At 36.5% G+C, this 72,089-nt stretch overlaps 6 protein-coding genes across 7 annotated transcripts in view; 2 read left to right on the top strand and 4 right to left on the bottom strand.

Annotated features, from left to right (window-relative positions):
- Nucleotides 1-649: 649 nt before the first annotated feature.
- On the bottom strand, nucleotides 650-6,941 carry LOC132561102 (nuclease EXOG, mitochondrial-like). The gene is made up of 5 exons (XM_060225833.1): nucleotides 6,673-6,941; nucleotides 4,553-4,717; nucleotides 4,117-4,256; nucleotides 2,230-2,421; nucleotides 650-1,801 (listed from the first exon to the last, which is right to left on the bottom strand). The coding sequence occupies exons 1-5, from the start codon at nucleotides 6,755-6,757 to the stop codon at nucleotides 1,364-1,366; spliced, it is 1,020 nt and encodes a 339-aa protein (XP_060081816.1). The 5' UTR covers nucleotides 6,758-6,941; the 3' UTR covers nucleotides 650-1,363.
- Nucleotides 6,942-7,116: 175 nt separating this feature from the next.
- Nucleotides 7,117-21,595, top strand: LOC132561101 (uncharacterized). Its single transcript, XM_060225832.1, has 10 exons — nucleotides 7,117-7,185; nucleotides 7,925-8,052; nucleotides 8,966-9,835; nucleotides 11,265-11,388; nucleotides 12,272-12,368; nucleotides 15,099-15,194; nucleotides 15,459-15,600; nucleotides 17,451-17,566; nucleotides 18,911-18,994; nucleotides 19,395-21,595. The coding sequence occupies exons 2-10, from the start codon at nucleotides 7,938-7,940 to the stop codon at nucleotides 19,689-19,691; spliced, it is 1,941 nt and encodes a 646-aa protein (XP_060081815.1). The 5' UTR covers nucleotides 7,117-7,185; nucleotides 7,925-7,937; the 3' UTR covers nucleotides 19,692-21,595.
- Nucleotides 20,871-24,591, bottom strand: LOC132561094 (repetin-like). The gene is made up of 3 exons (XM_060225824.1): nucleotides 24,585-24,591; nucleotides 21,243-21,898; nucleotides 20,871-21,188 (listed from the first exon to the last, which is right to left on the bottom strand). Exons 1-3 carry the CDS (start codon nucleotides 24,589-24,591, stop codon nucleotides 20,871-20,873), a joined length of 981 nt encoding a protein of 326 aa, XP_060081807.1.
- Nucleotides 24,592-31,969: 7,378 nt separating this feature from the next.
- On the top strand, nucleotides 31,970-36,938 carry LOC132561103 (uncharacterized). The gene is made up of 3 exons (XM_060225834.1): nucleotides 31,970-34,105; nucleotides 34,430-34,723; nucleotides 36,253-36,938. The coding sequence occupies exons 1-3, from the start codon at nucleotides 32,509-32,511 to the stop codon at nucleotides 36,570-36,572; spliced, it is 2,211 nt and encodes a 736-aa protein (XP_060081817.1). The 5' UTR covers nucleotides 31,970-32,508; the 3' UTR covers nucleotides 36,573-36,938.
- Nucleotides 36,939-38,754: 1,816 nt separating this feature from the next.
- LOC132561095 (SH3 domain-binding protein 5-like) lies at nucleotides 38,755-54,338 on the bottom strand. The gene is made up of 7 exons (XM_060225825.1): nucleotides 54,227-54,338; nucleotides 45,172-45,300; nucleotides 44,540-44,704; nucleotides 42,576-42,706; nucleotides 42,286-42,328; nucleotides 41,888-42,092; nucleotides 38,755-40,668 (listed from the first exon to the last, which is right to left on the bottom strand). Exons 1-7 carry the CDS (start codon nucleotides 54,308-54,310, stop codon nucleotides 40,073-40,075), a joined length of 1,353 nt encoding a protein of 450 aa, XP_060081808.1. The 5' UTR covers nucleotides 54,311-54,338; the 3' UTR covers nucleotides 38,755-40,072.
- Nucleotides 54,339-61,963: 7,625 nt separating this feature from the next.
- The window catches only part of LOC132561089 (SWI/SNF-related matrix-associated actin-dependent regulator of chromatin subfamily D member 1-like), a 22,011-nt gene continuing 11,885 nt past the window's right edge, over nucleotides 61,964-72,089 (bottom strand). For both annotated transcript variants that reach the window (XM_060225820.1, XM_060225819.1), the window contains 12 exons: nucleotides 71,312-71,434; nucleotides 70,790-70,852; nucleotides 69,997-70,056; nucleotides 69,625-69,747; nucleotides 69,185-69,286; nucleotides 67,931-68,092; nucleotides 67,319-67,416; nucleotides 66,862-66,916; nucleotides 65,734-65,814; nucleotides 64,954-65,076; nucleotides 63,052-63,153; nucleotides 61,964-62,698 (listed from right to left, as the gene is read on the bottom strand). In XM_060225820.1, the coding sequence (XP_060081803.1) occupies nucleotides 62,645-62,698; nucleotides 63,052-63,153; nucleotides 64,954-65,076; nucleotides 65,734-65,814; nucleotides 66,862-66,916; nucleotides 67,319-67,416; nucleotides 67,931-68,092; nucleotides 69,185-69,286; nucleotides 69,625-69,747; nucleotides 69,997-70,056; nucleotides 70,790-70,852; nucleotides 71,312-71,434 (1,146 nt within the window). In that variant the 3' untranslated portion in view covers nucleotides 61,964-62,644. The remainder of the gene's footprint in view (nucleotides 62,699-63,051; nucleotides 63,154-64,953; nucleotides 65,077-65,733; nucleotides 65,815-66,861; nucleotides 66,917-67,318; nucleotides 67,417-67,930; nucleotides 68,093-69,184; nucleotides 69,287-69,624; nucleotides 69,748-69,996; nucleotides 70,057-70,789; nucleotides 70,853-71,311; nucleotides 71,435-72,089) is intronic.

A 72,089-nucleotide genomic window follows, 5' to 3' on the forward strand; every position in this document is an offset into this window, starting at 1 on the left:
ATCAAACCATGTTCTTCAGCAGGATTACACTGTACATGCCACACCGACAACCTCTTTTTGTAGAATGAGAATTGTTCATACATTAACAATGGTTTCTTGTCCAAATGAGAATACACCAGGCAGAGTTCAGCTACATTCATGTACATATAGATGTATGTGTATGAACAACAAAAACAAATGATGTACTACACTCTCATAAAACATAAACAACATCAAAATATCATAAAACATCAACAACATCAAAATATCATAAAACATCAACAACATCAAAATATCATAAAACATAAACAACATCAAAATATCATAAAACATAAACAACATCAAAATATCATAAAACAAACAACATCAAAATATCATAAAACAAACAACATCAAAATATCATAAAACATCAACAACATCAAAATATCATAAAACATCAACAACATCAAAATATCATAAAACATAAACAACATCAAAATATCATAAAACAAACAACATCAAAATAATCTTAAAACATCAACAACATCAAAATATCATAAAACATAAACAACATCAAAATGTCATAAAACATAAACAACATCAAAATATCATAAAACATAAACAACATCAAAATTGATCATCAGTTTCTTTTATTCACAAGAAATAGTAAAATTCCACAAAAAGTCTGAGATCATTTTCTGAAATTTAAATACTTTAGCACCTAGTAAACTGATTAGGGCAAGGACCATAATTCTCAATAATTGTATTCTTTCTATACAGGAGATGAACACATAGACCAGTATGTTGGTCAAGAGTATTTTTTATTAAAAGTTATATCAGTTAAAAACATGTATTTCTGAACTTCAGGCGAAGTCATGCACATATTGCTAAAAACATATATCATTTACAATAAAAGATTTGTTGAAAGGAAGGTCAGATGGCGCAGATGGGTTTTCCCCAGGTACTCCGGTTTTCTCCCGGTACTCCGGTTTTCTCCCACAGCAAGACCCCCCTGCACATCCATTTGGGCCAACAAGAGTGATTAATATAAGCTGATAGCCTGTTTTGCAAATGTTGTGTAACAGATCAAGTTTATTTTTCAATTGAAAATTTCAAATACCTATCCTCAAAAATGTTTTGTTTGATAACATAATTTATTGTCATTCAGCAAATATGATTTTCATGTTGAATTTGTATTTGTGAAACAAAAAATACATACAATAACGTAGAGAATACATTGTGAACAGGATAACCTGTCCTATTGAACTTTACCTGAAATATTCAATTATATTTATTCAAAGACATGACACTAGCTATATGTAGGCTTCCTTATCTACATTGATTTTCCTATGCTAAATTATCTGAATATAGATTCACCAGTGCTATGCAAGGTTTGCTTTTTTTTTCACTCCTCTGGTTTGTGAATTTCATTCTCAAAATCCTTTAACTTTTGGTTATACATATCAATATGGTTTTGTGATGGAGCTCCGCCTTTCACTTCAAATTCTTTCCAAATTTTATCAAGATTTTCTCTATTCCGAGCACCTTTCAAACGTCTCCCAATAAAATAAGACTCAAAGTCACTTTTCTGCATAAGTTTGCAAGAATCTATCTCACAGAGATCACCAAGGCGTGAAGTATCAAGCTCCGGGGTAAATCGGACTCCAGTTTTTCTTTCAACCTCGTCCAGGGGAACTTGATATTCGGTTAAGGCATGTTCAAATCCGATTGGCTTGTTTGGGACAATAAATGAACCAATCCCTACAGGATTTGAGTTTTTATCCTCCACAATGATTATTTTGTATAAATGGGTTGGAACAGCCACTTGGTTTTTTCCGATAACCTACAAATTTTAATAATTGTCTGAAAAGCATAGCCCAACCGTATACACAATGTACATTTCACAAATGTTAAATACTGATTGGAAAAATTTGTCACGCACAATTGCAATACTTATATCTTTACATTAATCTCAATTTGACAAGTACTTGGAACAATTTCCTTAAAAAGTTAAAAATTTAAACATTTACTTTGAAATAGACTGAATGCATATATAGCATAAAGAATATAGCAACCTGTATTTTCTAATTTCAAAAGGCTTTAATATAATTGCTTCAAAAAACAGATATGAAATATTCTTGCATTAGAAAAAGAGAAGAAAGAAAATACTTGATGGAACAAAGAAATTGTCTCAAAATAATTTTTTCTGGGATACCTTATTTTCGTAAACATTAAATTAAAAGTACAAAAGAGACTTTGAACAATACTCACTGGATAAGTTACGACCAGTTTACCATCATCTGAAGTGACAGGGAGAGACATCGGCCCACTAAATATAGTAACAGCATTGAATCGTTGTGTCAGTTCACGGCAGTATATTTCCAGACGGTTCCAGAAGCCAGCATTATTTTCTAGATTTTGAGGTACAATGTTGGACAGATAAAATGACTGTGACATGGCCTCCTGTAACAAAATGTTTCCTTTATATTAAAGTGAAAAAATGATTATTCAATGAAGTAACAGTCCATGTATGAATACTACAAAAATGTTGTAACAATCCATGTATGGTTAACTACACACACATGTAGTAACAATCCATGTATGGTTAACTACACACACATAGTAACAGTCCATGTATGGTTAACTACACACACGTAGTAACAGTCCATGTATAGTTAACTACACATACGTAGTAACAGTCCATGTATAGTTAACTACACACACGTAATAACAGTCCATGTATGGTTAACTACACACATGTAGTAACAGTCCATGTATGGTTGACTACACACACGTAGTAACAGTCCATGTATGGTTAACTACACATACATAGTAACAGTCCATGTATGGTTAACTACAAACACGTAACAATCCATGTATTGTGAACTTCAGATACATAATGTAAAGTCACCTGTTTGACACTTTTTGTACATTTCCATCTCGGCCAACAAGTTGATATATAGACGATCTTACATGAGTGTCAGTGTATTATGGAATTTATTGAATGAGTTTAATAAATTCCATAATACATTGACACGAGTGTAAGATTCTTTTTATCACATAACCAATTAAAATGGAAAAATCGCCAGAAAACTACGATTTACTTCCACTATGCAATCAGCTGTTTCTATATAGGTCAAAACCAACGCACAGCAATCATAGTTTTATCCATCCATGTTGCAAATAGTACCTTTTTTCAATTATTGAATAAGAGATTGTTATGTTCCAAAATAATATCGACAAAGTAAAGCATTTAAATTCTGTTTAATGCCAAAATAACTTTTAAAAATCACACAAAAAAATCTTCTGGAAATTCACTTGATATTGGTAACATGACGTCACTCGCCTCGTCATCACGGGTCATCAGGTTCGGCCTAACTGCTCAAGTTACTGTGAGTCACTGTCACTTTCAATGATAGCTTTTCATTTATTTCTGGTAACTCAAAAAATTTATACAAAAGTTTCATGTCATACAAAGTTTTGCTCAACGTATTCTTGTTTGATTGATCCTGTATAAACTTCCCACCTCATCTTCTCTGACTGAAACGAAACCACTTGGTTCAGGGGCAACAGGACCGCCATCCGGAGCGGTCGTCTGCTGTTGGGAGGGATCTACCACCTTTTCAATACGATCGCTCTCAAGCTCAATTTGAAAGTCAATCCCACACAATTCAACATTATAAAATACAGCAAACCCCCGTGGGATTATCTCCTTCACCACACCAGTCCCCTTCTTATCAATAAAAACTGTGTCGCCAATGTTGATCTGGTCAGCCATATTTTACTACAGTTTGTTGTCGTAGTAAATAAAAGTAGTATGCGCGCGGGCGTATGAATACGTTCACATGGTTTTGACCAATCAGCAGACCCCAAACCTTTATTACACATGTGTATTACCATTGTTATGACATGGGGCGTATGACATGGGAAAACGGGTCGGTTATGTGATAAATTCTTTTTCACAGTAATTGTTGTGAAGTAAATTTTGATAGTTTTAGTCAAATTTGTTGCATGGATAGAGAGTAGAAGCCCTGGATTTTGATGATGAGTTATAAACATTATACAATGTAGTTTGTTTTAATTTTGAAACCTCAATGTTTATCATAATTTTGTTTGTAATATATGACACAGCTCACTAAACAACAAATTAACTTGTACCTGAGAATATTTATTGTCCCCGGCTGGTGACATGTGACCTCGAGACCATCCGCTTCTCAGATAGTCAGAATTATCTGCACTGAATCGAGATGATACATCTGGGTCAGGCCTGAATCGTATATTCTTCCTCTCTGCTGGGCCTGAAGAAACCATCATTTTAGTATTAACACTCATGCATACATAACCAACATGACTTAGAACTAAATGTATTTTTGGTTTGCATGCTATTCTAGATACAACTGTTGATTTTCCAGTTTATATTCTACCATTTTAATACTGGGGTAGGCCAGGTCAGGTATTATTTTCATCTGCCTAAACTGTATACATGCATTTCAAAAATTTGAATTAAAAGTCTTTGTTTTTACCACAAAACCTATTTATATAATCTTATCATTCTTTTATTACAATATAACATTACTTATGGATATGTACTCACCATTAACATGTTTTTGCGTTATCCTCTCAGCTACCCAAATCGGGGTTTTCTTTGCCTGGTCATAAGCTAAAACATGGTTTTCATAGACATGAATGTTGGGACCTCTGTCAGGAATGCCATGAGTGAGGATGTGTTGACTAGGTGGTTCTAACTTGGAGGGTAGCTCTGTATATAGATACAACAACAGTTACAGTATAACTATTAACTACAGTGGCTGTTACTTAAGTACTAAGACTACTGAAATAAAAATCAGACATTCGTACAGTCTCCATATGATCTTAATAGTTAATCCAGAATGAACCTTTCACATTCATCTTTCATTAATATACCAATAAAAACTCATTCCATTTCAACAAATTAATTGTACATAAAACATATATGGATATGACTCAGTCTATGTAAACCTAGGTTAATATTCTGATATGCTAATTTGAAGGGTTCTGACTATATATATATCAGCGTTATATCAGTCCTAGACTGAGACAAAATAACATTGCAGATATATATAGTCAGAATCTTTCGCACTAATGGAGAGCGAACTGGGAAAAATTGCTTAAGATATGTTTCAGCAGCCTAATCAGAAATTCTTAATTACAACACTACATATAGATAACAGAGTGTTAAAGTATATCAACTAATTTGAATATTCTAGAGACAGTTTATTGGGGATTGTTATCAGATTATAAAGAGAACAATATGATTGGTTTCTCTGGTTATATTTATACCACTGCCAGTTATGACACAAGGTAATGTTGGGCCATGGTAGTGAGAATGTGTAATATTTCTGTACTATACTGTACTGTGAACTACCGGTATGTAACTTGGATAAATAATTTAGAAAGGTTATTCAAATTTCAAACCTGGACTTACAGACCTATATATATATATACATGACATACAGTGGTATATATAGACTGATTTGGTGCCATGATCAGGGTTATTGTCAAATGAACTTGATTGCAGTCAACACTCCAATATTATTAACACTTATACCATAACTCAGAAAGTGGTCAACGAAAATACACAGTGACTGGTGGGCAACCAGCCAACAACAGACAAAAACATTCAAGAGAAATACAGGTTGACAGAAGCCGTCCTCGGAAAACCTTTCGCCGATGCCACAAGAACTGATATCAGAACCACTGTGGTCGGGATAATAGTAGTGAGGGGGAGCAGAAGCCTGGAACCTTGTGTTGAAGACACCATTACTAATGCCACAGACCATCATAAAGAACCATCACGACTGGGGTTTGGAGTTCCACCAGCTCTATGGCCTGCACTGCACCAACCTAGAGACAGATCTAGTGGCAGGGGAATCCTCTGCTTAAGCCCAGAATACTGGGACTAGATATTCAGCACAGTGACAGACTGAGTTAAACCTGTATTGACCAGTAGCACAAAGCAATCTCTAGGTAAGAATCCTTTACAGATATCTACCAGGAAAAATTTAAAGAATGGATCAAGGCTATTGAAAGATACTCAGTCTTAACACAGCTACCAAATGATAGGGTAAATTATGTAGCTTTTCAGACAACTAAGGGTGCTGTGGGAGATTTTATTCAGACATCTAATAGAATTCCCTAATGTTACTTGGCCAGAGTTGAAACGGTAATTACAAATAAGGTTTGCTAAAGTCGTAGACATGCAGCATGTGTTAGATTTACTGTCCTCTATAACACAGTGGAAGGACGAGAATGTGGAAATATATGGGGAAAGATTATTAAGAATTGCCTCGACACATTTGACAAGACATGTAATAAGGGCCAACACAGTGATTGATTGGTAACTGGTAGGGTTCTTTACAAAAGGTTTGTACAAAGTCTTGATCATGGGACAGAACCCAAAGCCTTCACCAAATGAGTGTGTTGTCAACTAAGGCTGAGCAGACTCCCCGACTGACAAGCGAGACATTACTATGTATATGTACAGTACACGTGCATATCGACTTCGTTACTCAAAATGTTCGATTCCTGGAGTTTTAACAGACCAGCAAACTACCTATATGTTAATAATTCCCTATAATAACGTACAAAACCGTCACATAATTAATTTCTAGACATAAACTTATGAAGTTTATATCTATCCTCTACAGTAAACACGGAAAACATGTAATGTTGTACCTGTCTTGTTTTTTGTCACCATGTAGTAAACAACAACAGAGGCATAAGATGCCACAGAACCAAACAGAAAGCTCCTTAGGGACATTTTGCGCTGACAAATTTGAAATCACCCCGCCATTATTAGCACCATGCAGACGGCGGCAATGACGTTCCCGTCAGCCTTCAGGAGAGTTCCACAATCATACCGCTGACATGTTCCTCAGTAAGAAATCATTCGCTTCTTGTTTGTAAACAACTGTTAATGATCAAGTCCACGTGAGTGTTTGTCACGAGAAGTTGCTCAATATCAATCACAGAATTTCATCACTTAAATTCGCCAAATCCACAAAACGAAAGTAAAACTTCCTGATTGAGTTACGAATATGTTTGAATCGAATAGTAGTACAATAGTGCAATGAAAGCGCTTTGAGACGGCGATTGTTTATCTGGATTTTGACAGAACTATTATTAACACGGACTAAAAATTTCCTTCCTCACGTTGCGGAACTCAATGCATCAATGTTAACTAAAGAGGTAAATATCAAAATTTTGAATTGTAAAATTATCAATGATATTTTTTTCTGTTAAATCACAAGACACAATATATCTATATCTAGTAGTAGCCACAAGTTGCACAACACTTAAGTTGTCATTATCAGCTGTGTACATTTATGTTTCATTGTAGATACCAAGATAATATATTCAGAGCCCTTTGGAATGTCAGTGAGTTAGCTTCAAAATCATGATCAATATCACATATAGCATAATATACACACAGGAAATTTACTCTAGTACTTGGTTGGTCAGCATCTAAAAAAATAAAACTAAGTTTTCAGTTACTATTTGTACTTAGATATGATGACTCACAAAGGTTTTACTGTCCATGGAGGAGAATTCTCAGTTAACCTTACAGAAGATAAAGCCATAAATCAATATTTAAAATTAAAGCAATAATTGTGTCTGTCTCCTACTGTAGTAGCTGAGGGTATACAAATTGTAGGTCTCCTTACTAGCCTTGGCAAGTCAGAATATCCATTTAGTCAAACGGTAGAGTGTCTGGCTAGAGACCAAAGGATCACTAGTTCGAACCCCTGCAGTTGCAAGATGTTTTTCATTACTCATTTCTGTTACACTACAAATAGGGACTGGGAGGGGGTATAACATACATGCAAGTTAGCACTTTGAGAGTTGTTAATGTTGTCAAGTAATTGTGATATAAACCATTGTATATTTTTTCGTGTTGATGCTCCTATGTTCTTTTTGGGGTTTTCAGATCTGATGCCTATATGGCCTCCCAATATCAGACCGCCAACACTTGTCAAGAGGAAAAAGACCATAGACTAGCTATACTTATACAACAACAGGAAACTTTAGCAGCACAACAACTTGGGAAAAAATCTGGTACATTTAATAGACTACATGTATAACTAGCAATAAAGCCTAGTATATACAAAAGTGTTAAAACCAACAATAATGTCTGATATATAATCAGTGATAACATCTGTTATATAGACTACACCTAGTGATGAGGTCTGTTATATGTAGACTATAACTAATGATAACTTCTGATATATATGGACTTCAACTAGTTAAAGTCTGATATATTTAGACTAGAACTTGTGATAATGTTTGAGATATATATAAACTACAAGAAAGATAAAGTCTAGTACATACAGACTACTGCTATGGATGCACTGGGTCACATTATACTGACAACAGACTATTGACACAGTAACATGTGTGTCCCCACCCTGGGTCACATTTTACTGACAACAGACTATTGACACAGTAACATGTGTGTCCCCACCCTGGGTCACATTTTACTGACAACAGACTATTGATACAGTAACATGTTTATCCCGACCCTGGGTCACATCATACTGACAACAGACTATTGACACAGTAACATGTGTGTCCCCACCCTGGGTCACATTTTACTGACAACAGACTATTGACACAGTAACATGTGTGTCCCCACCCTGGGTCACATCATACTGACAACAGACTATTGATACAGTAACATGTGTGTCCCCATCCTGGGTCACATCATTCTGACAACAGACTATTGACACAGTAACATGTGTGTCCCCATCCTGGGTCACATTATACTGACAGCAGACTATAGACACAGTACTATGATTGTCCTAACCATGGCCAATAGGTGAGTCACTGGCAAAATTCAATGCAGAAACCAGAAGGTACTGCTCTGATTGGTCGACATCACAATAGCATTCCTATTGTATCACTGCAGTTTTGATAAGTTTGATAAATTCTTCAACATCAGTATATCAAAAAAATTTTTTTTCATCAACAGGGAGTCATTACATACAAAATAATGGTGGAAACATTGAAGAAGCCATCAGGAAAGGCCTTCTAATTGGCTATTCCAGCCACCTGAAAGAGAGAACTGCTGAAATTAAGGAATCAGGAGATTTAGATACTGATGGGCCTGCCAAAGGTAAAAGGTCATCTTCACTACTGACATTACCTTTATCTGGAACAAACTCATCACCTCAGGTTAAAGGTCAATCTTTTTCCTTGATGTCATCTAGAAGAGCAAGACGTTTTGAAGTGCCAGATACTATTCCTATGAATGGCACTGATAATCAATTTTATAATCCAGACAATGAAAGTGATGACGATAGACAACACAATGAATATACAATACCAATATCTTCAGATTTCAGTGAAAATGAAGAAACATCAGTTAGTGATGAAGAAATATATGAACCTCAAGGAGCTTCAAATGAACGAAGAAGGAGTTTAGGAAATAACGAAGAAGATGAAATTTCAAGAGAAATTGCAGAGTTATTGAAAATAGGCGCTGCAAGTAAATCAGAAGCTGAATCAATGCAGGAAAATCATAAACACAAGTTTAGATTGAATAATATGACAAAATGGCAGAGGAATAATGAGGACCAGGGACTACAGCCATTTGTCTTTGATACCGATGGAATTCCTATCAATTGGACTGAGAAAGAGAAATCGACCAATCATAGACCAGGTCACTCCATGGATGTACAACTTATTGAGTTGCATCCGGGACAAATGGAATATGATAAAATTCTTGATGAGTTCACAGATACAGGAATACAGATTACTAGAATAGAACGAATTCAAAACCTGTATTTGTTAGATAGATTTAAGTCAGAGATGGAGGATACAGCGAGACGTAGACATCCAGGTAAGATGATTGTGTTATAGGATATCACTTGGATGCCTGTTTTATTAAAGTGTCCCACACTTTAGTGTCAGCTTTAGCCAATCATGTGCCTTTAAACTTATTACTTTTTTTACTTGTCTGGTAAACTCCCGCACCGATTTAAATGAGATTTGGCAGATACCTTCCATGGCCAAAGGATAACCATTATTTATATGGTCGCCACCCCAAGGGCCTGAGTGACAGAGCCAAAAAGTGGGGCAAATTAACTGAAATTTCAAAATCTTCTTCTCAGTTCTGAAGTATGGTAGAATTAGATATTCTTCTTGGATGGAAGTGTCTTGGTGTGCTTTACCAAAATTGTAAATTTCATGACCCCAGGTTCTCACTTTTCTCTCTGAGGAGGGAGTAAAATTTACTATAGTTTATATAGGAAAATTATATTTTTTAACATAATTTGTTTATTTTCTATTGGAAACAGATGAAACTTGGTTACATTATTCGTTATTATAGGATGACAGTTTGATGGTATGTGCATATTGACTATGGCTGACCCAAAGGGGCTGGTGGATGGGGCGGAAAAAAGCTCCAATTCATTCAAATTTCAGAAATCTTCTCAATACCGGCATATGATAGATTCCATTAAATATACTTAATAGATGGAAGAGTTCATGTAGGAAAAGTACATTTATTTAAATGTAATTTCTTTTACTTCAAACATTGTTAGAATCCTAAACATGGGATGGCAGTTACTGTTATGGACATTTTATATTTGTATTACAAGTGCAATGTAGTTCGTTATCCTACTTTGTAAACAGGATTATTTCTATGACATGTTACAAGAAGAATTGTGACATCGTAACTCAGGTGAATGTTAACACTCCTGGGCCTCTTGTCACATTTGAAATTGACCGATAACACTAAGATATAATAATATGTAATACTGTCAATACCAACTGTCACCAATCAAAGGGACATAACTTTTGTACAGCAGCATTGTTGAGAGGTGCTACACTAGCAGATTTTTAAAGATGATCTTTTGGATTCCTCCTATAAATTTCTTTCTCCATTTCTGTAAAATTCCACAGAAAAAAGTTTACAAGCTTAACTAGCCTGTTTTTAACTTTTGATCTGGGACTGAAAGATTTTTTTTTCACTTTTGATAAATGCCTCATATATTAATATCTTGGCCAATCATTGTCTAGAATCAGTGTTGAATATTAAAATGTCAGGAATAGAAATGAGGGATAGGACTTAGAAACCTCTTAAACAAACACACTTTGTTGATATTTGTTTTCTTCATAGTCTCTTACAATTATCTAATTAAACTGAACCAGTAATATTGCTGAAAAAATTTGGAAACCAACCACCTTAAACTTTTTCTGTTGTGATTGAGGACTTGTATAGTGCCATTCAACAAACAGCATTAAGTATTGAAAGGATTTTTTTTTAGGGTTTGATTTAAACATACGCTACCTCTACCATGGAACCAAGGCTGATAAAAGTCGAATCTGTGAGGAGGGATTGGACCAGAGACTCAGTCGCATGGGCTATTTCGGCAAAGGTATTTATTTCAGGTAAGTCTCATCAAGGTTTAATGGTCAAATTTGATGATTGATGAACAGTTCAAATCGCCCATTTTCTATAAACAACTGCGTTATCACTGTTGAAAGGTCAGATGTACTGGATGGATAGTTCTCAAATTTAATATGGAGACTTTCTTCGGTCCATAGTTGTGCATGTTAATTTATGGGTCAGATTGAGAAAACAATTGTCAAGGTTGCAATATTGAAATTTGAAACATAAAGTTTCTTGTGTAGTACCTGATGGAGCTAGTTAGCTCATTGTAATTTGTGACTGTTGGTTTTCAGTTCAGCTAGATATTGAAGTTTTCTTTATAGATGTTGAGCTTTATGTCTCTCAAATCTATAAGCTATCATAGACAAACCTCAGATATACTTATATCTATGTATGATCATCCTAACACACATTTCAGATTCTGCTCTTACAGGTTACTGTTAATATGTCTTTGTTAATTTGAATTAATTGTGCCATATTAAAAATTTCTTTTGTTGTGTGTAGAGCTTTATTGCTCTCCAAGTATTTAAAGTATCTTAACCAAACCAAACACTTATATCTACATTGTATGTAAGGTCATTCCAACACATTTCAATTTCTGAATTTCACATACTCTTCAAAGTTTACTGTAAATTGTAATAATTTTGTAAAAAGTTTTGTGTAGCTCTACATGAAGCTTAATTCCTCTATTCATACATATTTGGTTAATCCTGATGATATCGAGAAAAGGGGACACTAAAAACAAAAACTTGCATATGATTCTTAATGTAAATTGTTCATTTTAAAACTAGGTAAACAATGTTGATCACAGCACTGTTTTACTAATTACTGTCAAATTGTGATAGATAAATTCACTTAATTTGATAATTATTCTTTATACAGTGATAACCCGTTAAAATGTGTATATTATACTGAGGACATGGACAGCCTGGGCGACGCCTACATCCTCAAGTGTCGTGTCATACTGGGAGATTCCAAGGTAATTCACTACTGTGTTAATTTTTTTTACACCTGCCTAACCAGCAGGTCCTCTCCATTTCAACACTGTTTCAGCATACTTAAACATGCAATGGACATATGAATTATGTTTAACAGATGTCATTATTTAAATCAATTTAGTCATGTGGAATCAAACCTAGGACCTCTGGTGACTAGTGTATACCTGAGTGAAGGTTACATTCTCTGTATATATAGTATATGCTGTATATTGCTTGTTATATTTAACAAGTGTGACTAGTGTCAACCAAGGTTACAATATCTATGGCAGAGTGGTATATTGTGACTGTTATCTACCAGGATTACAATAGCTCTAGCAGAGTGGTATATTGTGACTGTTATCTACCAGGATTACAATATCTCTAGCAGAGTGGTATATTGTGACTGTTATCTACCAGGATTACAATAGCTCTAGCAGAGTGGTATATTGTGACTGTTATCTACCAGGATTACAATAGCTCTAGCAGAGTGGTATATTGTGACTGTTATCTACCAGGATTACAATAGCTCTAGCAGAGTGGTATATTGGATAAATATCTCTAGCAGAGTGGTATATTGTGACTGATCTACCAGGATTATCTCTAGCAGAGTGGTATATTGTGACTGTTATCTACCAGGATTACAATATCTCTAGCAGAGTGGTATATTGTGACTGTTATCTACCAGGATAAATATCTCTAGCAGAGTGGTATATTGTGACTGTTATCTACCAGGATTACAATATCTCTAGCAGAGTGGTATATTGTGACTGTTATCTACCAGGATTACAATATCTCTAGCAGAGTGGTATATTGTGACTGTTATCTACCAGGATTACAATATCTCTAGCAGAGTGGTATATTGTGACTGTTATCTACCAGGATTACAATATCTCTAGCAGAGTGGTATATTGTGACTGTTATCTACCAGTATTACAATATCTCTAGCAGAGTGGTATATTGTGACTGTTATCTACCAGGATTACAATATCTCTAGCAGAGTGGTATATTGTGACTGTTATCTACCAGGATTACAATATCTCTAGCAGAGTGGTATATTGTGACTGTTATCTACCAGGATTACAATATCTCTAGCAGAGTGGTATATTGTGACTGTTATCTACCAGGATTACAATATCTCTAGCAGAGTGGTATATTGTGACTGTTATCTACCAGGATTACAATATCTCTAGCAGAGTGGTATATTGTGACTGACTGTACCAATATCTCTAGCAGAGTGGTATATTGTGACTGATTACAATATCTCTAGCAGAGTGGTATATTGTGACTGTTATCTACCAGGATTACAATATCTCTAGCAGAGTGGTATATTGTGACTGTTATCTACCAGGATAAATATCTCTAGCAGAGTGGTATATTGTGACTGTTATCTACTAGGATTACAATATCTCTAGCAGAGTGGTATATTGTGACTGTTATCTACCAGGATTACAATATCTCTAGCAGAGTGGTATATCTCTAGCAGAGTGGTATATTGTGACTGTTATCTACCACGATAAGAATATCTCTAGCAGAGTGGTATATTGTGACTGTTATCTACCAGGATTACAATATCTCTAGCAGAGTGGTATATGGTGACTGTAATCTACCAGGATTACAATATCTCTAGCAGAGTGGTATATTGTGACTATTATCTACCTGGATTTAAAGAAATCTCCATTTACCAAGGTTACATTTTCCCTAGCCAATAAGTATGTTGTGGCTAATATTTACCAAGGTTACATTTCCCTAGCTAATAAGTATGTTGTGACTAATATTTACCAAGGTTACATTTCCCTAGCCAATAAGTATGTTGTGGCTAATATTTACCAAGGTTACATTTTCCCTAGCCAATAAGTATGTTGTGGCTAATATTTACCAAGGTTACATTTCCCTAGCCAATAAGTATGTTGTGGCTAATATTTACCAAGGTTACATTTTCCCTAGCCAATAAGTATGTTGTGGTTAACATTTTCCAAAGTTATATTTTCCCTAGCCAACAAGTATGTTGTGGTTAACATTTACCAAGGTTACATTTTCTTTAGATGAATAGTATTTTGCAACTAGTGTTTTCCAATACTTCCTTATGCTTCAAAACAAATATTGACAAATGATTTCTATTCCATCTGAGATTTAGAAAGTAGTATTACACTATTACTTAGAATTTCCATTTTAGCAAGTCTGAGGCAAAATCAGAAAGTCCTATCCAATGTGATTATGTTAATTACATTACTGAAACATATTCGCAAACTTTCATGAAAACATGATTTCTTAGACACATGCAGATTGGTGATATTCTGTCACCACAGCTTTGCGAATATGACAAATTAAGTGACATCATTGTGTTGTGATGTCACAGTTGATGTCCTAGTCAATCAATCCTTATATATACAGTGAGTGTTATTAACACAGTACGTATTAAGTATTATTACACTGAATCAAATCATCTTTTCTTCAAATTGATTTGGAAATAGCAGTAGTAGAAAAGTGAAAACTTATGAGCTGAGTATAGAAAGTTTCTGAAGAGAAACATCATGTCGTTGGACACAAAATAATTAAGACTATTTTAAAATATTACCCTGTTGTTGGCAGACCAGGAATACTGTGTTTATTACTTGAGTGGTCAGCATAAATAAGCTTTAGTCAGTGAATTTAAAGAACAGCAGTAGATGTGAGTGGGCTAAACGTCCACGATATCACTGTACATACTCTACCAATATTTTCCATTTTACCAGTGTTTCCCTGAAGGCCAGTATGACATAGCCCTGAAACGAGAACCTGAGAAGGAGAATGTACGACCTGGGACTTGGAGGTTTTACGACTCAGTAGTGGTCAGTGTTTCAATAAAAACAGACATCTTTTCATTTGGGTGTTTCTCTACATTTAGGTATCTCCTTGTTTAGGTATGTCAAGATTTCATTGTAACATCAATTATCTGACCCGCATAAAAATATCAATATAGCTTTTGGCTCCTTCAAAGGAAAAGTTGATGTTACAGAAGGTAGCACATATAGCTATCTAAGGATATTTTATAACCATTTGTCAATACCTAACTTCCTGTGGGGACAACTGTATGGACTTGTCGTATTCTTCAGGGTTGTCCACGGGACTACAACGAGTTTGTTGTGTATGAGAACAGACGAGCAATGATTGAGTACATCATCTCGTTCAAAATTAGACCAGAGGTAGCAGCTGCCATGTCAAACACCACCTCAGCCTCTGTAGCTGAACGAACAGGTAAGTTAATCTATGTAAATACTATATCTGATTGACCAGGTGTAAGAGGAAATCTTGTCTTGATGAAGTGGAATGTGAAGGAAAGATAAAGAATAGACCTACAAATGAAAAAAGATATTTTATAAACAGAATACAACAGAAAGAGGAAACATTAAAATTTCTCTTTATAGCTCAACTGTTCCGAAGGACCGCTGAGCTCATGCTATGGCGCGGTGGCCATCAAAGTTTTACTAAAAATTGTGGTTATATGTTGATTCAGAGGGGAATAAAACCAATTACAAGAAAGAATTCATCCCACTATTGTTCTGTGACTTTTATCACTGATATATATAGCACATAAACATCTCTGGTTTTACATGCCTTATCATATACTATAAGCAGTTGTCAATTTTAGTTTAAAGAATATTTTAAGAACAGATGTTAAATAAATGATGACTAGGTTTACTGAGGATTGGAAAACAAGCTTAATCTAGTAACAGACTGTATATAATAATTCTGTGGTCAAACTTTGCCTACTTGAGTGTTCATTTATGCTTTATGGGTCTAAACATCACGTTAATGAATCATTATTATCAAATTCGTTTAGCACTCAGATAGAAAGATGAAATAGCTGGTTTCTCTCTTTAAGATATATATACAGTACATGCCTCTAAATCCAAATATTAATAATCTCCCTGAATGTTCACCTGCCACAGGTACAGTGTGTCATACGAGTATGAATCTGAGGGTGCAGTAAGTACTACTCTTCAATAAGAAATATTAAAAAAGAATAAATAACACATCAGTTTAATCCATTATTTATTCACATCTGATGTCAAATTTCATGTACCTCTGTGTTTACCTGATTTGTATGATCTGGAACATACGATGATATGCTCATGATGCAATGACTAAAACATTATTCTGCTTAAGAAATAATCTAGATTGAAGCCTTCTTAAAGCCTTCGTTTTGATTGGAGCCAATCAAAAGACAGCAAACAGTATTAGGAATTTATACTGCTATGATCATGAGTTGCTTCTGACAAAGTGAAACTTTGGTTTCTACAGAAGCTTTTGAATGTTTAAGTTCAAAACTATTATGTTCATAGATTGTCTGTTTGTTTAATATACATGCAGTGTTCATGCACCCTGACATTTGGTTTCGGTGCATGCATAATATTTTTGTTATAGCAGCACACATGAATCAGACGTGTGTGAATATCAAAGTACTGTGATAATGGGGCATGCTACATAACATTTGTTTCCACACTGAACACACTTGCTTTGTACAATCATCTGGAAGACAGTGTTATATAGGCTAAGCATAGGTCTCTGGTAGAAAGAAAATTCAATTTGTGATATGAATCATGTTTATCACTAAAAACATTAAAAAAAACTATTTTAGGTTCATAATATTTTACATATGTATTTACATAATATATAAAGTATGTACAACAGTATATCTACATACCATGATAAAGTGAGACAAGGAATGAGGACATTAACAGTACCCGGACTTGAAGCTGTGTGTCATCACTCACCATATTATAACTTAATAAACCCATTATAATCTGTTATAAACATTTAATGTTGTCTTGTAGTCAGTATCCAGTAACACTGTCAGTGGCAATGTCTTAATCTGGAACTTTAAATTGATTCAGCAAATTGTACGTTTTGCACAAATTACACTGATTTGATGGAAATTGTATTCAAATTTCAGAATGGCTGTTGATAGTCATCTTCTATATAAAGTGTTTAGTTGTTTTTCATGTGTTGGATGATAGTTTGTATTAAAAATTACAAATACATATATATAACTGAACTTCAGAACTTTGATTTCCTCTTGGTGTAGAATATTGATTTCTCAATAGGAGGTGAAGGAGAACCTTTTGATGACAACCATCTTGATCGGATAAGACAGGTCCGAGAATCAGTTCGCAAAAAGCGATGTCAGGACAGAGGGATTGCGTACACAGAACCAAACCAGGTTTGTATCCTTTCTGAAATTCTGATACATGGAATGCATCATTGTATATAAGTTGATAGATACAAAATTATGGCAAATTGCTGTGAAACTTATGGTTAACATAGAATGATGTTAGTAAAGTATATTTGTGATGCTCACCAAGCTTTTTAGCTCACATGGTCCAATAGAACAGTGAGAATATGCCATGTGTCTGTCCATCAAGTTTTTAGGTCACCTGAGCCGAAGGCTAATGGTGACCTATTGCCATCATGATTTGTCTGTCGTCGTGCGTCGTTAACTTTTCACATATTCGACTTCTTCTCAAGAACCACTGAATGGACTTTGACCAAACTTAGCACAAAGCATCCCCATGGGCAGCCGCTTCAAGTTTGCGAAGAAAAAGGGTGTGGCCCCAATAGGGGTCGCAGGAGGGGGAAAAAGGGGGACACCCTGGCATCTGTTTGGCTAAGACATTATGGACTTCCTCTCAAGAACCATTCGGTGGGTCATATTCAAACTTGGTACAGATGTTTTACACATGGTCCTGCACAAGTGTTGTTACTTTTTTGCAACATTTTAAAATCCACAGATTATTGACATATATTCCTCAGGTGATGTTAAGGCCCCTTGGGCCTCTTGTTATACAAGTCACTATAAGTAATGAACTAAACAAATTTTTACCAAATTTGGCCTGAAGCATCGTTGAGGGAAAAAGGACTCAATTTGTATATGTGTTGGGTCTGGAGACCTAGAACCCACAGTGATGGGGTCCAGTAGAGAACTTTCCCAGATTCTATTTATCCTTTTACTTCTATAAGAATGTTAGGATTTTGTCCAAATTTTGTCTGAAGCATCCTAGGGTAAAGTGCACTCAGTTTTGTATAAACAATTGGGATGACTCTTGCGTGGCCATAGGGCTCAATAGATGAAACAGAGGTCTAGTTTTTAAATCCAAGGGTAAAGGAAAAACCAATTCTGTAAACATTGTAAATTGTTGATCTTGGCCCCAGGGAGGCTGAGGGATTGGGTACAAAAGTTGAGATATAGCAAATTCTTTTAGATACCGGTATTCCTTCCGGACAAGTTGTATCAACTGACATGTCTATTAATATCTTTTTTAAGTGGCTTGGATGGAAGGGTCTGATCATCAGTAAATCATACCTGGCTTTTAAGGCGAAAAGTGCATACATTAATTACTTCCATGCAACTCTGCCATTCATTCTGAGGATGTAACTAGCAGTGCCTTGCAGATTAATTAGGTCACTGTGACTTTTATTTGATGGTCGTTACAAGATGTGAATTGTAATAAGATTGTGTATGTTATGTTCTTTTCGGTCTGATAATTAACTTTTTTTTTCATTTCAGCAAAAAAAGCAACAAGATGACCAGATGTGGAACAAATTACAAATGTTACATGGGGTCAAGCCAACAGAGGTCAACCTAGAAAAGGTCATAAATATAATGCTATGTCCTCTACACATTTTTTGTAAGGGGAATGAAAAAAGTAAAATAAAAATTGCTCCTTACTCTTTCAAATGTTTATATGACAAAGTCTGTGTGTGATTAATGTCTACATGGTTAATGGTGTTGGTACATTCAGAAAATGGTATATTTTAGAAGTTAACCTCATCTTGTTTTATCTTTTTATCAAACTTGATACAAAAACAGATGATTTCTAATTAGATTCACTCCGTCAGAGATTGTTCATAAATTGTATTTCAGACAATTTAGACAATTTAGTTGTTTGATGATAAATTAAAATTCTAGAATGTATCTGAAGAATACTGAACCATAATCTCTTGGAAAGAAAAAGAAGATTAATAAACTTTTGTATCATGAATGATTACAGAAAATACCTGGAGCATCAGAACCAAGCGAGGAGTTAGATTATATAAAGATATACAATACGCTGGAACCAGTAACCATGGAAAATTTGCAGGACATACCTTCACACAGAGGAGATGCTGTGCAGGGAGGTAACTACTACCAGGATCCTGATCCAGTAGAGCAGGTTATGAGTGAACTTTTACAGGAATTTCTTGGAGTAACAGACACAGAAGATGTAGATGTGGCCAAATACTACATTACATTGAATCAGATGAATGTCAACAATGCGATAATGAACTACTATAATGACTTGCCTTAAATAAACATTTATCACAACCTTTCAGCTTTCAGTTCACCATCATCAGGTTTCGGCTTTCAGTTCACCATCATCAGGCCCCAGTTTTTAGCTCACCATCATCAGGCCCCAGTTTTCAGCTCACCATCATCAGGCCCCAGTTTTCAGTTCACCATCATCAGGATCCAGTTTTCAGTTCACCATCATCAGGCCCCAGTTTTTAGCTCACCATCATCAGGCCCCAGTTTTTAGCTCACCATCATCAGGATCCAGTTTTCAGTTCACCATCATCAAGCCCCAGTTTTTAGCTCACCATCATCAGGCCCCAGTTTTCAGCTCACCATCATCAGGCTCCAGTTTTTAGCTCACCATCATCAGGCTCCAGTTTTCAGCTCACCATCATCAGGCTCCAGTTTTTAGCTCACCATCATCAGGATCCAATTTTCAGCTCACCATCATCAGGCTCCAGTTTTCAGCTCACCATCATCAGGCTCCAGTTTTTAGCTCACCATCATCAGGCCCCAGTTTTTAGCTCACCATCATCAGGCTCCAGTTTTCAGCCCACCATCATCAGGCTCCAGTTTTCAGCTCACCATCATCAGGCTCCAGTTTTTAGCTCACCATCATCAGGATCCAGTTTTCAGCTCACCATCATCAGGCTCCAGTTTTCAGCTACTGGTGATTTTTAGTTTGAAGCTAGAGAATAGATCGGTCAGTTTGGAGCTGGGGAACTGTATGGTCAGTGTGGAGCTGGAGAAAGGGCTGGTCAGTGTGTAGCTAGAGAATGAGCTGGTCATTGTGTAGCTAGAGAATGAGCTGGTCAGTGTGTAGCTAGAGAATGAGCTGGTCAGTGTGTAGCTAGAGAATGAGCTGGTCAGTGTGTAGCTAGAGAATGTGCTGGTCAGTGTGAAGCTAGAGAATGAGCTGGTCAGTGTGGAGCTGGAGAAAGGGCTGGTCAGTGTGTAGCTAGAAAATGAGCTGGTCAGTGTGTATCTAGAGAATGAGCTGGTCAGTGTGAAGCTAGAAATGAGCTGGTCAGTGTGTAGCTAGAGAATGACCTGGTCAGTGTGGAGTTGGAGAATGGGTTGGTAGGTGTGGATCTGGATTATGGGCTAGTCAGTGTTGAATTACAGAAAATGATAGTCAGTGCAATGAGGATGGAGAATGAGATGGTCATCATTGGGTTCAAACTACCAATGTGTTTCATCTGTGTCTGTTCCTCACCTTCTGTCTGTCTACATCTGCTTTATTGCTTTTTGACCCTCTTGGACTGCCATCTGTGGCTGTCTGACCTTTTGTGGCTGTCCGCTCCTCTGTGGCTGTCTGTCCTTTTGTGGCTGTCTGTCCCTCTGTGGCTGTCTGTCCTTTTGTGGCTGTCTGTCCTTTTGTGGCTGTCTGTCCCTCTGTGGCTGTCTGTCCTTTTGTGGCTGTCTGTCCCTCTGTGGCTGTCTGTCCTTTTGTGGCTGTCTGTCCCTCTGTGGCTGTCTGACCTTTTGTGGCTGTCCGCTCCTCTGTGGCTGTCTGTCCTTTTGTGGCTGTCTGTCCTTTTGTGGCTGTCTGTCTCTCTGTGGCTGCCTGTTCCTCTGTGGCTGTCTGTCCTTTTGTGGCTGTCTGTCCCTCTGTGGCTGTCTGTCCTTTTGTGGCTGTCTGTCCTTTTGTGGCTGTCTGTCCCTCTGTGGCTGCCTGTTCCTCTGTGGCTGCCTGTCCTTTTGTGGCTGTCTGTCCCTCTGTGGCTGTCTGTCCTTTTGTGGCTGTCTGTCCTTTTGTGGCTGTCTGTCCCTCTGTGGCTGTCTGTCCCTCTGTGACTGTCTGTCCCTCTGTGGCTGTCTGTCCTTTTGTGGCTGTCTGTCCCTCTGTGGCTGTCTGTCCTTTTGTGGCTGTCTGTCCCTCTGTGGCTGTCTGTCCTTTTGTGGCTGCCTGTCCTTTTGTGGTTGTCTGTCCTTTTGTGGCTGTCTGTCCCTCTGTGGCTGCCTGTTCCTCTGTGGCTGTTTGTCCTTTTGTGGCTGTCTGTCCCTCTGTGGCTGTCTGTCCTTTTGTGGCTGTCTGTCCTTTTGTGCTGCTGTCCCTCTGTGGCCTTTTGTGGCTGCCTGTTCCTCTGTGGCTGCCTGTCCTTTTGTGGCTGTCTGTCCCTCTGTGGCTGTCTGTCCTTTTGTGTCTGTCTGTTCCTTTGTGACTGTCTGTCCTTCTTGAACTGCCCTCTGTTCTGTAGTCCTTGCACTTAGTTGGTTTTACTTATAGCCAATGTTGACATGTTGAATTAATAATACAATTGTCTTGTATTTACTGTGTCCCTTTTATCTAGCTGGGATAGCTAACTTGTGAGGAGATGTGTAAAATGATACTGTTAAATTAATTACTACTGCATGTGAATTGTACTTTGCCAAAATATTTTGCTATAACATTTACTGAAAATGACTGAAATGAAAACAAACATATGTTTAAATTTTTGTTTTTTTAATTTTTGGATATGATATAAAGAGACCCGAGTCAGCATTTCTCATTTATGAATCCTTAAAGCATCTACCCTGTTAACTAATCAGGCCATATTTCACTTGTTGATATCTTTTTTGTCTTTTTAGATTTATATTCATTTGATGCATATGTATGTTAAAGTTAACAGTGGAATAAAAATCGCTGACCAAAGTCAAGGATATTTTGTAGAGTTATTGTGTTTTAGGTCTCTGACAAGGTCTTACTGGGACATAAACTACTGTTATATCCTTATACCTAGAACATTAACATCACACTCACAACAAGATAATGATACATAGTAGCTAAAAACAAAACAATAAGAAGACTGGACCAATAACATTCAAATTTCGTGTGGACTTCCATCAGCTGTTTATGACATATTAAGTATTATATATATTGATAGTTTTGTAATTTAGAAAAAATATTCAGAATGTTTAGTAACTATCTACTTTTATCTCACCTTGCCCAATGGGGTGGGTCCCAATTATTTAAAACCTTACAACTCCTGTAGGAATGATTGGATTTTGACCAAATCTTGGCTGAAGTTTCCTCTTCCTCGTGGATTTAGGGGGTTCAGTTTTATGTAAACATTGGGTCTTGGGCCTCCTGGGGCAGAAGAGGCAGGGCACAATAAGAAGTTTTGGTCCCCTGGACCAAGGTTCAATAGAGAAAACTAAGTGAATTCTTTAAAATCCTACTCCTCCTGTTTGAATGATTACGTTTTGCACAGTTAAGGACTGAAGCATCCTCAAGTGCATAGGATTCAATATTTCATAGATAGTGACAGAATTGGGACAGAATTAGGACCAATAGGGAAAAATTGAGCTACTCCTACAGCAGGAATTAATAGATTTTACCCAAATTTGGTCTGAAGCATTCTTGTGTGAAGTGGGACCAAATTTGTATAAAGGTGGATCTTGGCCTCCTGGGGTAGGAGGGTCAATGCCGAATATGGGAAATGGAGCAAATTCTTTAAAATCCTACTCCTCCTGTAGGAATGATAGGATTTTGACCAATTTTGGTCTGGAGCATTCTTGGGTGAAAGGGAATCAATTTTGTGTAAATGTCTCGGTCCCTTGGGGCAGGAGGGGTGGGATCCAATAGGAGAAATGGTGTTAATTCTTTAAAATCCTACTTCTCCACTAGGAATAATTAGATTTTGCCCAAATTTGTCTGGAGAGTTCTATTGTGAAGGGGGAATCAATTTTGTATAAATGGTTGGTCCGGGCCTCCTAGCGAAGAATGGGCAGGGCCCATAAGTAGAAACAGAGCAGATTCTTTGAAATCATTCTACTTCAGTTTTAATGTCAGATCCTGTCCCAGTTTGATCTGCAGCATTCTTTGGTGTGTCTCGACTCCTTGGGACAAGGATGGGACCTAATATGGGGAATTAGATATAAATCTTAAATTGTTTCGGTGAACTAAATCAGGTGAGCATACAGGACCTATGGGCCTCTTGTTATATAAACAGTGGATGTCGGTTCCCTGGGATGGGAGGAGTAGGTCATAATAGCAAAATAGAGCAAATTCTTTAAAATCCTTCTATTGGAATGACTTAATTTTGTCCTTATTTGATTTGAGGCAAGTATGGGGAGGGCCAATAGGGAAAATAAAACTCCCCTGGTCTGGTTTAGTATAAACTGTGGGTCTCGGGGCCTTTTGGGAAGGAGGGACTTTAAAATCTTGCATTTTCTGTTGGAATGCATGAAATTTGTACCAATTTAGTCTGAAGGTCCTGAGATGAAGGGACTTGCCACATCTGGCGGGAGCGGCGGAGTCCAAAATGCCAAGAGGATTAATAAGATTTTATCCAAATTTGGTCAGAAACAAGTGAGTGAAGTGGGCTTAATTTTGTATAACAGTGATTGTTGGCACATGAGGAAGATAGAGTGAGTTACAATAGGTGAAATAAAACAAAATTCTTTATTATCCTGCCGATGAAAATATTTATCCAAAGGACCTCTTTCATGAACAATGGAATTTTCCCCACGACCCGATTTAATCCAAACCATGTGTCATTTATAGCACCCCAATACACTCCTCTGAAATAGCACTTAAAAAATTCAAAAGGCCCATAGGGCCTGAAGTATTATAGAATTTGCGACATTTACTGAGGGTATAAGGTAAGGTTCAGAAATGGCTCCATAACACGGCAAGGGTTCGTGGCAAGGCTTCTTATAATCACTTATTTTGTTCATTGGTATCTATTTGTCATTTTAAGTAAACATTATTTGTCAAATTTGGCATGTGATTTTTTCTTGATTTTTAAAAAAAAAAGTTTGATGTTAGGAGGAGTGTTTCAAACTCTTCCGGTTTCGGTGCACCCAAACGCTTTTAATATAATTTGGCCCCTTATATTTGCTGTTCTTAGCCAAAATATTGAAAAAAATTGTGACTACAGGAATAAGGCTATAATAACCTGGCTCAAGTGGATGGCTGATTTACAATACATATTCATTGAAAAAGAAAACCAATTATCTAAAATTCATGTCAGTTGTGTAACCTGATGGATAGGTGTTAGACACAATATGACCATACTATGGCAGCATCAATTTTGATCTTCTAAGATCTTGGTTACGCGAAAATGACAATATGATTGTAGATCGTGGTTTCAGGGATGTATTTGATCTCCTTGCTCAGTTGGGCTATGATGCAAAAATGCTATATTTCCTGCCTCCTGGTAAGACTCAACTGGATTACCAACAAGCTAACGATGATCGTTGTTGTACCAAGGTACGTTGGGTTGTAGAATCTTACCATGGAAGATTGAAAAAATGGGTACTGTTTAAAGATACACTCACTTCAAATCATCTGATTACAATTATTGGGAAACTTGTACGTATAGTAGTCGCAAACCTGAATGGTTTCAGAGGACCCATATACGTTTCAGACCCCCAGCATGAGCAGAGATGCATACAAATTACAACTCGCATGGTATCTCTTTTGCAAATAGATAATGCTCTTGTGAAGCGGATTGCGGAGGATCCAAACATGACTCGTAGAGCCGAAAATGAGTGGCAAAAACTAGGACAATCAAATGTTTCCTTTCCTCAGTTGAATCTTGAGTTCATTGAAACATTAGCATGTGGTATTTACCAAATCAAACTGTCCCTTGGTTATATTGTTGAGCACCAGTCAAATGAAGGTGACAATGAGATCTGGGTATACCAGCTTGCGGATGATCTCATTCGAGGTCAGATTCATTCACGCCACAAGTCACAAACAAAGTACTATGTTTGAATCCAGTTTGAAACAACTGATTAAGATGATCCTATCAAGGCATATTACTGTCTTTGTCCTGCAGGGAAAAGAACGTTTGGCATGTGTGCATATGTTGCATCAATGTTATACTTCCTTGGCTATTATAGCCATCAGACAAATCCTGAAATCCTCCAGCCTGCCAGTCGTAAATTCAATCAATATGTATTGTAAATCAGCCATCCACTTGAGCCAGGTTGTTATAGCCTTATTCCTGTAGTTAAACGTGAGCGATGCCTATGAAAATGGTGTATCTTAAAGAACTGATACAGGCCCTCCAGGCCTCTTACTTTACTTGCAACGATGTTTTTTTATCCAACGTCATCTCTAAACTTTCTTTATCTCTGTTTCATATTTTGAAGAACAAAAACAAAGATAAGAAATATATCACAACATCATATCAATCACATGACGTCACTTTTGAGATTCTGACTCCACGCAATTTTTTTCAATTTTTTGGCTAAGAACAGCAAATATAAGGGGCCAAATTATATTAAAAGCGTTTGGGTGCACCGAAACCGGAAGAGTTTGAAACACTCCTCCTAACATCAAACTTTGTTCTAAAAATCAAGAAAAAATCACATTTTTCTTTATTTAATTGATCATAACTTTTTTTCTTATGCCAAATTTGACAAATAATGTTTGCTTTAAATGACAAATAGATTCCAATGAACAAACTAAGTGGTTATAGGAAGCCTTGCCATGAATCCTTATATTGTTATGGAGCCAGAAAAAATCACATGGGCCTTTTCAATTTTAAAGTGCTATTTCAGGGGAGTGTATTGGGGTGCTATAAATGCCATATGGTTTGGATTAAATCGGGTCGTGGGCAAAATTCCATTGTTCGTGAAAGAGGTCCTTTGGGCAGAAACATTCATGGGTGAAACAAAACCAATTGTGTATAATTTATGAGTCTTGCCCTAGAAATCAGATGGGCAGAGACCAAAAGAGAAAATATTGCAAATTCTGATAAAAATCCTTCGGTATTGGAATGATCGAATTTTGTCCAAATTTGTCTTTTAAGCATGAGTAAGGTCAGCACAGTATTGTTGGTGCATCTCACCTCCTTGAGGCAGAACTGTGGAGCCTCATAGAGGAAATACACAATGTAGATATAAAATACCTTTAGTATTAATGAAGCAATTCTACCAACTCAAACCAGGTGGGCAATACAGGCCTCATGCTCCTCAGAACAATAAAAGGGATATTCCCGAAACTTCAAAAATCACTTTTAGGGTGTGAAGACCTTTCTGACATTTTCTTTTTTGCTCCGGTTAATGTAATAATTTTACATAAGCGTTACAACTGCCACACTTAGTGTAATAAAAAATTGTGTTATTTTGACATTATCGGTGTACTTCAAAACGGCAATGTGATATTATATGAGCCTATTTAGTAAAGGGCGTATTTATACTTTTTACATCTCAGCACGATGTGCTGTTTAAAATGTTGCCATCGGCCATTTTGAATTTCCACATTTTGACCTTTCACTTTAATACACCTTGCACTCGTTTACAATGTGTCTAATACATCATACATTAACGTGGTATTATGAGTAATTTAGCCAGAGTGAATTAATCGTTCTTAAAAGGAATCGGCACCTCACTCTTTACACAGGTAATGCTATAGGTATCGATCTCTTTAGAACAATTAGAGAAATACATTTTACCTGTCAACATGTTTTTTTCCATAAAATAACTTGAGCCAAACAATGACACCTCGCCATGCTGCAAATAATATTTTGGGGAAAATGTGTTTCTTGTTTTATTTGTGTTTTGTATCCGAGTCAATGCTTCACAGACGTGACATGTAAAGTCATTCCTTGTCTAATGAATCATCTTCTATCTCCATGTTACAGTTAAAATTTTGAAAAAGGAAACCCTTCTGTCTTAATGCGACCAGATATTCAAGAAAAGGTTAAGTTCCGATTAATTATACTCCCTAGATTATCCGCAAAAGGAAACAGTCTGGAAAGGGAGTTGTGCTTCGCGCAACACAAAAATACAGGTACCATTCGACATTTCAGAGAAACTGTGTTGCCTGTCTATTTTAGATGAAATAATTGTTATTTCCGGTGCGTGCACCACGACTCACGTGACTGGTGAATCAGGAGGTTACCAAATCAAATCTTACATTCCACACGAATGAGCTCTTATCAGTAAGTACGTACTCACTGACATGTGCTTATTGAAAATAAATCTAAATAAAGCTGTTCGCTGTGTAAAACAGTGATTAAAAAGATCTGTATAGTTTTATCCTAACATTCATATATCTACATTAATAACCCTCTGTGTATTTTAAATGTCTGTTTAAAGCACGCGCATTAAAAGGCATAGGATACATGTTCTTACACATCGTTGAACTTCTACGCAAACATCATTGTTCCATTGATATCAAGTGCTCAAAGAATCCAAAGTCCAAATATAAAATCTCAGTCTTGTCTAGAGAAAGAAGAAATGTACCGTTTTTAGCCAATACGTAAACAAACGTAGTTGCCAAAGACGCTTTAAGTCCTTTCATCTCTGAATCTAAATACACGGAGCCCGACATTTCCCTGAAGTATCCGTGGGCTACACAAAGAGTTTTGATCGAGAATTCGTCATCAGACAGTGGGATTTTCTAATCCGTCCGTCCGGCCGTCCGTCCTGTTTCTGCTTATTCCGAATAACTCTTGACCAGTTCAGTTGGGGTACTCATTGCGCATGTGACATATTGAGCACCACCGAGTATATCCAAGATGACTACAATATATTTCGATATTAAAGTTAGTTTTAAATTTATTATTCCCGAAACTCTATAGAAAGGATTGACTTTCTAGCTGTGGGTGTCTTATTTGATTTACCTCTGTTAGATATTCAATATGGCTGCAAGCAGCCAATTTAGATTTTGACCATTTTTTAAAAATACAATCTTTGAAATAGAAACCGAGAAGCCATCTTGATTGTTTACTGGAGATAAAGGCCCAAGGCCACTTTGATTTTGAAAATAGACTTCTAAGTTTGTTATTACAAATTCTATTCATCGCCATTCTAGTTCTTAGGTTTGACATTTACATTTCAAAGAAAATTTTCAACCGCGTCAACAGGGATTTTTGAACTGGTATACGTACTGCACAAATTATTTTTTACGTAAATGTACATAAAATATTTATAATGATTTAAAGATCATCAATTGGTGGGCGCCATCTTGAATCTCATTTACCCGAAGCGTTTATTCACGTGGAATGTATAAACACGTTTTCATCATATACCTAATAGTGAAACAGGTCCTCATTCCCACCAAATCCAGCAAAGTATGACGCGATCTCATTGCCAGTTTTGATCTCATCAAGCAGAACAATGATGATAGGTCATGTGTCACAAGCTTTGTTTCACCAGTGGCGCAGTGGATATCTTACGAAGTACAAGGCAAGACACAGATCGCAATTAAATATTAATATGATTTATTTTACAGTCATTGTGAAACAAGATTTGAGCTTATCTCAATCACTCTTAATTGCCCTGATGAAAACACACAAAAGGTCTTGCAGCGAGAGGAAACCGAATACCCCCATACCTTTTAAAGTTTGCCCCGGGAATCGAACATCGGGCACCTACGTGAAAGGCGAGAGCGTTACCACTGCGCTACCCGACCACTATATCGACAGATTGCAATTGTTTTACAGCTGTGAAACAATCGCAAGACTATAGTTCATTATAAAACCGCTTGATTACATAGAGAAATACCAATATCTTGTTGCGTTGTCTCAGATAGTACAGGTTGTTAACAAACTGGTAACCTAAATATAGGTATACAGGTATTGGAACAAAAATCATAATGTCATTTCGAAATTTTGAATTAAACGCCTTTTGCCATTAAATCACGTCGAGTTCATTCAAATTCAAAGATAGTGTTTCAATGACCTATCCCGTTAAGAGTTTACCACTAGGTCTGCTGAGATGCTCACTCCCCGGGATTTGTAACCCGACCCCTGTGTTGGAGGTAACGAAACCTTCACTATCTCGTGTAGTGCTCCCCTAGTAAGGGATGCTGTAACATACGGTCTGTCTATCATCTCCAATACCTTGAAATCCCGCTCGATTTCAACGTACTGACAGCGAACTTACTAGAGTTTATATGACAGACAGCAAACCGATGATCAGGTAAACGAATTCACCAGCAAGATATTAAGAATGAGCAAAAACAATATTTTTGGATAAGAGCGTTGAATGTATGATCTTAAAGAACTTATTTTATTTTCATAATCATTTTTTTCGTTATATTTTTTCCATCAAACGGTTATTTTAGTTCATGTTTGAACAATGTAAACCTTATTTTGACAAATGATTCATAAACTTTAATGAGCGGTGAGAATAAAGAGATGGTATTAAGTGAGTGTCAAACATTGCACCTACTAATATGTTAAACGCATATAAATCAAGTTTATATTTATGCGTAAACGGTCAGCTGGGCCATGTTTTCCCGCGTGCCGTCTCGGTGCACGAGAGCTGCGATCGTCTGCTCAAACTCTAAAACTATCAACAGAGTAATACTGACACGACAGCATCCGAGGAAACAAGAAAATGGGGATGATTTCCTCCGAAAATGTTATGGTTTCACGGTCCAATGCTGTGGTCATTTGGTTAGGATTCCGTTCGTGCTACAGGAACCATCACAGTTAATCGTCAGGTAAATATGACAGATTGCCTTCCATTAATTCTAGAGAGAATTGATTATAATTCGGAACCTTGTACAGATTAAAAGTAAAATATACTGTGTAATAGAGCTTTGGTATGTGAATTTAAGGTATGTAATAATAAAACCCTGTTTTCTCTATGGGGACAGAGAACATCACATGCCGTGTTCCTCTGTTCCCTTCTGGACTTCAGTGTTGCTAGTTCAATTAGATGTTGGACAAGTAAACTAATATCTGTTTATCTGTCGGTTGATGTTCCAGTGTTAGCCCATATTTGAGACCGTTTCTGTTTTATTTATTTTGGGTACATCAACACTCTTTTTTCATTTTAATTGCGGTGTATAAAATCGGCAAACGATAGCATTAGTCCAACATAGCAGTAAAATATCACAAACACTCCCGATATATATTGTTATAACACATGTATGAACTGTAATTATTTGAAGATTCATATGGTGTTGTCATAACTGCGTGACGGTACATGCATTGTGTTATCACTGCAGAAAAAAAATGAAAATGGTATTTTTAACGAATGTTTGCAAAGTATCCAAGTCATGTGATAACCAGGGTTATGGAACGTGAGTGATCATTTCAAATGAGATCAACACTTGTCAAGAAATGATCGAAGCTCAGAAGCCGTTGGGTATATTGAAAAAAAGTCGTGCACTTAATGCAATGCATGTACAATGTACGTGTTTTACAAGTGAAAAGCCTTAAAGTTCCAATACAAGCTATAGATATCCCACTTTTTCTAGTTTAATGGGCGTTTAATATCCTTGTAAACATTACACACAAGCCTGGCACGTATGTTTGATGTATTGCCTTGCTTCCGTACATGTTATCAATTCGCTCCGTGTTAAATTTCCTCGCGGATCCGATAAACTTTGTGAAGAAAGCCTAGTTAGTTTATTAGTTTTAATTCAGTGTGCTGATGTTCCACATTTTGTTCTACAGTAAATCATTCCCGCCTGTTGGACAACAAATATTATCCTTTTTTAATCTTGTAGCAGTTTTCTCTTCTTTTTTGAAAATTTGTACCAAAATATACAGCAGGTTTGTATTTTTCACGAAAATCCCTCAGATTTTTTTTTTCGTTTCCGCGGTTTTATTTCCGTCTTCTAAAATAACGAAAAATAGATTTTCGTTCTGGCAGGTATAGACCTTAGATCTTTAAAAATAACAAGAGTGGTGTTTAATTTTAAATGGTGAATGACTCAACCAGCCAATCCAGTGAAAGATGACAAGACATCCATCAGGGCGATCCACTATCTCCCCCTCTGTCGTGATAAATCCCCCCGAACTTCCCCCCACCAACCTCCTTCACCGTCGTACCGTGTTTCACATCTCTAATCGTTTCACAACATGTAGTAGGTGGTATTCATATACAAACAGCTAAGCGAAGACGGGGTAGCATTTGGCTAGTAATGGACAGTGATACCAATATGCAAATGAGATATTATCGGCCTCCTGTATACACAATACGGGGTATAAGGCTCAGTGTGTACTAGCCATGTAAACAAGGAGCAATCCAATCTTACAGTAATTTCTGTTCGTCATATGGCATATTCAGTAGACTACTTAAATAGTTCCAATAGATTTATTTTTACATGAACAGTATCAATTCGCTTAGTGTCGTAAAACTCAATCTGTATTTAACTCTTATTCAATTTCTGATTCTTGAAAATCGACTCATTCGAATGGTTTTTTCATTATAATTTTTTAAAATTATTTTATTAAAGTTACGATCAAACTTATTTGCTCGATAAGACTTAGTCAAGCTATGTATACATGATATTTCAGCGTTTTTTTTTGCTGCTAATCCATGAATCTGAAATCTTAAGTAACATAATATTCACATTTTACTTCCATAGGAGATGCTATCCCTTCCAAACTCACTTTACAGAAGTGTTGGCGCTGAAATGAAGATGGTGATATGGTGATAAAATTCTTATAGAAAAAAAAACCTCACACACACAGAAAAGGTCAAGGACGACGAACGGGATTATCATCTGCACGAGCTAGTGGAATTAAGGAAGTACACTGTACCATAACCAGCACCGATAAAGAAGGATGCATATCTAGCAGTTACTATGTGGTGCGTGTATTCACATTAAGACTGGCCTTTTTCTAACACTTCCCTACACGTTGTGAAGTAGATTACGTATGCGTAAGAGAAGTACGAATTATTTGAAACCAAATGAAAAATGTAAATGTGAATTAGCAGTTACTTTATCCAAATACAAAATTGCAATGGTTAGAACAGTTTTCGTTAGATGTCGGGGAAATCTCATATAATGTGAATTGTATTCTTGTGTAGAGTTTACGACGTGGGTATGAATCTTCTATGTACGAGGAGAAAGACTATTTACTGCAACATTCAACGCATCGTTAGGTTAACACTTGTGTGAATTCACTGTTTCGGCCAATATTTCCAAAATGGTGTCTGCAGTCCAACTCTGTGTGATCTTCTGGACGATTTATGTGACAAAATGTCTCCCAGCAGAAGAAAACGACACGAGCAATGCCGTTACGCCTGCTGCGAGTGGTCCATTTGATGAGGCGCTTGTGACATCGATCTTGAAAATTGTCGATGTGAAGTTCGAATCGATAAGTACCCGAATTGGGTCGATGGAGAGAGCCATGAACAGTCTTCAGTATTACAACCTTCGTCAATTCCGAGTTGTTAATACTCACTTGAGGGCACTGGATACTATCATGCAGGCAACACACTCCCAGATGGGTGAAATAGATATCGACAGCAAGGAGACTAAAATCTCCATCGATATGCTAAAAAAAGAACTGAAAAATATGGAAAAAGTGCAAAATGCTATGTTCGATTCCATGGAAATAAATTTCGAAAAACTTGAGTTTGGTACAGGAGAAAAATTTGCCTCTTTACACGAATCAATTGATCTCATGTTAAACTCAACATTACAAATGGTCGACAAAGCTCATGAGGATTCAAAACTGCCTCCACTAATCGAGAGCTTGTCAACTGTCCTGAACGAATCTGACAAGATAACAAATGACAGACTTACAAGTCTGGAAGAAAAAGTGGATAGTTACCACAATGTAACGATGTCGAAACTGGAAGGTGTCGAGGTTGGAATCGTCAATTCAACTAACAATAAAACAGAGGAGCGCTCGCTTTTAGAGACATTGATCGATCTCAATGATAATGTACTTCGATCGATCGATTTTTATCGACATACGGGTGATCTGGTGGAAAGAATCGTGGGAGCCACTGAAACGGTAGCAGACGAACAAGACACAATACGCTCGGATCTGAGACTGTTTCTTGAAGTTCAGACAAACAACACTGTTTGTAACCGTAAGCAGGAAGAAGTCGATCAGCCAGTAGACTCGAACGAACTGCCTAACGTAATCATGACCGATAGTAATTTACATAGATGTGAAATGACGTTTGATGAATTGAACGAAATGGCAGATATATTTAGAAATAGCACGCACTTAACCGATCTCTGGACAGAAATGGCCCAGATGAATCAGTTCACGTTGCGCTCTACTGTTATGGATCTTATGGCTGAAGTTGCCAAATTGCATGAAATTCACGAAAAAGTTACCATGGTTTCTGAACAGACGACAACGACAGCGCCAAATCTCTTCACGGGTCTAATGGAGTTTGATCTTGAGAGTATTTCTAACAACACAAAAGCTGTATACCAGATTGTTGAAGCTGTGGCCTCCAATACAGGATGGATACCGTACATATTCCACAATCTACAGTTTGTAGAAAGTCAGGTGAATGAAACTGTAAAGAACTACAAAAATATTCTCCAAAAACAGGAAACTTTGTTCGAGATCTTGCGGTCACATGATAGAACCGAAGCCCTCACGGGGCGTCCTGCCATGACACGAGGATTGGACACCACAGTACCTGTCTCTCCGAATCAAACTGGTGTGATCAGTGACGGGAACACTACTTATCTCGATAAACTTAACATCATCTACAGAACAAATGTGAAAATGCATCGCCTGATCCCCGCCTTAACTAGGTTACTTGGAGAACCAGGTTAGTGTTGGATGAGAAGATTATAATATACACACAATTTTATCTATTTGTACTAAAGCGGGAATTCAAATCACAGTATACATGGAAATCTCTAGAAATGCTAAATATCAACTATCGAAGCAAAACTAAATTCAAAACATCTCTTAATTTATAGCTTCAGATTTTTTATAAAAGATATTTTCGTTGATAAATCTCTAAAACTTATTTCGACGAGTTCTGGTTGTCCTATAAATCGATTTACGTTATTAATTTGAAAATCACAATATATTTTCGATAATAATTGGAAATGAATGTAATGTGTTTAATTACCTTGACACATTGCAGAACCATTTATAACCCTTGTGGATGGCAGGAACGAAAACGAGGGTCGAGTTGAAATTTATAGAAATGGTCGGTGGGGAACGCTTTGTAAGGATATCGATCATGTGGAAGCAAGCTATATATGTCGTCACCTTGGTTACCTGGGTGGTATATCCGCCGGAAGTGGATTTTATGGTGCAGGAATTGGCGTTTTTTGGAAGCTCAATATGACGTGTTTGTCGACAAGGCGATGTGAAGTGGCTAGTAGTGTTGAGGCAAACCTCTGTAGTCATGATGACGATGCTTCCATCATATGTGGTATGTATTCTCTCCTTGCCTGAAATCTGAAATTATCAGGGTTTACCTACCTATGTTAAACAGGGTTTACCTGCAAGAAATCATCAAGATTTTTCCATCTGAAATCAAGGTTTAGAGATTATCAAGGTTTACCTGCCTGAAATTGTAAAGGTTAACATGAGATTACAAGGTCAGTGAGATTGTACAGATTTACACGAGATGACAAGGTCATTGAGAATGTATAGATTTACATAGGATGACAAGGTCATTGGGAATGTATAGATTTACATGAGATGTCAAGGTCAGTGAGTTTGTAAAGGTTAACATGAGATAACGAGGTCAGTGAGATTGTACAGATTTACATGGAATGACAAGATCAGTGAGATTGTATAGATTTACATAGGATGACAAGGTCATTGGGAATGTATAGATTTACATTAGATGTCAAGGTCAGTGAGATTGTATAGATATATACGAAATGACAAGGTCAGTGAGATTGTATAGATTTACATGATGTGACAAGGTCAGTGAGATTGTATATATTTACACGAGATGACAAGGTCACTGAGATTGTATAGATTTACATAATGTGACAAGGTCAGTGAGATTGTATAGATTTACATCAGATGACAAGGTCAGTGAGATTGTATATATTTACATGAGATGACAAGGTCAGTGAGATTATATAGATTTACATGAGATGTCAAGGTCAGTGAGATTGTATAGATTTACATTAGATGACAAGGTCAGTGAGATTGTATAGATTTACATGAGATGTCAAGGTCAGTGAGATTGTATAGGTTTACACGAGATGACAAGGTCAGTGAGATTATATAGATTTACACGAGATGACAAGGTCAGTGAGATTGTATAGATTTACATTAGATGACAAGGTCAGTGAGATTGTATAGGTTTACATTAGATGACAAGGTCAGTGAGATTGTATATGTTTACATTAGATGACAAGGTCAGTGAGATTGTATATGTTTACATTAGATGACAAGGTCAGTGAGATTGTACAGGTTTACATAGGTTGACAAGGTCATAATATGCCTATCATTAGAGCTCCTTTGTTCATGGTGAAGACCAAAACTATGTAAATTGCCCGGAGGTTTTACTCAATGAAGGTAAGTCGTTCGAGTGAAATGGGTATTGGGAAGAAGAGACGACGCTAACGTCCATTTTATTGTCAGGGTCATAATGATAAGATGGATATATGTAGGATGACAGAGTGTTCCAGGTATTACATCTTGTTGGATTCGGAACGTACAACCTCTTCCTATTGCCATACATGGTGAGTTTAGATACGTGATATATTTCTTGTCACTCAGTAAAGATAGAACAATGAAATGTTTGTAAGAATGTGTATTTTATGCTGCTTTCGGGCCTATGTTTCTCGGTCAAAGTTCACATTTAAAGACGAGGAAGCTGAAGGTCCCAGCTGCTGTTACTTTTCGGAAAGCACATTCCATCACTTTGGCGATTCTGGGGAAATGAGGTGGTGGAGATTAAGACAAATCATTACCTTATACTTCTTTGTCTTCACACAGATCACATGGTGAGACTGGACGCGGACAATAGGAAGAGAAGGTCAGTAGGATACCTTAGCATTCATCATCGTGGTAACTGGCTCAATATTTGTGCAGATAACTGGACAACACAAAATGCGGACGTGGCGTGTCGACAACTCGGACACAAAAGTGGAATTATAAAACCGACAGCAGATGACCCAAAGACAGTTGAAGTTGATAATCTATGGTTGCGTAATATCACATGTTCTGGAAGTGAAATGCGATTGGACGCATGTGAACACGTGATATGGTCACGTGGCTGTGAATCTAACACACCTGTTCGTATATCATGTACATAGTATGGCAGATCTCGGACAACGTTAGATGTGTATTGTATGTGGTAATGACCACTTGCCTTCCTGGCTAAACATGATTTGGACAGATATTCGCACTAATCTACCAGAATGATTACTGGTTAAACATCTCTGGAACAAGCTGATTTTTTTTTTTTTTTTGTATAAAATATTTTCTTGACGAACTCGTCCTTCCATTGTTCGTGTGACACGTTATATGAACGTTGTATATCATCGCAATAATCAAATATGTTGACTGTGAATGTTGCGAGGGAAGTGTGAAGACACAAACAACTTAATGTTTTGAACCTAACTTTCATCGGAAAGAACACACACATTATTTGTCTGAAATAAATTATCACGTCGACACTGTGTAGTGTTAGGGAAATTATGTATGTGTATGTGCTTGTAGAAGTTGGATTATCGGCACTCAGTGTTAATGTATACTTGGTAGGCTGGTACATACTCCGGCGTAACGCCTGACGTTACGAAACCTATTTTGACAGGATTCACGGTGTTTCTAGGACTGTCATAATTATAACATCTCAAGATTTTACTCTTCCGTAAGATTACAATTCTTACGATTGTTTTAACATGTTAGGAATAGTTAGACGAGAGGATATTAAATGTTTTCCCGTTTGATATTATGTATGTTTCATGAGAATGTAAATACCGAGTCCTACTTTAAAACTATAGCAGGGTATTAGATTGTAAATACCACGTCCTTCTTTAACACTATATAGCATGGTGTTATATTGTAAATACCGCGTCCTACTTTAACATTATAGCAGTGTGTTATATTGTAAATACCGCGTCCTACTTTAACACTATAGCAGTCTTAGATTGTAAATACCGCGTCCTACTTTAACACTAATGCAGTGTGTTGTTAATACCGCATCCTACTTAAACACAATAGCAGTGTGTTAGATTGAAAATACCGCGTCCAACTTAAACACTATAGCAATGTGTTAGATTGTAAATACCGTGTCCTACTAAAACACTATAGCAGTGTTTTAATACCGCTTCCTACTTTAACACTATAGCAGTGTGTTAGATTGTAAATACTGCGTCCTACTTTAACACTATAGCAGTGTGTTAGAATGTAAATACCTCGTCCTTCTTTAACACTATAGCAGTGTGTTAGATGGTAAACAATGCGTCCTACTTTACACTATAGCAGTGTGTTAGATTGTAAATACTGCGTCCTACTTTGACACTATAGCAGTGTGTTAGATTGTAAATACCGCGTCCTACTTTAACACTGTAGCAGTTTTTTTTATTGTAAATATCGGGTCCTACTTTAAAAACATAGCAGTGTGTTAGATTGTAAATACCGCGTCCTACTTTAACACTATATCAGTGTCAGATTGTAAATACCGCGTCCTACTTTAACACTACAGCAGTGTGTTAGATTGTAAATACCTGGTCCTACTTGAACACTATATCAGTGTGTTAGATAGTAAATACCGCTTCCTACTTTAACACTATAGCAATGTGTTAGATTGTAAATACTGCGTCTTACTTTTACACTATAGCAGTGTGTTAGATTGTAAATACTGCGTCTTACTTTAACACAATAGCAGTGTGTTAGATTGTAAATACCGGGTCCTACTTTAACACAATAGCAGTGTGTTAGATTGTAAATGCCGCGTCCTACTTTAACACAATAGCAGTGTGTTAGATTGTAAATACTGCGTCTTACTTCAACAAATAGCAGTGTGTTAGATTGTAAATACCGGGTCCTACTTTAACACAATAGCAGTGTGTTAGATTGTAAATGCCGCGTCCTACTTTAACACAATAGCAGTGTGTTAGATTGTAAATACCGCGTCCTACCTTAACAATATAGCAGTGTGTTAGATTGTAACTTCCGCGTCCTACGCTGATACCATAGTATCTGTATAAAGATTTGCTACCATGATTGGCTCTACAGACGAGGAAACGACAAACACCAGAACTGGATTTTTGTATTAATTAATTACTTAACATTCTTTGCAGATGTGTATCAGAACAGGTGTCGTGTGCTGCATTTCCGCTCTCTTTATTCCAGGTGTGTGATTAAGAAAATATAACTAGACATTTTAATTAATATTTCAACTCGACGGCAACACGTTGCATGTGGTTAATGCTATATTTGTATTCACGTATGAAGTCTGGCTTTATCTCAACACTAGGTATGTAGAGGATATCCAATCGCTCTCCAGTCTTTATTTCCCGTATAAATTTGTTTCACGATTTACATAATCATGTTCATTGATTTTAAGTGAAACTTTGAAGTGAAGAACAAGACGTCAATGGACCTTAACAGTCATCTGACTATAAAGACCTATATATGAAAGAGGCAAAATAGGCCTGGTGTAAATTACTCAATTACTCTACAGCTTACATAGAAGACATTGTTGGTTCATCAAGACATTTTATGCAAACTTGGAATAATATTCTTTATACATTCACTATATAATTGCCATTACTCCGGACGTATTGCTTGTTGAAACAGCCAGCCACACACCTAATATCAAGACCCTTGACCTTTCCGTTATTGAGAAGAAGTCATTTAAACACTTTAACATATTGGATATCTGTGACCTTGAAAGTGGGTTAAGGCCATTCATATTAACAAAGTTGGTATTCCTTCATTCTAGCATGCTACAGGCCTCATATCATCATCCTTGACCTTTCGGTTGATGAAAAGAAGTCATTTAAAGATTTTAACATATTTGATCCCTGTGGCCTTTCAAGCAGACCATAGTCATTCCTATTAATTAGGGGTCGAATAGAATTTCTGAATTTAAGAAATGATTCCCCACTCCCTGTGATGTTTCACAATACATTTGGTTGAAATCAATTCAAGCATTAAAAGGGGGTAGTGTTTTGCATCAAAATATTGACTCGTTTCCCCTTTTGGGGGTCCACCACCAAGTCGTTAGGGCTCGAATCCAATTTTTAAATTTAAGAAATTGTTCCCTACCTTGTGATTTTTAAGACGAAATTTGGCTCAAATCCATTTAAACATTATTAAAAAAAGCAGCGTTTTGAAGCAAAATATTGTCTTCTTTTCCCTTTCTGGTCCCGCCCCTAAGTCCCTAGGGGTACTCTCGAAACCAGTATCAGGGGACTCTAGCTTGTATTCCGCGACTCATTTCACCAGACTTGAGTAAGAGTTGTTTCCCTTACATCTAATAGACCATATTACACTATGTATGCAAAGTTTTTTTTTTTTGGTAACATTGTATACTGAAGAAGACATAATCAACTCTCATTTTTTTAATTAGCAATCGATCGGCATCACTTTCTGATCTGTTTAACGTGATGCCTTCTAATTGTGTCTAACGCCTAGCATCATCAAACCAGCTGACAATGTAGATCTAAATGGTATTCACATTTAAGTTTAAGTTACAAAACACTTTTTTTATGTAAATCAATTCTCATGACTATTTCTAGACCGGTTTATGATTAGTGGATCTGTTTGTCCTATCTGTAACACTCCACTGAGGTATTCAGTGGTTTTATTCTCCTTTAACGTTGTATAAATTTCTTTCCAAATATTTCGTGTTAAGTTCCAACATTGGTGTTCCGCAGTCAGACCTTGGATGATCATGAGAGTCTGATGTGTTGTTTATTTTGAGTACCCTTTTTTGTAGATCCACGTCCTCCTCGAGTCTTTTATTCACCTGGTCGGTAAAACTTTGTGTTAGTTTCGTATCATTCCGTTCACCTATCGCCAGACGCCTGATATTTTCTGTAGTATTATCAATGATTTCTTTGTGTGTTTCTCCTTCAAATTCATGCTTAGCATATCTGTCCACACAACCGTCTCCGCTTATGACAAGTGATGATGCTTTGCACATGTCTTCTGTCCTACGAAGAACATTCCCTGATCTATTTTTAACCCTGTCCTTACTTATGACATCATCAACAGTTGAGTGCACTTGTGATCCTGTTTTGGTGATGTCATTGGAATGGGGTTCTGAGACAACATCCGGTGAGACAGAGGAATCTACAGAATTTATCGATAATTTATGGAAGGAATCACTTTCATCGTCGTCATCATCATCAAATACTTCGTCATCTGACATCCATGTCTGTCGGCCTTCAGCTTTATCTGTAAAAATATATATAATGATTCGTGTAAGGTACAGTTATCGAAGTCGGTGCACACTCGTTACTCTGCTGATCACTTTCATTCTCTGCACCCCGTGAACATGTCATGGCAAAATTGAAGGTTCTATGTGCGACGCCTTGTGGACAGGACGAAATAATTAGTTTGATTCTTTGATTGACATCAAACGTATCTCGAGGTCGCATAACAGTATATTGTAATGGCTTTGAGGTTGGGATGTCGTTCACTTGTAATCTTCAAAGTGAACGTATTGGTATGTGATTGGTCAGTTTACCGGAACCAATAAAATTACTTCGCTTGTGCCTTCCAACTTTTGGCATGACATTTTGTTGTTCCTTAATTAACAGTCACAATACACTTCAGCAAACAGCTTAGGGACTACCAATAGTTGACCTTGCGGTCAGGGTTAAAATTGGACAAAATATCTGTAGATTGTTTTGTATGTCATGGCCAGCCTATGAAATTATCATTCGCGCTTTTTGAGAGCTTACGTGCAAATATCGTAGCCAAATTAAAACCAAGTATCACAAATATCACAGTATAGACTCGTGTATCTCGAGAACACGTCTGTGATTGAAAAGTGAATATACAAAATGTAAATAGGGCGGTTGGTGACTGTTTACTCAAAGTTAATCTTCCGCGATATAATCCATAACGTTTATAACCATATCAACTAATTCAGTAATTCTCCAGATAAACAAACTTCTATTAAAAAAAAACAATGCCAATAACAAAACATAAAAATAATTAATCACGTTATCATTTGACACAAACACATTTTTCAAGAATCTTGAATTGACGTGAGCTGTATACTGAGGATTTATTGGCGAATGAAAATGTATCCCGGGAGAGATTGGTTCCAGGGATGCAGAGAGGGAAAGTGATCGTATATCCTGGAGTATCGAGAATGAAGTCGGAGTGACTTCCATGTGCATTAAGCACTCATAAATGTTTAAATAGTATACCGATTCAAAAACAAAACACTTCATGTGGGCGGCCGTGATAAGAACAATTTTTATAATTGGTGTCAAAGAATTTTCATGGAACAGATGAAACTCAATAAAGTCTTCCTACATTATGTTCAATTAAAATGTGAAGATATGTGGTTTTCAATAAAATATCACATACGGATTTCGATGACAGATTTTTTTCGGGGATAAACTTATTTCTTTACTCAAATATTTATCAGGGTAAACAATACCTAGAGTCAGTTCAGATATACAAGGAGAAACATTGGCAGATTCCGCTCCAACGCCTGGTTGCCTCGGAAACATGAGTATTAAATTTTGCCGTCTGGATTCGTGAATTGACTCTGATATTTGTTCCAATGTTCGGAGAGACTCTGCATACTTCAGCTTATAACCCTTGATTGCCTGCTGGAGGTCGAGCACATTCTGTTTTTGTTGCTATTGTGAAAAGAATGAAAAAAGTCATGCAGTTTCAACTAGGTATTTGTTAGCTTAAATAATGATGATGCTGATTTGACTGGTAAAATATTCTATACTATTTAACGTATTTAGAAAGGAAATGAATTATTTTTGAGCCATTGATTCCAATAGAGACAACTTAAACAGGTATCCGCATTAGGTATATACAAACCTGTAATCGTAGATCTAATTGTTGTTTCATTTCGAAGTATCCTCTGAAAGAAGAAAAAGTCAAATCGTGTCCATCATATTTACACCATCAAGGATATTTTATTTCCTAGCATTACGGCTTTATCACAGTCCATCTCATGTTATTTTATCATAAACCTCATAGCGACAATAACATTCTACAAATCTATCACCTTCAAAGACACAAAAACGTTTTATTAAAACTCGTTTCAAGAGAACAAAGTAAAACGTTTAGGTGACTTAGTTTGATGTGTAGGATGCTTTCCATCATACCTCGCATTTGCAATTGCTCGTTTGAACTTCCTCTCTAGTTCTTGTATCCTGTTTTCTAAATCTCGCCAACGAGAGGTCGCTTTCAGATGTTTTTCCTCACTCATCCTCTTTTCCCGCTCAGCTTCCATCACCTAGGTAACCATACAAAGGAAAAACATTTTTGTAGACCGATGTCATCAATGTAGTTTTCGAATTACAACGGTCAGCTTCCACACGAAAGGTATCAGTAATGTAAATTACCATTAAATGTTTAAACTACGTTATTTATTTAGATTTAGTTAAGGAGTTTACAGCAAACATTGGTGACTAAAGGATAACCATCTGCAATCTCCAACACTGTACAAAAGACACGTTTAAGAATGAAAACGTCTTTTTGGTGGTTTTATCAAAGGATAACATTTAGTATGGTATCGGTATTAAAAACGGACCGCGAAACCAAAAAGACATTCTAATCCTTCTATCAGACGTTTGAACACTGACGGAAGTCAAAGTTCTATTCATGTTTTTCCATTTTGAATTTTTTTAATGTTTTGTTGGGTTTTGCTCACTATACCCCCCCCCCCCTCTCTCTCTCTCTCTCTCTCTCTCTCTCTCTCTCTCTCTCTCTCTCTCTCTCTCTCTCTCTCTCTCTCTCTCTCTCTCTCTCTCTCTCTCTCTCTCTCTCTCTCTCTCTCTCTCGTACTTAAATGTATCATGGAAATGTGAAGTGGGGGGGTTTACGATGATTATAATCTTTGTGACAAGTTGCGATTAACTTTTCTCTGTCTCTAATGAGTTTATCAGGGATGTCAGAATGTCTATAATTACAGTTTGCGATATTTTTTACAACTTTGTCCCGTGTGTTGAACTGTGACATTAGCTCTACTTTACGCTCAGAGTTCAACCGATGAAAAAAAAAAAACTTCTTTTTTTGTGTGTTCTAAATGTGTGTAATGCCATCAAAAATATAAACCACAATAAGGTTATAATGTCATGAACACTTGGGTCCTACTCTGATTACTGCAGTTACACGTCTTTATTTTATTATTTACGGAGTAGGTTGTCGATTATCTGTTTCCTTAGCAACAAAACCTCTACGTTCCACCAAGTTTTTAACACACTAATGTCTTCTATATAACCTTGAAAGCCAATTCCAAAATACACTGTTATGCAGGAAATCCATTTAGACAGGAAATGCGTAATTACAATAGATGGAACCAACTTAGGGTTGAACATTGTGATTTTGGAAGCAAACTGATTACACCTCTATGCTTTGAGTAATCGATACAGCTCATCTAGGATACATTCACTATCGATCGGAGGCACGTGTCTTCATCGTAACGTATTTTCGTTTGTCCATATATTTCTGCCGTTTTTATGAAACACGTAATATTTTTTATATTGTGGATGTAAAACATTTTATTTTCCGATTTAAAGTTGATTTAATTAATTACACTAATTTGTTTAGTTAGTGCTTCCTACGACTTGACGGCAAGGATTCATCATCGTGAATGTTTCGGTGCGGCTTCCAGTTGTAGAGTAAGTGTTGTGATTGTCAGGAAAATGTTGATCTTACTGAAATGTTTCCATTTGCTCTGCATACCGTGAACTTACGCGTGTTTTTTTCGACCAAAACTTGTCATCACGGCTACTGGCATTTACTCGGTGTACTCAATGTCTTACCTCTAACTGTATGTTAATTTTGTATTACATTTCCTAAATTATTATCATTATGTTGCAATTATACGGGGGGTATGTTCAATTGTGACATAACGTTACCTAATTGTAGCGTGCCTTTCAAACATAACGTAACATAATAGTGGCGTGGCTTACAAACATAACGTAACATAATAGTGGCGTGGCTTACAAACATAACGTATCCCAATTGCGATTGAGGAGTTGCTGATAAATTAAACTTAGCCTAATTGTGACATAACTGACAGATTTAGCTTATCATTATGATGTTACAGTCAGATTTAGCTTACTCTGATTGTGGCGTGGTTGAGCATCTCCTGCCATGCTGACGTAAGTTGAACCTCCCCGCCTTGTAACAAGCGTTCCTCGGCTAACGCCACAGTTTCCTTTGCAGCCCTGTAAATCCCAATGGCTGACTGGTACTGGCGGGCCGACTTCAAAGATTCGCTCTGCACCTAACAAACGTACAATTGACAAGAGAATGAAAACGAGGATCACGTCAAGGCCACTGACTGATACACGAGGTCAAGTATTGACAGTTATGACAAATGAGGTCAAATATGTACGAAAGAATAATAAACGAGGTCAAATAAGGACAAATGAATGATAAACTAGGTCAAATAAGGACAAGGAACGACAAAAGATGTCAAATAAGGATAAATGAACGATAAACGAGGTGAAAAAAAGGACAAACTTTATCATATAAACATTACGTATGAAGGAAAAAACACAGATATTGATGACGATCAAAATAAAGACGGATGTCTCTGTACAGTGTACAGAATGGAACGTATGTCAAAAATAATGACTACAATTCAATATACTGAGTATTTATGTTATTGTTATATTGATGTCCGACACAGTGAAGGGTGTAAAATACCTATCAATGATCACGCTAGTGTAATCTTCAGCAATGCCTCACCTTTTTCGCTTCCTCCCTTAACTCATAATATTCTCGTGCTTTTTGAATGCTCTTTTTCTTGTCCTTCGAAATCAGTGCCATCTTGTGTGAAGCTTCAGTAAACGTCATTCGGTATTTAGATCTAGCTTCCTGCAATAATGAAAGAAATTTATTTTAAAAATATCTAGTTTTAAAGTATTCCGACGTTTTTGCAGCAAACTATGGATAATCTAAAGCCACAAAATATACCACGTTTATAAAAACAACATATTAGGTTCTACTGTATTTATTTCTAAGTTACCACTAAAGTGTATGATAGACGAGATGATTTCAATTTTTCTAACATGGATTTTCCATTCCTCGATAGCAACACACCTGCATCCCCAACCTATGGTATTGACATATCGCAGCTGATTTGATATCCAAGGATTTGTTCTCAATATCAGCGACTTTCGTGCAAAGTATCGGAAACTGACAGACAACAAAACAAAAGGATTCGAGTTTCTAAGTTACCACTAAAGTGTATGATAGACGAGATGATTTCAATTTTTCTAACATGGATTTTCCATTCCTCGATAGCAACACACCTACATCCCCAACCTATGGTATTTACATGTCGCAGCTGATTTGATATCTAATTATTTGTTCTCAATATCAGCGACTTTCGTGCAAAGTATCAGTAACTGACAGACAACAAAACAAAAGGATTCGAGAGATGTAGACTGACGAGAAAATGATGAAAATTCACGGTCGTCTTATTCATCTCACCGAGAAATGAAGTTGGAAGTGTTTGGATACTCGTTGGCATGTTATATTAAGCGCCAAACGACTTCATTATTTTAATTTTGTTATTTTAAAAATCGAGAAGAATCGAAGAAATCAGAAATGAAAATATCTGATAATGTTTACGAAATTTCGACAAAATTATGTACCGAATCCATTACAAGTACAGGTTCGAGATATTCCGTCTCTTTCTAGCTACTACTCTGTCCCGGACGGAGATTTTGTGTCACACACAGATTTTCGTCAATCCCATTATGTTTGTTCTGTGACGTATAAAAATAGTGAACCGGGCAATGGAAGCGCACAGAAACAACAGTAGGTAGAGTGAAATATTCATAAGCATTTTATCTTTTGTGCTGGATTAAAAATTCCATTTTGCTGTTGGGCAGGGGTTTTGTTTATAAGCAATGTACACTGAGGTTGTTTGGTGTTAGTGATATAATGAAAACAAGTCTTATCAATGTGTTACGTGTATAAGTGATAAATCACGGACCTATGAGGGTATTAAATGACTAATCCATACAGAGATACCCCGGCAACAACATAACATTAACCTGGCACACTCAATGCATGAGTTCAACGCCCGACAACAGTCAAAGGTATTTTAAGGCGGGATCTCCTTGTAGTCGTCGAAGACTACCTCAACGAACAACACACAAGAGGCCCACCGCGTGTCCCCAAGAACAACTGGGGTAAAGTGTCTTACTCAAGAGCAAAATAGCAGCACATGAGGTCATTCTGTCCATTTTAGACTTGTAAGAAGTGTAATTTTGTTTTAAACATTTTCATCCAAGCAAAATGATAGGAACAGATAATAGGCACTGTGTTGTGTTATAAACACAAGATGACCACGGTCATTACTGGTCTCCTGACTATAAAAACCTATATATGAAAAAGGCCAAATAGGCGTAACATAAATTGCTTAACTCCTCTACAGCTAAAGAAGACATCGTTGGTTCATAAAGACATTTTATGCCAACTTAAAATCATATTCTTTATACATGCACTACACAAATGTCATTACTTTGGAAATATTGCTTGTTAAAAAAGCCTGCTACAGGCCCAATATCAGCACCATGGGCCTTTTTGTTTTTGAGAAGAAGTCGTTTGAAGAGTTTGAAAAGTTTGAGAAATGTGACCTTCAAAGCTATTCAGAGTCATTCATTCTGACACCCTGCATTTCACGTAGAACAGGTCAAATATCAGCGCCTTATAGTGTGTAGATACATCGACATTATAGTGTATAGATACATCGACATTATAGTGTATAGTTACATCGACATTATAGTGTATAGTTACATCGACATTATAGTGTATAGTTACATCGACATTATAGTGTATAGTTACATCGACATTATAGTGTATAGTTACATCGACATTATAGTGTGTAGTTACATCGACATTATAGTGTGTAGTTACATCGACATTATAGTGTGTTGATACATCGACATTATAGTGTATAGTTACATCGACATTATAGTGTGTAGTTACATCGACATTATAGTGTGTAGTTACATCGACATTATAGTGTATAGATACATCGACATTATAGTGTATAGTTACATCGACATTATAGTGTATAGATACATCGACATTATAGTGTGTAGTTACATCGACATTATAGTGTATAGATACATCGACATTATAGTGTATAGATACATCGACATTATAGTGTGTAGTTACATCGACATTATAGTGTGTAGTTACATCGACATTATAGTGTATAGTTACATCGACATTATAGTGTGTAGTTACATCGACATTATAGTGTATAGTTACATCGACATTATAGTGTGTAGTTACATCGACATTATAGTGTGTAGTTACATCGACATTATAGTGTGTAGTTACATCGACATTATAGTGTGTAGATACATCGATATAGTAGAGTATAGTTACATCGACATTATAGTTACATCGACATTATAGTTACATCGACATTATAGTGTGTAGTTACATCGACATTATAGTGTGTAGTTACATCGATATAGTAGAGTATAGTTACATCGACATTATAGTTACATCGACATTATAGTGTTTAGTTACATCGACATTATAGTGTATAGTTACATCGACATTATAGTGTGTAGTTACATCGACATTATAGTGTGTAGTTACATCGACATTATAGTGTGTAGTTACATCGACATTATAGTGTGTAGTTACATCGACATTATAGTGTATAGATACATCGACATTATAGTGTATAGTTACATCGACATTATAGTGTGTAGTTACATCGACATTATAGTGTGTAGTTACATCGACATATAGTGTAGTGTAGATACATCGTGTAGTGTATAGTTAGTTACATCGACATTATAGTGTATAGTTACATCGACATTATAGTGTGTAGTTACATCGACATTATAGTGTATAGATACATCGACATTACAGTGTGTAGTTACATCGACATTATAGTGTGTAGTTACATCGACATTATAGTGTGTAGTTACATCGACATTATAGTGTATAGTTACATCGATATAATAGAGTATAGTTACATCGACATTATAGTGACATCGACATTATAGTGTGTAGTTACATCGACATTATAGTGTGTAGTTACATCGACATTATAGTGTGTAGTTACATCGACATTATAGTGACATCGACATTATAGTGTGTAGTTACATCGACATTATAGTGTGTAGATACATCGACATTATAGTAGTTACATCGACATTATAGTGTGTGTTACATCGACATTATAGTATACATCGACATTATAGTGTGTGTAGTTACATCGACATTATAGTGTGTAGTTACATCGACATTATAGTGTGTAGTTACATCGACATTATAGTGTATAGTTACATCGACATTACATCGACAGTGTATAGTTACATCGACATTATAGATACATCGACATTATAGTGTGTAGTTACATCGACATTATAGTGTGTAGTTACATCGACATTATAGTGACATCGACATTATAGTGTGTAGTTACATCGATATAGTAGAGTATAGTTACATCGACATTATAGTTACATCGACATTATAGTGTGTAGTTACATCGACATTATAGTGTGTAGTTACATCGACATTATAGTGTTTAGTTACATCGACATTATAGTGTGTAGTTACATCGACATTATAGTGTGTAGTTACATCGACATTATAGTGTGTAGATACATCGACATTATAGTGTATAGTTACATCGACATTATATTATCGACATTATGTATAGTTACATCGACATTATAGTGTGTAGTTACATCGACATTATAGTGTGTAGTTACATCGACATTATAGTGTATAGTTACATCGACATTATAGTGTGTAGTTACATCGACATTATAGTGTGTAGTTACATCGACATTATAGTGTGTAGTTACATCGACATTATAGTGTGTAGTTACATCGACATTATAGTGTGTAGTTACATCGACATTATAGTGTGTAGTTACATCGACATTATAGTGTATAGTTACATCGACATTATAGTGTGTAGTTACATCGACATTATAGTGTGTAGATACATCGACATTATAGTGTATAGTTACATCGACATTATAGTGTGTAGTTACATCGACATTATAGTGTGTAGTTACATCGACATTATAGTGTGTAGTTACATCGACATTATAGTGTGTAGATACATCGACATTATAGTGTATAGTTACATCGACATTATAGTGTGTAGTTACATCGACATTATAGTGTATAGTTACATCGACATTATAGTGTTATACATCGACATTATAGTGTATAGTTACATCGACATTATAGTGTGTAGTTACATCGACATTATAGTGTATAGATACATCGACATTATAGTGTTAGATACATCGACATTATAGTGTGTAGATACATCGACATTATAGTGTGTAGTTACATCGACATTATAGTGTATAGATACATCGACATTATAGTGTATAGATACATCGACATTATAGTGTATAGATACATCGACATTATAGTGTATAGATACATCGACATTATAGTGTATAGATACATCGACATTATAGTGTATAGATACATCGACATTATAGTGTGTAGTTACATCGACATTATAGTGTGTAGATACATCGATATAGTAGTGTGTAGTTACATCGACATTACATCCTTCGAAAAATAAAAAAAACAAAGATGTCATGAAAGACATATAACAAACTATTTCGTGGTTTATGTACTTCGTTGAAAAAATTACTACTAAAAACTGTTAACCTGACAATATTCACGAACGGTAGCTTCTTATGATGTGCGCGTTTGACAAAATGCATTGCCTCGAATTTCATATTAAACATTAACAAAAAGACTGATAATATTCACGAAAATATATCGAATAACATCGCGAATAGAAACTGGTTAAACAAAAAAGTTATGTAGGAACAAATGATAAAAAAAGAAAATCCGAAAACCTTTTCAATATCAATAAGCTTTAAAAACATTTAAACTGAATCAGTTGACAGACTTACTATATCAACATATTATAAGTCCTGTTATTAAAGGACAAAGGGATTATCATATACATTGCAAAATAAAGCTATAATATAACTGTACTTCATTGACATTTTATTCACACATGTGGCGTTTGCACTTAGTATGGACTATATTCGCACTACAACATCTAACACAAGGTCAAACCTCTGTGACATTTCTTATCTAAATGTATTAACACAGGCTTATCTCACAACAACATATCAATGTATAGTTACCATGCAGTCAAACACAACCTTATCTAAAATAATAAACAACAGCATCATAATAGCAACGGCAACTAAAAACAATTAAGTTTTAATACTTTGTTCAAATTTTCCATCCCAATGTTTAAATTAATTACAATTCGTAAATAGCGATGTCCAATTTGTAGCTGTTAATAATCAGATTTGTAGCCCAGTGACAGGTAGGAGCCGAAAGTCTTTAAATAACATTGAAGAGCTCGAAGTACACATACTTGAATTAATATTTCCTTAATATGGCGTGTTGACCTATTTGACCTTATCGTACTTCAGAAATTACCGACCACCCATCATTGTTTTGTTAGGGGGGGGGCGGAGATTTGAATGTAGCAAAACATTTTACCGTAATTCTTAAAAAAACAACCTTTTATAACCATGCAGCATAATAAACACAAGGAGAAAAGATACTATATATCATATCGTTATTCTATTACCAGACGGGACGGGAGATTTAAACATTCACGGTACTCAGAGAGGGACATGTATACCATTTGTTACAATGGTTACGATTGTGGCGGTAGAACATCTCTGTAGCAGATTTATGTAATGTTGTTTATACAATACTAGAAATGTCACCATTGTGTACAAAACAGTAAAGTGACAAGTAAAGTATCCAACAATATTACCGCATTCATATCCACATTGTGTATCAGATATCTAAATATACCAAAGTGTGACAGTTAATCCTGACAAGGTGTGACACTTAATCCTGACAATGTGTGACAGTTAATCCTGACAAGGTGTGACACTTAATCCTGACAAAGTGTGACAGTTAATCCTGACAAGGTGTGACAGTTAATCCTGACAAAGTGTGACAGTTAATCCTGGCAAGGTGTGACATTTAATCCTGACAAAGTGTGACAGTTAATCCTGACAAGGTGTGACAATGACAAGGTGTGACACTTAATCCTGACAAAATGTGACAGTTAATCCTGACAAGGTGTGACACTTAATCCCAACAATGTATGACATTTAATCCTGACAAGATGTGACCGTTAATCCTGACAAGGTGTGACAGTTAGTCCTGACAACGTGTGCCGCTTAATCCTGACAAGATGTGACAGTTAATCCTGACAAGGTGGGACACTTAATCCTGACAAGGTATGACATTTAATCCTGACAAGGTGTGACAGTTAATCCTGACAAGGTGGGACACTTAATCCTGACAAGGTGTGACAGTTAGTCCTGACAACGTGTGCTGCTTAATCCTGACAAGGTGTGACAGTTAATCCTGACAAGGTGGGACACTTAATCCTGACAATGTATGACATTTTATCCTGACAAGATGTGACCGTTAATCCTGACAAGGTGTGGCAGTCCTGACAACGTGTGCCGCTTAATCCTGACAAGGTGTGACAGTTAATTCTGACAAGGTGTGACACTTAATTCTGACAAGGTGTGACAGTTACTCCTGCCAAGGTGTGACACTTAAACCTGACAAGGTGTGACACTTAATCCTGACAAGGTATGACAGTTAATCCTGACAAGGTGAGACATTTAATCCTGACAATGTGTGACAGTTAATCCTGCCAAGGTGTGACACTTAAACCTGACAAGGTGTGACACTTAATCCTGACAAGGTGTGACATTTAATCCTGACAATGTGTGACAGTTACTCCTGACAAGGTGTGACACTAAATCCTGACAAGGTGTGACAGTTAATCCTGACAAGGTATGACATTTAATCCTGACAAGGTTTGACACTTAATCCTGACAAGGTATGACATTTAATCCTGACAAGGTGTGACAGTTAATCCTGACAAGGTGTGACAGTTAATCCTGACAAGGTATGACATTTAATCCTGACAAGGTTTGACAGTTAATCCTGACAAGGTGTGACATTTAGTCCTGACAAAGTTGTTATTAAGGAGATATTTACTAGAACCAGTTATATATATTGACAGATAGGATGTCTTTAGTACAGCAACAAAAATGTGCACTGTTTTTACAACAGACGGGTTGTATAGCATTGTATTATTTCGTGATGTTGCCTATAATATCATTCTGTAAATATAAACACACCCTCTAATCTAGTTTTAATTGGCCACGCCACTTTAAAAAGAAATATCTAATTGACGAAACAGGATGTATAACTTCCAACAGCACGCTCTGTGTTAGACGTGGAACTAAATCCCCACAGACTGTATGTACGTTACATATATATATGTGTACTACCTATAGCTGTTGTACCAGTTACGAGCTCACACCTTAAAATCATGTTTTTATTTGTGTTTAACACATCATGAAGACACCCCTCAGAATCTCATACCTTTTTACCGTAAATATGCATGTAACTCTCACTAGAGTTGATGATATATATATCTAGGTCAATCCAATCAAATTATGTCATGTTCTCAAACATGAACATTATAACGAATAAAGAACTAGGCCTTTCAAAACACATACAATGTGCTTACTATCGCAAAATGAAAATCAAATATGCATAAGTAGATGAGTAATGGCGACAACTTAGCAACTTATTGAACTTTTATCCGATAACATCCCAAAGACGGAGTCTGTGGTCAACCAAAAACTTTCATACGGAATAATTTGATCCGTTCATTTCATCTTAAGATGAAAATATACCACATGTTTGTTTCCATTCTTTAAAGTTAAATTGATATGACATTAACGTTCATCTGGGTATAGCTGGTATATTCGTCGAACCAGGAAACGCTTGTCCTTCCGGAACTGTTGGCTGAAGGCGAAACGTTATTTGTCTCTACAATAATTGTGATATTGCATTTGAAAGGTGGTTTTCGCTAGTTTATATCTTTTGAGCAGCTTTAAAGAGTCTCTATAACAGTCATTTGCCTTTGTTTCGCCGATTTTCAGCGAGAATTACGATTTCATTTAAAAGTTAATAATTTCTTGTTTACATCCTGTTTATTTATCACATCATCCCCAGTATCTCGGTGTTTTTATAATCTCGTGCCGGGTAATAAATAAATGAATGTAGTGAGTTTTACAACTTCCTTTTTGCATGGCAAGGAAACACACACATTATTATTATTATTCTCTTTATTTTTAGCCTTAAATTCCAACAATAATATCCATCGTAAGATAATATATAACCGTATTTTGTGATTAGATAACGGATCGTTGTTTTGTAATGGGGACAAAGCCCTCGTTCACTTCCTCTATAGCTATCGTCATTATGTTGGAGTGGTATTCGTTGTATTTGCTCAGGGCAAGTTCTCCATGTTTGTTACATTCGTAAACAAATAAATTCAGTTGTCAAAAGAAATGGCAGGTTAGAATAAATTACCTGTCATTAATTATTATTATAATTTACCTACGACGTGATATGTTAATGACACACGAAAAAGTAATTATGATAGATGGCGTGTGATGGGTATCCGTATCTGAGTTACCATACGAGTAGGTTGTTCATCTTATATAGTTAGCATCTCTTAACAGAAAGCAAGAGACCCAGAGATTGAACACCTACACCATAGTACGACTTATATGTTCACTATATTTTTCTCTGTAGTAAGTTTGTCGCCCGAGGGTGAACGCGAGAGTGTGTGTATATGTTATGATACCATATACATACTTCGAATTTCTAAGGTATCTGCACCGTATTACATATAATTCATACATACTTTAACCCGGGGGTCGGGCTGCTCATCTTCTTCTCCGTCCGGGGGGAGGTGCGGAGTCCCTTCTCCCCGTCCTTTGTCCTCCATCACGTACACACAGTGTAACCCACTAATCTGTTACCGTCGGAGTCGTGGTCCTGTGTCGCGATGGCCGCTAGTGAACTTTGCCTGTTTACACAAAGAGGTCTATTTCGTACGTATGTATATAATGAGAACGCGTCGTAAACACGAGAGTGTACCTCACAGTCAGCTTTAAACCTTTACTAATACTACGACACAGCTACAACAATAGCAAATATGATAACGTTTTGTCAAGACAATAATATATGCATAAAGTGATAAAAAACAGTATAAGAAATTAAGACAAAAACAGCGTTATATTTAAGTATAATTGAACAAGATTATAAATTGCATGCCCAACATAATGCAATACTGTACCTAGCACGACAGAAATCCGGTAGTTTTATTAAACCAGGCTGTCGTCCCTCACGCTGACAGATACCTGTGTGTGTTTGAGAAACTGACTACAGAAATTGACAACACCAGCTGCGGGGCCTATATACCATCGCCTTTAATCTCAAACGAATCGATTTTTACCTATACATTAACAAACCATATAGCCTAGAGAACAAGTCTTTGTATTGTAACGATTACAAGTATGCTTTGTGCGCGATTTCGATATTGTTTAACAACAGTCATGTATATGAGCCTACATAACGAGTATATAGTAATTTACCTGTCTTTTGTCTATTTCGTTTACCGCTGTAATCATTGACATTTAATGAGAGTCAGAGTTAAGACAATATAGCGAAGATCTGTCATATTGACCCAGTCGGATGAATGAGTGTTATTACTCTTTAAATCATTTGAGAAAATCTTTCGGGAAAATTAGTTCAATGGACACGGTTGGACCTAAATACCATACATAATGACTGAAAACATGAAAATACGTCCCGATATGATTGGTGTGTACACAGACAAAAAACACAACATTCCTATAGCAGTATGGGCCTTACCGGTCATCAGCTGGTCACCTGACTGAAAATAACAGCAGTAGGTTACAAAATAACAAAACTTCATTATTTCATATAAGATTTTCGACATTCCAACAAAATCTGCCTTCGATGGAAAAGGAGAAGTTTAAAATGTGTGTTTTTTAAGGTGGTGGCCTCAAGTAACAACGAAAATATACATATATTTATAATATACATATGGTCTACATTATCATGATTTCCCAGGTCTCAGTTAATCTTACCGATTTAGAAGAGAACGGTACAGTGGGACCACACCCACTCTGAATTTAGGTTTTGAAGAAGCACTATATACTTATTGATGTTCAACTGTATGTATTACTGTTTGCGGACAACACTACTTGTAACATGAATCTCCCAGTGATAAGACGTAAGTAACACAACTTAAGTTAGTAAATGTTAAGAAAGGTAACGGTACCCGGTAGTTCCAGACAATTCCATGATTTAGAAAGAGAGACGTGGTATACATATATAAGTACGGCGATATTTAATCTTAAAATTTGGTATTATTTGTCTACGAATGTCGTTATATATATGTTTGATGAAAACAGTATCACTATACGGCAGCAAAGTGTACAGCGTACAGACGATGTAAAAGATACTAGATGTTTAAAAATGAGCAAGACTAGAAAATTATCTAATGAAATTACCTTGCTCGTATCAGACCTGCCTGTATCACACTTGCCCGTGTCAGACCTGCATGTAACACACTTGCCTGTATCACACTTGCCTGTGTCGGACCTGCCTGTATCAGGCCTGCCTGTATCAGACCTGTCTGCATCACACTTGCCTGTATCAGACCTGTCTGTATCAGACCAGCCTGTATCAGACCTGCTGTATCAGACTTGGCTGTATCACACTTGCATGTTTCAGACCTGCCTGTATCACACTCGTCTGTATCACACTTGCCTGTCTCAGACCTGCCTGTATTAGACTTGCCTGTATCAGACTTGCTTGTGTCAGACCTGTATGTATCAGACCTGTATCACACTTGCCTGTATCAGACCTGCCTGTATCCGACCTGCCTGTATCAGAATAGCCTGTATCAGAATAGCCTGTATCAGACCTGCCTGTATCAGACCTGTCTGTATCACACTTGCCTGTCTCAGACTTGCCAGTGTCAGAACTGCCTGTATCAGACTTGCCTGTATGTCACTTGCCTGTTTCAGACCTGCCTGTATCAGACCTGTATCACACTTGCCTGTTTCAGACCTGCCTGTATCACACTCGCCTGTATCACACTTGCCTGTGTCAGACTTGCCTGTGTCAGACCTGCCTGGATCAGACTTGCTTGTGTCAGACCTGCCTGTATCTCACTTGCCTGTATCATACCTGCCTGTATCACAAATGGCTGTATCACACTTGCCTGTCTCAGACTTGCCTGTATCACACTTGCCTGTCTCAGGCTTGCCTGTGTCAGACCTGCCTGTATCAGACTTGCTTGTGTCAGACCTGCCTGTATCAGACTAGCCGTATCAGACCTGCCTGTATCAGACCTGTATGTATCAGACTTGCCTGTATCACACTTGCCTGTTTCAGACCTGCCTGTATTAGACTTGCCTGTATCACACTTGCCTGTCTCAGACTTGCCTGTATCACACTTGCCTGTCTCAGGCTTGCCTGTGTCAGACCTGCCTGTATCAGACTTGCTTGTGTCAGACCTGCCTGTATCAGACTAGCCGTATCAGACCTGCCTGTATCAGACCTGTATGTATCAGACTTGCCTGTATCACACTTGCCTGTCTCAGACCTGCCTGTATTAGACTTGCCTGTATCAGACTTGCTTGTGTCAGACCTGTATGTATCAGACCTGCCTGTATCACACTTGCCTGTATCAGACCTGCCTGTATCAGACCTGTATGTATCAGACTTGCCTGTATCACACTTGCCTGTATCAGACCTGCCTGTATCAGACCTGCCTGTATCAGACCTGTATGTATCACACTTGCCACAGATTTACCTGAATAAGATTTACCTGTATATGATTTACCTGTATAAGACTTGCCTGTATAAGATTTACCCGTATAAGACTTGCCTGTATAAGATTTACCCGAATAAGATTTACCTGTATAAGATTTACCTGTATAAGACTTGCCTGTATAAGATTTACCTGTATAAGATTTACCTGTATAAGACTTGCCTGTATAAGATTTACCTGTATAAGACTTGCCTGTATAAGATTTACCTGAATAAGATTTACCTGTATATGATTTACCTGTATAAGACTTGCCTGTATAAGATTTACCTGTATAAGACTTGCCTGTATAAGATTTACCTGTATAAGACTTGCCTGTATAAGATTTACCTGTATAAGACTTGCCTGTATAAGATTTACCTGAATAAGATTTACCTGTATAAGATTTACCTGTATAAGACTTGCCTGTATAAGATTTACCTGTATAAGACTTGCCTGTATAAGATTTACCTGTATAAGTTTTACCTGTATAAGATTTACCCGTATAAGATTTACCTGTATAAGATTTACCCGTATAAGATTTACCTGTAGAAGATTTACCTGTATAAGTTTTACCTTTATAAGATTTACCTGTATAAGATTTACCTGTATAAGTTTTACCTTTATAAGATTTGCCTGTATAAGATTTACCTGTATAAGACTTGACTGTATCAGACTTGCAAGTCAGGTGTTCATTCCTGATTTAGACACGATATATGGTCGTGGCGCGAAACAGATTTTCAATTGTTAGTTGGGCTTTTGGATTAAAAATGAGCTTGATTTTTTAAATTCTTCCGTACCTTGTTATCATTCACAGGGTGTGTGAATGTCACTGAAAATAGATCACAACTTGCTATTTTCAACTTAAGGTAAGGTAATCTCCATTTGATTTAAATAATGACAATATTCCTACTCCGATGGCAGTTCATGACCTGGTAATACACAAATGACTTTGGTAAGGTTACACTGTAGCCACGCTATATCATAGTAAAGATGAAGAGGTTACACATTAGTTCGAGTTTATTATTTTTAAAAAGTTACAGAAAACACAAATTTTAGTGAATGTTTTTCAACTGTTGAAAAATAAGTAACAATAGTGAAAGAAATATCATGTACAAAATTTACAACAACCACGAGATGTTACGATGTTTGTACCACTGTAAACGTTATTCCGAGGGTGATTTGACTTGCTCTTCACCAGCTTGTGTAATGATTTTCGCCTGTAATGAAATGTCGCTAATTAATGTGTCGACAATTTTGGATGTACGTGAAAATCTTGAAATTCAATACAAATCATAACAAGTAATACATTGGTTTGTTATCTCCAAAGAGATGATCCTCATTAATACTAAATTACTACAAAAATGGTCGTGATTTGTTTATTTCAAATTCCACAAGGGCGTAAGCACCTTTCCGCCAACGTCTAAACCAATCAAAAGACCGGAAGGTCATATACACAATGGTTTGAGAGTGGAATAACATAACATATTGTGGTAGAAAACATCCCATTTATGTAATTGTCTATATAATTGATATAGTATCACTGATGAGTCCTAGAAGGACAAAGCAGTTATGTATTCTGTTTAATTCAGTATCCTGTTCTACTGTATCCAATTCTCAAGATTGTAGTAAAGGCATAAGTGAAAAGCTTTAGTGAATTTTGTCGTAATAATAGCTTTTCTGGGGCTAACATTACATGTTTTATTATAAACGACAAAAAGTAACAATTCTTGTATCTTGTAGTACCTTTCATTGCAACAGAGTTAGATACAGTAGAGCAAAATAACGAGTTAAACTGCATCATATCTGTTTCTTTTTCCTAGGTCTCGTTAGTGATGTTAAGGGCCTAATCTGTGAAGTCTAGGAGGCGACTGAAGAAAACCAATGACCGAAAGAAATATAAAAATATAGATGGACAGGTGCATTTACTCAATAATTCAATAATAATTTTCGTAACGCCTTTATAGATCTGATAATGTCAGCACAACTCCTATACACTGTGTACTTATTCCGTATCTTCTGAAACGCGTCAGCCGAATGGATTAAAGCATGCCTTGATAACAGAAAGACGGTGATATTACTAGTCTTTGTCTAATCTTTCAATTTCTTGTCAAATCGCTAGAAAAGCATTCTTAACCCTTGTTCTGGTCTGCCTTGACATACAAAAGCCTTGTGACGCGTCCCTTTCATTATACAGATGAATTTGAGACAATTAGGTCATGTAAACTTATAATATTGTCAAAAGTACAATTAGGCTCCGACAGGGCGCCAAGACGTTAAAACAACCTCGAATCTTGCTGTGAATTCACTATAACGCTAGCTCCGACAGAACCAATGCGGGTATGTGGAACGATAAAAAACAGTCCCCATTTACCGCTCACTTATCCTTCAAAAACTTGGTTTACAATAAAAACTGTTTCAGAGATGGTAATTATTTTGTTTTGAAAAAAAAACTTGATATTAAACCTAGGTCAAAGATGGCTGCCACGGCTACCATATTGGAGATCACACATGACTAAAACGAAAATGCTTATTCTGGCCTTTGTAGATATGTTGGCTAAAGTTTCCTTTTGAATTCATTCAAAATTATTTTTGACCTTTTTATTTCTTTTAAACAGTACTATGTTTGAAACTAAGAAGCCATATGGCTATGCTTGGCTGAAATGGCTTCATCCAAACTATAGGTAAAGGAATTCTACATATCCAAGCACACAACACAAATATATCTATTTTCCCATTGGTTCCCCAACCTCTGTCCCTTGGGAGTCAATCAAACATTCAAGCATAAGACTTAATTGAGAAAAAATCCAGCGAATCCTACAGAAGAAATATTTAAAAATTAAAAAAAAGAGTTCTATTTCTGCTATAATGGATCCTGCCCTTCCCGCCCCAGGGGTTGAACCCACTATTTTTACAAAAATTAATCCCTTTTACCCAAGAATGCTTCACAGCAAATTTTGGGCAAATGCTATCACTTCTACCGGAGGACTAGGAATTTAAAGACTTCCAGTGGTAAGAATAAATCATTATTCCTAAATCATGGAAAGAATTTTATGTTGAATTGCATTTTAAGATGGCCACCATGCCCACCATATTGGAAACCACATATAAAAATTGGTAAAGTTTCCTTTTTATTTCATTCCAAATAAATAACCCACGAGTAAGAAGAAGTGAAAATTATTACTTTAATGTTAAACATTATGAGTTCCAAGATGGCTGCCATAACTATCATATTGAAAATCAAACATACCTGAAAGAAAATATTTTAGTCCAGCCTATATTTTTGTAGTTTTTTTGAAATTCATTCCAGATCTTGATGTTTTTAGGGATGTTTAAAAAAATATGTATTATAAAAAAAAAAAAAAAAACGTTCGTAAAACCATTTCAGGATTATTCCTTTTTGTCAGAGACACTTCTCGTGTTTTTTAATGTCAATCTCTCTTAAGTTCTCAATCTATTTCTTTCAAACTTGGTAAAATTGATGGCTATGACAAGGGATTGTGTTTTCGTTAACAGTTAGACTCAATACTTTTTGATTGAGTTAGTGTCATTTTTTTCACATTTGATTTAGCACAAAGATTTCTGTTCCCATTTTCCTGCAATTTCTCTTCAACTTGATAGGCTTTTAAAACATTATATAAAATATGGTATTCCTTGATAGCAATGCGATTTTTCTACGTTGGAAGAGTTATGGCCCTTCGTTTATTATTATTACTTTTTCTTTCTTATCGTGTGCCAATATATCCTCTCCCGGTCGTTCACCAATTTCTTTGACATTTTCCCATCTCTTTACGTTTTCAGACATAATTACCGTTTCCATATTTGGATTCTTTTGGACAGGATCATGAATATTTCATTGGCATGGGATGGGTACGTGTTGTTCCACCTGTTGTAGTCTTGTTAATTCATTTCTCATGATTTTGGGAATGACTATCACAATGGTAGGACCCCTAGACCTTTCCAATCGGGGTCTTAACAACTCTTTAAGTTTCAGTAGTAGGGCCCCCTAGACCTTTCCAATCGGGGTCTCAACAACTCTTGATGTGTCAGTAGTAGGGTACCAGTAGACCTTTCCTATCAGGGTCTCAACAGCTCTTGATGTGCCAGTAGTAGGGCACCAGTAGACCTTTCCTATCAGGGTCTCAACAACTCTTGATATGTCAATAGAAGGGCCCCAGTAGACCTTTTCTATCGTAGTCTCATCAGCCATTATGATGTTTCTCAGTTGTACCGTCCAAGTAAACTTTTCCAATCAGGGTCTCAACAACCCTCGATTCGTCACACTGGTTAAGTTCCAGTAGAACTCCAATCAGGATCTCAACTACCTTATGTGTCAGAGGTAGGTGCCCAGTAGACTTTTCAATTGGAATTTCACCAACCCTTGTGATATGTCACAGTGGTATGGCCCCAGTAGACCTTTCCTCTCAGGGTCACACCAACCCTTGTAATATGTCACAGTGGTATGGCCCCAGTAGACCTTTCCTCTCAGGGTCACACCAACCCTTGTGATATGTCACAGTGGTATAGCCACAGTAGAACTTTCCTCTCAAGAGTCACAACATCCCTTGTGATATGTCACAGTGGTATGGCCACCGTAGACCTTTCCTCTAAGGGTCACACCAACCCTTACAATTTGTGATAATGGTAGAATTACAGGTTACAATTACAGGTTGATCCTACCATCTTCTGTAACCCTGTAGTGAAAATTATCACCTTCCCTTAACCTTTACTATAGACATAACACTAAGTCATTCACACAGTGTCACGAGATTTATTTCCTGTAATATGTACATCAAATATACAAGTTTTATCCAGACACTTTGTCAGACTACAAAAATAAGTGCAACATGAATAGAACAAAATGATGATTTTAACAGGACATTTGTCCTGATGATATCTGAAGTATGACAGAGTTAAATTCATTCACATATTCCTAGTCTTGGTATACAATAGATCTCAACAAGTTAAATGATCTTTTGTCCACTGGTGATTTTTACGTTTATAAAAGTATCCATCCAGATACATCCTTAATTAAAACTAGAATTGTTTTCTCTCTTTTTTTGTTGCAAACTCTATTTATGAAGCATGCAAATCCACTCCAAGTAATCTATCACAACTGGCTTGATCTCAACCCAGAAGTCTATAGAGTGGACTTAAATAAAACTTGGCTTTATCTATAATTTAGATCCCATACTTTATCTACAGTCTAGATCCAGAACTTTACCTAGTCTAGACCCTACTTTATCTAGATCCCAGACTTTATCTACAATACATATGAAATTGTTGTTGTCCTTGGCCAGCACAGCACAATATCTACTACCAAACAATCCTAACAGAAAATGCTCCAGTCTATAAATCTGCCACACAGACATGGTGAGAGCCTGCTGAATGAATGTCTAGATGACGATGACGACGATGATGATGATGATGGGTGTGTTATGTATTGCGTATACCCAGTGCCTGCTCCAATTCCATTCGTCTTTGCTGTACCTAGAATAACCAATATGAACAAGTGTCACTAGAATGTTGATAAATGATCAAATAAAAAAAATTGATCAATTAAAAACAAAAAATTTGTAATACATTGAGTCAAAATTTATATGAAAGGAAAGAAATATTATGAAGAGATCTTGAACAAAACAAAAGTCTGCATTCATGTGTAACTGTGTACAAATAAAGTACAGAAATGCCTATTTCACAGAAATCATCCAGAAGCAAATGCATATGCTCTTTTTGTCAATAAAATGAATCATTTGTCCATTCGAAAATAATCAAGCATAGCTGTCTTTCTCTTTTAAAGAAAATGCTTAGTATGTGAGGCAGTATAACAGTGACAGTCCTACCTTGCCATAGAAGTATCGACAAACCGCCTCCTGAGACCACGGTTTGTAGTAATAATCAGCTCGTCTCTCCTCCTCTGGGTTGCCAGCAACATCTGTGATTGTCTGAAATTATAAAATAAATAATTATTATATATATTTGAAACTTAGTGCACTTTTTAATTTAAATACACTGGGAGAAAGATTACGCTGAAGGAATTTGTGCTCAAGGAGACATTAATTTTTAAAATAAATACGATAAGAATTCAGTATGTATGTTTAACGGTAAATAATAAGCAGGACTGAAAAGAATGAGCAGAATGTACAGTTTTTATAGCTAATATACTACAAAGTATATGCCTGCATCTCATTGCAATCATACCATCGTAAATACACTTATAAATCTATTCAATCACCATACACGATGATGTATAACAATCACAAGTAAACAATAAAAATTATTATAGATATATAACTGTCTACAACGTTAATATACAAGCTGAGAGAGGTAAAGCTCATCATGATGAATGCATATAAAAAGAACAGTTTATGAAACTCAGTGTGTTTAAGATATACAACACATACCATATGGAAGTCAAATAGAAGATATTATCAGTATAGCAACCATTATATGACCCAGGAGATATTACCAAAGTTGGTTCCTAACATTAGATTGCATGTTTGGGAGATTCCTACCTTGTGGACACGTGTTGGGAGATTCCTACCTTGTGGACACGTGTTGGGAGATTCCTACCTTGTGGACACGTGTTGGGAGATTCCTACCTTGTGGACACGTGTTGGGAGATTCCTACCCTGTGGACACGTGTTTGGGAGATTCCTACCCTGTGGACACATGTTTTGTGATTCCTACCGTGTGGACACGTGTTGGGAGATTCCTACCTTGTGGACACGTGTTGGGAGATTCCTACCTTGTGGACACGTGTTGGGAGATTCCTACCTTGTGGACACGTGTTGGGAGATTCCTACCTTGTGGACACGTGTTGGGAGATTCCTACCTTGTGGACACATGTTGGGGAGATTCCTACCTTGTGGACACATGTTTTGTGATTCCTACCGTGTGGACACATGTTGGGAGATTCCTACCTTGTGGACACGTGTTGGGAGATTTCTACCTTGTGGACACATGTTGGGAGATTCCTACCTCGTGGACACGTATTTAGATTCCTACCTTGTGGACACATGTTTGGAGATTCCTACCTTGTGGACACATGTTGGGAGATTCCTACCTTGTGGACACATGTTGGGAGATTCCTACCTTGTGGACACATGTTGGGAGATTCCTACCTTGTGGACACATGTTGGGAGATTCCTACCTTGTGGACACATGTTGGGAGATTCCTACCTTGTGGACACACGTTGGGAGATTCCTACCTTGTGGACACATGTTGGGAGATTCCTACCTTGTGGACACATGTTGGGAGATCCCTACCGTGTGGACACATGTTTGGAGATTCCTACCTTGTGGACACCTGTTGGGAGATCTCTACCTTGTGGACACATGTTGAGAGATTCCTACCTTGTGGACACATGTTTTGTGATTCCTACCTTTTGGACACATGTTTGCGAGATACCTACCTTGTGGACACATGTTTGGGAGATACCTACCTTAAGGTCACATGTTTGGGAGATTCCTAACATGGGATTACGTGTTTGGGAGATACCTACCTTAAGGTCACATGTTTGAGAGATTCCTAACATGGGATTACGTGTTTGGGAGAGACCTACCTTAAGGTCACATGTTTGGGAGATTCCTAACATGGGATCACATGTTTGGGAGATACCTACCTTAAGGTCACATGTTTGGGAGATATCTACCTTAAGGTCACATGTTTGGGAGATACCTACCTTAAGGTCACATGTTTGGGAGATACCTACCTTAAGGTCACATGTTTGGGAGATACCTACCTTAAGGTCACGTGTTTGGGAGATGAGCCAGTTATTTATGAATTCCTGGGGATCTTTGGCAAAGCTAAGGAAGAATTCACGATTGGTCTTCAGCTGGTTAATGGTCTCCACAGTCTCATGAATCTAAACACCAAAATACAATTTAACCAAATGAGATACACAATGATCAGACTAAAGCAGCTGTTGTTAAGGTCCTTACTCTTTCTTTGATCACAGCTGTTTTGGTGTGATCAAAGAAAGAATAATGATATTACTAACAGCTGTTTTGGTGTAATTAAAAAAAGAGTAATTATCTTACTGATGGTTGCTCATTTGTGAGCAAAATTTCATTAAGTTTCATAATTAAAATCTATGAAAAATACACAAAAACAAGAAAAAATTGCAATATTATTTGGAAAATATTTCATGGTAAGGACAAATAAACAGTTTCAGGTATCAGCCTTACATAAAGAGTATCAGGGAACTAGAGAAGGAAGCCTCGCTTCAGGATAAAGATTATGTCCTCTCTTTAAAATGAATAACTATTGATTTGGCCTTCTATCCATATGAAACATAAATAATGCATTGGTTGAAAAAGGCAATTAAGTATTTTAAAGCCTGGAGAAGGGGAAAACAGACTCATTAGAAACTGGAGGAAAATTGTTCTGTAATAAAGAGAATCTATCAGGTCCATGACCTGTTGAGTTTAGTGAAATTATCCAATGTCATGGGTGGCTTAAGTACTAAATCATAACTTTAGATGTTATAGTACACATGGTGACACGATGATGCTTGACTGACCTTGGAATCGAGGCTTGCTATTTCTTGCTGACTCTGTGTCGACAAGAGGAATGAGTTCATTTGCTGCTTCAGCGTATCATCCTGAAAGTAAAACTCCTTACTAAGTCATATTGAAATTTTAGAAGCTTTTTACAATTATTTTCCAGGCATTAAAATAACTTTCTTCTGATGTCATCAGCAAAGACAAACAAAATGTGTTTTATATTTGAATTAAAAGTGACAAAAATCATCCAAAATTCTATCAACATATCTACACAGTCTAAAATGTATTTTCCGAGTTATAAGCCATCCGATTACACAAGCTGCAGAGATGCTTTTTACTGATTCTTTATATTTTATCTACATTTAAGCCATACCAGAATATAAGCCGGTTTTCTTATGAAGTGGTAACCGTTACCTTGACCAAAGTTTTGCAAATAAATTATACACAAAAAGTCCTTTATTTTAATTACCGGTATTTAAAGAAATGTTTAATGGCAAATATTAAACTTGTTTGACTTGGGTGCCTTCAGAATGTCTACACACAGATATAGGTCCTGACATTATGTACAGTTTTTTTTAACAACATCTCCATTGGTGTCTTTACTGTTAAATATTAACAAAGGCCCTTGCATGCTGACCAAATTCCTGTAGTTCCATATTATTTCTTGTAAGTTACAGCTAACGTCCAAAGATATCATTGTGATTCATATTAAAAGGTGTCACTAATTAAATCAACAAGAATGTTATTTTTATTTCAATCATCAAATTGTCCTGTATACAATTGCAAACAATGGTTATCTGATTGGCAGGTACTTGTTAAAAACCTCAGTACGGTTTTGTACTGGGACCCTTTCTTTTTTTTTATCCTGCTGATTTTTTTTGTTCACATATAAATCACACCAGTATATAAGCCGCATGCCCGACTCATGACTCATTCAAAAGGATTCATAGACATGTAAATTAATGTCTTTCTTGATCTGTAGATACATAAATTCATGTCTTTCTTCATCTTTAGATACATAAATTCATGTCTTTGTTGATTTGAAGACAAATAAATTCATGGCTTAAGAATGTCAATAGTTCTAACAAATATAACAGGATTTTAAAGCTCTTTTTTACGGTGACTAGAGCATGAATCTGACTTACAACTTCCACTTCAATATCATAACAGGCAGTCTTCCTCGAATCTGGTCCCTCCACACTACAACATAAACAAACACATCTCACTGTCATCTTATCATCATCTCTTGTAAACCATTTTTTCACGTATAACAGTTCCAGAACATCTTAATTGGAGATCAATATCAAAATCCTATGCCAGAATATAACATGGAGTTCAATTATAACCAAAACTTTCTGTTGAAATCTGTAACTCACTGTATGCTTCCTTTGACATTTTCTACACTTTGTAATTTCTACCTCACAAGTTCACAGCCACTTGACTTTACACATCAGATTTTTATGTTATATACTCAAAGTATCGTTGATCATGTCAGATTTAATTTATGATGATCATTGTGCTCTGAGATTTTGATCCGACAGTTGCATAATTAAAAGAAAACTTAGAAAACCTGAGAAGATGTGATTTTCGGATCTGACTTACACAATAACATGATTAATGACAATGGGATCAGGCGGCATCAGTAGACTGTGTAGTTTCCCTGGTATCTCGGCAAACTTCATCCTCGGTGTCTCAAATATCTATAAATATTATGATGTAGTGTTAAAGGTCGCTACTGTTGTAAACAACATGGATATCTAAACACACTGATGTCTATTGTACTGACAGATTACACTGATGGTATTATACAGGTAGCTACTGTTGTAAACAACATGAATACCTAAACACATTGATGTCTAATATACTGACAGATTACACTGATGGTATGATACAGGATGCTACAGTTGTAAACCACATGGATACCTAAACACATTGATGTCTATTGTAGTGACAAATTCCACTGGTGGTATGATACAGGATGCTACTGTTGTAAACAACATGGATATCTAAACACATTGATGTCTATTGTACTGACAGATTACACTGATGGTAAGATACAGGATGCTACAGTTGTAAACAACATGGATATCTAAACACACTGATGTCTATTGTACTGACAGATTACACTGATGGTATGATACAGGATGCTACAGTTGTAAACAACATGGATACCTAAACACATTGATGTCTACTGTACTGACAGATTCCACTTACTTGTTCCAGGTACTTGTCACAGTTGATGAACTCTCGTTCATGTGGATCCTGCAGCTTATGTGTTTTAATGTATTGCCAGAGGGCATTAATAATGACAGGACGAGTCTGAGTGTGGACACCCAGTAGTCTGGCAAGTCGTTGGTCTAACTTAAACTGTGGTGGCTGCAATTTTAAGAACGAATAATCAAAATCAAGACTCTTGGGTTGATTGGTAGGAGTCATATTCAAGATTAACTGTATCGTTGTGGGTCTTCTATGTTTAGTAAATGAGATCTATGGTATGTCTGCATGACTTGGTCTCCTTTAGGATGCCTTCTTCATACAAAGTCATATGGGGCTCCCTACAGAGTGTTTCCTTTATACAAAGTCATATGGGGCTCCCTACAGTGTGTCTCCTTTATACAAATTCATATGGAACACCCTTGAGGATGCCTTCTTCATACAAAGTCATATGGGGCTCCCTACAGAATGTCTCCTTTATACAAAGTCATATGGGGCTCCCTACAGGGTGTCTCCTATATACAAAGTCATATGGGGCTCCCTACAGGGTGTTTCCTTTATACAAAGTCATAGAGATCCCTACAGAATGTCTCCTTTATACAAAGTCATATGGAGCTCCCAACAGAATGTCTCCTTTATACAAAATCTCATGAAGCTCCTATAAGGTGTCTCCTTTATACAAAATCTCATGAAGCCCCTATAAGGTGTCTCCTTTATACAAAATCTCATGAAGCCCCTATAAGGTGTCTCCTTTATACAAAATCTCATGAAGCTCCTATAAGGTGTCTCCTTTATACAAAATCTCATGAAGCCCCTATAAGGTGTCTCCTTTATACAAAATCTCATGAAGCTCCTATAAGGTGTCTCCTTTATACAAAATCTCATGAAGCTCCTATAAGGTGTCTCCTTTATACAAAATCTCATGAAGCCCCTATAAGGTGTCTCCTTTATACAAAATCTCATGAAGCTCCTATAAGGTGTCTCCTTTATACAAAGCCATATGGAGCTCCCTACAGGTTGTCTCCTTTATACAAAGTCATAAGGGACTCCCTACAGGGTGTCTCCTTTATACAAAACTATATGGGGCTTCCTACATTTAAATGAAGAACATGCACTTTGTATTTTCAAATGGTGGCTTAGAAAAGGTGAAAATTAATCGATATAAACAAGTTACATTACTGAAATTGTGAAAGTTAGTAGCCACAAAATAAAGTTGGTTTACAGTAACCTAAACAATTCTGATCCATTTATTACCTGATAGTCCAGCATTAGCAGAACTGTACATTTAACATTCTGATCTCCTGGACGTTTCACTTGGAATCCGTCTGTTTCCTGTGTGGTAGGTGTCCTGTGCCACTGATAACAATAGAAAACACATTATTATAGTCAACAAGCAATTCAACATCTTTCAAGATTTTCCCCCAGTAAAACACAGTATCCCGACCCTGGCTTTTTAAAGGAGTACTATGCAATAGTGTTTTAACAAGATAATTGAATGAATTACAGTCCCTCACTGACGCACTGAGTCTGATACATTTGTATTTGTCCAATACATCTGTTCTACATCCTGCACATCCAAATATCTCCCAGTATTGGGATGCATCCAAAATACAACTCGGAGATATCAAATCAACACTGTGTTTTCTAAAATGAATATCCACTTAGTCATTGTCTGGTCTACATCTAAAACTCACCTCCACTAAGTGATTGTCTGGTCCATACAAGTCCTTGTCAAGCTCGATTACAAGACTTTTGAAGAAAGAGGAAAACTTTCTCTTGACCTTGGCTGGGTCACTTCCAAGCTTAGCACTCATTGACTAACAAAATAAAAACATAGATGAGGTATAATTTTGTAACATTATAATGATAACTTACATGATAAACTTGTGTATTTCCTTCAGCATTAACTCATAGTTTAGTTTTTTTCACCAACATAACGTCTATTCTATTTCTTCTATTTGAAAATAAGCACCAATCTGGGAGATGAAGAAACTTCTTGACAATGATGTTGTGGTTTAGTTTTTAAATAAAATGATGATATTAATGGATGATCAACTCTGGCTTACATCTTCAAGGAGCCTTCCTTCTACTCTAAGCTCCCACGAGGCTACAGATTCCTCTCCGTCCTATAAATAGAGGTAATAAAAATCAATTTAAACATCTTTGAATTGTTCATATTTTTACTAAAACACTTACTTTTCAAGATAGTCATGAAATAGACTTTAATTTTCCTTGCCAACTTTATTTTCTTTGTTATAAATTTGTCATTTTTGTTGATCTTTTTCCAAGGCATATATTCCCTCATCCACAAGAATAGCCACCTTTATGTATTCAGCATTCAGGATTATGTTTTAAAGGAATCAATATATCACATTTCTCTATTTTTTCTAAAGAATAGTTTTAATGAGAATGAATAAGGAAGCTCAATAATCATAACATCTATAGTTAGAACCCTATAGAACTGCCTATCCCCGATATTATACCCTTCTTTCAATATACTCCCCCTCAACTTCATGTCCCCCAACCCCTAAAATTTCTTTCATATAATGTCCCCATCCCCCAAGCTAATATGTCATTGTTTATTTTGTCCCCAACTAGTGTCAACATTGTCCGTTCTTCATGAATACATCTTTATTATCAAACTTTGGACAAAATGACACTGGATAAACAAAGGCAGTATAATGAGGTATTAAAAACCTGAGACCAGTTTTCCTTTTCCATTAAAAAATATGCACACCTTATTTTTCACTTCTGTGGAGCCATGTCAACATCATAAATTTAGAGTAATTCTGTTTTCTCATCAGATAGTTTACAAAAGTGTATTGAGCCACAAAATCTAGTAACATATTATACAGTTACCTCCCCTTCAGGCTTGACCGGGTAGAATGTGTTGGAAATGAAAATACGAAGTTTTCTTTTTTGCTGAAAATATAAAGAAGCAATTTATCAACTTATCTGGTATAACATGAAGTGGTTAAATGAAATGAACTTAACATACCGAGTGAGAATTGCCTCTAATCTTAGCTTCATATGTACACACACAAAACCTTGATACACCAGATTTCTCATACATGGGTCCAGTTCTCCTGAGCTTTATTAAAACTATTAGTTGTTTTAGGGTTTTTTAATCATTTACTATATAAGAATTACCTTTACTGGTCGAGCTATTTCGATAACTTATTGTGTTGTGAGCTCTGATGGATCCAAACCTTTATACATATAATCCATTTTTTTTGTGAAACACTTTCTAATATTGATCTGCTCAGAGAGGTCACATGACCAAGCCTCAGTCAATAAAAAAGGTGGTTACATCAGAGTTACTCACAGTGAAAGATAGAGAAGTGATTCTGGGATATAACAATGACATCATGTAAGAATTACCTTCATTGGTCGTTTGAGAGCTTCCTGAATATCCAGTCGCTTTCTCATGATGGTTGTGTCAAGTTTTCTCTCAAACGCTAACAGATCCATATAGGCTTGTGACTCTGGCACCAAGTCCCTTACCTGGATAGTAAGTAACAAGGTCAAAAGGTCAACTATTACATAAAGAATAATGCAATCACCAAGATCATGCTGTCATTAAATTCACTTCTTATAATCATCAAATAGAACAATGTGGTTACAGTAAAACTGACAGTAAAGGTCCTTGTAGTAGCTGGTCTCTACCTCACTGAACAACTTTGAGGTGGTGTATACCGATGCTCCATCGACTGAGCTAACACAAGATTTTACCTTTAGTTGTATGCGATAAACATGTGAACTAAGTAATCAATGGTAGATTATAATGTTAAAAATGAATCTGACTTGGACAACCAATACCCAACATAATAATATGATATTGATATACTATAATATGGAATTTTACATCAGGCCTACCAGATTCACCAGATAATTATGCTAAAAGATTTTTTCCTCTACTGATTTTTCAATTACTGTATACATAAATCAAATGTATTACCCTATGTTCAATGACAGTTAGTTTTTTTTTAAATTTGCATATAAAGGTGTTAATTAATGATTATGAAAAGAAATTCCATATCTGTTGATCAACATCAGGATATTTTTGCATTATATATGATGACGCATGAACATAAAATGCTGTCACCTGTAAAAAAAAAATGGCTTCCCGCCTCAATCAGCTGGCGATTAATGATACTTA

Source organism: Ylistrum balloti, unplaced genomic scaffold (assembly GCF_031769215.1).
Source record: "Ylistrum balloti isolate Yb309-2 unplaced genomic scaffold, AGI_CSIRO_Ybal_v1 Utg371146, whole genome shotgun sequence".
NCBI lineage: Eukaryota > Metazoa > Mollusca > Bivalvia > Pectinida > Pectinidae > Ylistrum > Ylistrum balloti.

Bases quoted from the DNA above. Each gene is read 5' to 3' on its own strand.
- LOC132561102 (XM_060225833.1), bottom strand. From the start codon at position 6,757: ATGTCCCTAAGGAGCTTTCTGTTTGGTTCTGTGGCATCTTATGCCTCT. The intron at 4,257-4,552 runs GTGAGTACATAT...TGGTTTCTTCAG, and splicing joins AACGCAAAAACATGTTAATG to GCCCAGCAGAGAGGAAGAAT. The intron at 2,422-4,116 runs GTACAAGTTAAT...ATTTTGTTACAG, and splicing joins GGGACAATAAATATTCTCAG to GAGGCCATGTCACAGTCATT.
- LOC132561101 (XM_060225832.1), top strand. From the start codon at position 7,938: ATGGCCTCCCAATATCAGACCGCCAACACTTGTCAAGAGGAAAAAGAC. The intron at 8,053-8,965 runs GTACATTTAATA...TTTCATCAACAG, and splicing joins ACAACTTGGGAAAAAATCTG to GGAGTCATTACATACAAAAT. The intron at 9,836-11,264 runs GTAAGATGATTG...ATTTTTTTTTAG, and splicing joins AGCGAGACGTAGACATCCAG to GGTTTGATTTAAACATACGC.
- LOC132561094 (XM_060225824.1), bottom strand. The intron at 21,189-21,242 runs GCAGCCACAGAG...ACAAAAGGACAG, and splicing joins AGACAGCCACAGAGGAACAG to ACAGCCACAGAGGAGCGGAC.
- LOC132561103 (XM_060225834.1), top strand. From the start codon at position 32,509: ATGGTGTCTGCAGTCCAACTCTGTGTGATCTTCTGGACGATTTATGTG. The intron at 34,106-34,429 runs GTTAGTGTTGGA...GACACATTGCAG, and splicing joins TAGGTTACTTGGAGAACCAG to AACCATTTATAACCCTTGTG. The intron at 34,724-36,252 runs GTATGTATTCTC...GTCTTCACACAG, and splicing joins CGATGCTTCCATCATATGTG to ATCACATGGTGAGACTGGAC.
- LOC132561095 (XM_060225825.1), bottom strand. From the start codon at position 54,310: ATGGAGGACAAAGGACGGGGAGAAGGGACTCCGCACCTCCCCCCGGAC. The intron at 45,301-54,226 runs GTATGTATGAAT...TCATTATTGCAG, and splicing joins AGCCCGACCCCCGGGTTAAA to GAAGCTAGATCTAAATACCG. The intron at 42,329-42,575 runs GTATGATGGAAA...TTCTTCTTTCAG, and splicing joins CGAGCAATTGCAAATGCGAG to AGGATACTTCGAAATGAAAC.